The 72,089-nt window shown below is 39.5% G+C and overlaps 2 protein-coding genes across 2 annotated transcripts in view; one reads left to right on the top strand and one right to left on the bottom strand.

Annotated features, from left to right (window-relative positions):
• Positions 1-13,980: 13,980 nt before the first annotated feature.
• On the bottom strand, positions 13,981-39,576 carry LOC137265835 (uncharacterized). The gene is made up of 10 exons (XM_067801331.1): positions 39,537-39,576; positions 38,510-38,658; positions 37,392-37,566; positions 35,707-35,739; positions 35,365-35,400; positions 34,646-34,790; positions 20,160-20,192; positions 16,143-16,212; positions 14,338-14,361; positions 13,981-14,112 (listed from the first exon to the last, which is right to left on the bottom strand). The coding sequence occupies exons 1-10, from the start codon at positions 39,574-39,576 to the stop codon at positions 13,981-13,983; spliced, it is 837 nt and encodes a 278-aa protein (XP_067657432.1).
• Positions 39,577-67,129: 27,553 nt separating this feature from the next.
• The window catches only part of LOC137265928 (uncharacterized), a 9,622-nt gene continuing 4,662 nt past the window's right edge, over positions 67,130-72,089 (top strand). The window contains exons 1-5 of the mRNA XM_067801444.1: positions 67,130-67,198; positions 67,280-67,633; positions 68,151-68,450; positions 69,978-70,244; positions 70,694-70,819. Coding sequence (XP_067657545.1) covers positions 67,150-67,198; positions 67,280-67,633; positions 68,151-68,450; positions 69,978-70,244; positions 70,694-70,819 — 1,096 coding nt within the window. The 5' untranslated portion in view covers positions 67,130-67,149. The remainder of the gene's footprint in view (positions 67,199-67,279; positions 67,634-68,150; positions 68,451-69,977; positions 70,245-70,693; positions 70,820-72,089) is intronic.

Genomic DNA, 72,089 nt, shown 5'->3' on the forward strand with positions numbered 1-72,089 from the left:
CGTGCTTGCTTCAAATACTACGTTTTGAGACTCAACAAAGAGGTATTTAGGTAGATAGAATAGTCATCTGTCATTGTAAAGACAAAACAGTACACATGTGTTAGGTTTAAGCTGTGTTTGAGAGGTCGGGCCAAGTCGGGCCGAAGAGAGACTTACACTTTTGATTGAGGCTATGTTAGAATGGAGAGCGAAAAGGGCTTCACTTTAAGGGGCCAGTTTTCTTTACATGTTGCACTTGATAACATTATGAAGTATTATTTAGGTGGATATGAAGCCGGTCTATGGTTTTAATTACAGGTGGAGATGCATGTTCTAGGTTTAAGCTGCTTTGGAGAGCTCGGGCCAAGCCGGGCCGAACTATTGTGGTTGAGATGATGTTTAGAGTGTGGGGAAGAGTTCATATCTTGCATGCTTTAAACACTATGAATAGTGAATTTATGGGATGGTATTAATTGGATGTAGACGTAGAAAACGTTCTCGTGTCGATAGAAACCTGTGTCCGAATGAAGTCAAATATTTATGAATTTTAAATCATGTTTCGTTTATCGATTCCACTTTTAGACGTAACCTCGGTCAGCCAGTTCGCAGGAAACTCGTCTTCATGAATTTTAGCCGATTTATTCGTAGTAAACTGTATATGGCACGCGTTTGTAGCTTAAAATTCATTATTATTGTCAAGGATGTATGTTGCATTAATCATTTGTAGACATGGTGCTCATTAATGGGTTCATTATCCAATAATATATTTGGCCCGCCGTGGCCCGGCCCGGCCCGGCCCGACTTTTAGGCCATCCCGGGAAGGGCCCTGAGCCGATGATGGGCCTTACCAGCCAGACTGTGCCAGGATCACCCGAACCCTCTCTGCGGCATTTTCATTTTTATCTGTACAATACAAAATCTTGTTGGATTCGACTAGACTTCCTGGGTTAAGTTTCATTCGCTGTCAGAGCTGCGTGTAGAGGAAACATGTTTACATTTATATATTACCCATGTAAGTACGAAATTGTTTAAATGGGAAAATGATTTTATTCATCTGTGCGAAATGTAACAGGTTCAGTTATATTGTACCAGAATGAGTTACAGATATATGAATGTTGTGTTTACCTGTTCTGTTACATGTGAATGTTATGTTTTCCTGTTTTGTTACATGTGAATGTTGTATTTCCCTGTTTTGTTACATGTGAATGTTGCCAACCATCAATTTGCTATGGTGGCACGTGCATGAAAATTGTGTTTCTCAGTTTTTTTGGCGTAGCCATATCTATGAATGTTGGGTTTTAATGTTTTTCTACAGTAGTATGTGCGTGAATATTTTTTACGATTCTGTTACAGCGATATAGTTGTGAATGTTGTGTTGTAATGCTTTGTTGCAGCAGTAAGTGCGTGAATATTGATTTTTTACGGGTTTTTTTTGCAATGCCATAGTTGTGAATGTTGTATTTTACTGTCAAAACATATAAGTGATTCTTCTGTTTCACAGTTTCGTTACAGTGGTATGAAATTGACGCAATGGATAACAGCTGCTTCATTAGAAGAGTGTCACGTTGTGATACAGATTCGTGTACCGTTGTCGAGTAGGTCTGTAAAATGCAGTGGTGTCAAAGTATATATACCGAGAGTAACAAAGAAAATATGAAAAAAAGATAATTAACATAATTAGATGATCAATTAGGCGATGATGCCATTTGCTTGACAATGGCCTACAAAGTCCAATCAGCTGTCTAAACATCTCCACCTTGTTAAACTACTCGTTCCATTTGTACATCTCCGGCTTTTATGCCTTGACCCTTTTGTCAACCCACAGACTTCATCACCCCAATGCCCAGCCAGTTGTATAAACTGCTTGATAACGGCACAAGAATCTGTATAAAAAACATCGCCCTTTCGTAACAAAGAAATTATTCATAAAGTTCGTCCCAGCTTCCCAAATGCCACTGAAACAAGTTACAGAAGTATGTTTGTGAATCTTGTGCTATACTGTTTTACTACCGTGACACATTTGTGAAGTTTGTGTTTTACCGTTTTGTCACAGTGACATATTTGTAAACGTTGTTTTTATTGTTTGTTAAAGCCGCGAGTATTAAATGTTGTCTCCAGTGCGTTGTAAGAGTGGCGTATGTGTGACTAACTGCACATGTTCCTTTACGGCAACACTGCCTTATACGGTGACGTACAGGGGAATGCTATTTCAATCTCCTGTTATTAATATTCTTTCACAATCTGTAACGGTAGTTTGTTCGTGATTGTTGTTTTCCACTGAATATTTTCAACCCATTCAGTACATACGATATTCCTTTTGACAATATGGCTGTTCAGCGGAAACAACTGGTACAACAAATCACGAACTACCGAATATGAACAGTATGAAAGATCATTGGTTACAAGGTGTTTTGAAAATTCCGTGTTTCAATTACCAAGGGTCCTACAGTCCCGTAACCCTCTCAAAACACCGTGTGGCGAATGTATTACCGTCAAGATTTATTTATTCAACTTATCGTTATAAGCCAGCATTCAATCTGCGGCAGAGTGAGACGCAAAACGTTTCCAAATGGTTTATCCTGATCGAGCATAAAGGGAGATAACTCGGGGTGGCTTAGTGTAGCATTAATGTGGTCGAATGAGTTTTTGATAAACGACAATTGAAATACAGAAAGATTTAATTTTTTGTGAACGTTTCCATTCAATCTAAGGTCAAGGTCATTTGTACAACTCGTGTAAACACAGATTTGACGGGATGCACGGTTCGCACACCGTGACAAATTCACCTACATGGTGTATTTCGACAAATTTGTCGTAAGCGTAATGATTTTTAGTAAAGCACAACCCTTCAACTATCGGCCCAGAAGATACAGAGGGGGAAGTGGCGATGGGATAATGTGCATCTGCAACAATGACCGAAGATCGTATTAAGATACGCTGTAGAGACATTTCATATGCCGAACATTGTTGCACCAACCTGTACTACATGAAACAGTGCAATCAAAGAATTACCATAGAATAACAAAGCTGACATAAAAACAAACCGACAAAAGTACCGTATCAACATTGTGCAATTAAACAATGGAAAGGAACATATCCACACGTCAGTTACACTTACACATCTGGATTTACTGAAACTAATGGAAGAACTGAATGGCTAAATTATATCAACGGCAAAATTGTAGCATTTGAAAAAAAAAACTTACATGTGAGAATGATTCGGAGAATGTTTGTATTAGTTTATAAGTGCTGCCTGACATCGCTTGTGGAGCGACGCGCAGAGAGACAAAGTGGAACAATGATTACTGTAGTTGTTTGACGTTTTTCTTTCATGGTTAAGATATTTTAGGTTTTCATATTAGTTTGACAATTATATATGTGATATTCTAGTTACTTTTACTGTCCTATGCCGACAGGTGCTATAATTTACCATGATAAAGTCTGCAATTGTAACTTGTTTATAGTCACGGTATGGCTGATATATTGCCGATGTGACTTACAATCTTAATTCACTCACTCACTTCTTTGCCATGGGTTAAATATCAGTTGTGTATCCTATGAAAGGATAATGATACCACATTTTACGTAAAACGCTGTGGATGTTTGGTAGATCTTTTTTCTGCATATACCTTTAATCAATGGTATAGTAAAGTTCTGTTTGTAATACGTGCAGGCTTCTTATACCAACACTGGTGTCGGACAAAGTGTCAGCACCTTGGAGTATGAGTCAGTCAGACACGGGTTTTAAGGTATATTCTACCATAAACCATTAAGGGAAGCCCAAACGAAATGATTCCACTGTCCTGTTCATTACGAATGAAAATAAGCTTCCGCCTGCAAGTGTCAACACATACAGAGGGTATGGGACGAGGATTCAGCTGACTGTCAATACACACAGTGAACGGGAAGAGGATTCAGCTGACTGTCAATACACACACAGTGAACGGGACGACGATTCAGCTGACTGTCAATACACACACAGTGAACGGGACGAGGATTCAGCTGACTGTCAATACACACACAGTGAACGGGACGAGGATTCAGCTGACTGTCAATACACACAGTGAACGGGACGAGCATTCAACTGACTGTCAATACACACACAGTGAACGGGACGAGGATTCAGCTGACTGTCAATACACACACAGTGAACGGGACGAGGATTCAGCTGACTGTCAATACACACAGTGAACGGGACGAGGATTCAACTGACTGTCAATACACACACAGTGAACGGGACGACGATTCAGGTGACTGTCAATACACACACAGTGAACGGGTCGAGGATTCAACTGACTGTCAATGCACACACAGTGAACGGGACGAGGATTCAGGTGACTGTCAATACACACACAGTGAACGGGACGAGGATTCAACTGACTGTCAATACACACACAGTGAACGGGACGAGGATTCAGGTGACTGTCAATACACACACTGAACGGGACGAGGATTCAGCTGACTGTCAATACACACACAGTGAACGGGACGACGTTTCAGGTGACTGTCAATACACACAGAGTGAACGGGACGAGGATTCAGCTGACTGTCAATACACACACAGTGAACGGGACGACGTTTCAGGTGACTGTCATTACACACACAGTGAACGGGTCGAGGATTCAGCTGACTGTCAATACACATACAGTGAACGGGACGAGGATTCAACTGACTGTCAATACACACACAGTGAACGGGACGAGGATTCAGCTGACTGTCAATACACACACACTGAACGGGACGAGGATTCAGCTGACTGTCAATACACACACTGAACGGGAAGAGGATTCAGCTGACTGTCAATACACACACAGTGAACGGGACGACGATTCAGCTGACTGTCAATACACACACAGTGAACGGGACGAGGATTCAGGTGACCGTCAATACACACACTGAACGGGACGACGATTCAGGTGACTGTCAATACACACACAGTGAACGGGACGAGGATTCAGGTGACTGTCAATACACACACAGTGAACGGGACGACGATTCAGGTGACTGTCAATACACACACAGTGGACGGGACGAGGATTCAGGTGACTGTCAATACACACACAGTGAACGGGACGAGGATTCAGGTGACTGTCAATACACACACAGTGGACGGGACGAGGATTCAGCTGACTGTCAATACACACACAGTGAACGGGACGACGATTCAACTGACTGTCAATACACACACAGTGAACGGGACGACGATTCAGGTGACTGTCAATACACACACAGTGTACGGGACGAGGATTCAGGTGACTGTCAATACACACACAGTGAACGGGACGAGGATTCAGCTGACTGTCAATACACACACACTGAACGGGACGAGGATTCAGCTGACTGTCAATACATCTCTGGAGGGGAGAAAGCTAGTCAGTCTCATATTCCACAGTGTTGACGTAAAGGAAGCCGGTGTCTACAACTTAAGCACCTGTAGCGGTAACGTGACTCCTGAGACTCAACTTCCTGTTGTACTGCGTTTGCGTAAAGATTATGTGAACATGATTAGTGTACCAAACAGACAATTCACACAAAAAGATTGTTTCTGACACATGTTGATTGAAATATCGAGGCACCATGCAAATGATCTAAGTTGAAAACAATCCATACCTTGAGAAGATATTAAAACGTCTTCCCGTTATCATGTTAGAAATTTACTACAGCGTCTTTTATGCAGGGGCGGTGGGTTAGCATAGTGAGTGTTCGCTTGTCACAGGTTCGATCCCCACATGGACATAATGTGTGAAGTCCATTTCGGTGTCCCCGCTGTGATGTTGCTGGTATATTGCTAAGAGCGGCGTTAGACACACACGCACACGCACACGCACACGCACACGCACACGCACACGCACACGCACACGCACACGCACACTCTCTCACTCATCACAAATTTAAAGCTTCATCATCATTTATCATGTCATAGAATCCACATGCACTACACAAGATCACTGGGGAAGGGCATAATGTGCGACCTGAAACATACGCGAGGTATGACTTAATAACAGCGCTTGGGGACAGAAGCTGAAATACTTTTCAAAATCTGTTCACTATTATTGCATTTATGCCTGTGTCTACAAACCTCTCTATTTTACTTTTATGTTTCATTTTATGTCCTAGACACTTGAGTTTTGTAGAGATTTGCACCTTTTCTCCAATAGAAAATAAATGAATGAACGAACGAACGAACGAACGAATGGCATATGGGGACTGAAATTTACTGAATTTATAATACATCTAAATGTTATTCACTATAGTTTTTCAATCATCACCAGCGACTGAAGGGGTGGTGTACATCCAACTAGACTCCATGCAGGTAGCAAAGGTATCCTTGGTCCTTAGTATGGTGATCTACCTTCTATTGTTGACGATCTATAACCTGTTTTTATATTGCATTGTCCATAACATGCCATTGTTTTTAACTTCAGATACTAGTGTTAATTCTAGGTGTGATGATCTAGTTTTACTGAAGACAATTTTCATAATATACAGATATTCTTTATCAACGTCAAATTTGCTCTCCTCACGATTTGGCTGAAACACTGCCGATATGACAATACATATTAACTTTCAGAGAAACCATGAGTACCGAGCATCGTCAGGGATACTATCTCAATGTTCTGTGTGAGATGAGGTTTATAAATATGGAAATGGCATGGACAATAACAAAAGATACAGTAGGTATATTCAGCTCGACAATGCACATCCAGGAGTCGGATCTCTCTTACGACTTAAATGTTTCGTGACATGAATTTGGGAAAGTTGGTTCACCCTTTAAAATATTAGTTGTCGTCTCTCACGAGAAAGTAACCTGATGGAAAGAGTAGCATCTTGGACACTTTCAGATGAAATCATACCATAGCCAGTCATCATATTTCACTGAACCACTTCACTATCATGCGAAAAATGATGGCAAATTTGACGGTTTGCCGCATGACCAGAAACGTTGCTCGGGCGAGCATTCTAAGCTTTGTAAGACAACGACATCACATTTACATGTATATCGGACACGTATGTAATGGCATGTATTACGTTAGAATAGAAAAATATATTACCATCCTTGTCAGATGGACCAGACCCGGTGCTGTTAAACGGCAGGCAGGACGCATCAGAAGGTGACCCACTGAAAATGCGATTTTCTGCTGACTGTAACGCTGCCTGCATTGTAACCTGCTGGAACACATCCAGAAAGATGTTGATAGCGGGACACAGGGAGATTGTGTTTTATATGCCAGCTGTAGATGTGTCTGTGTCAGGAAAGTACAACACGTCAACACCACGCATGGCCGTGCATCAAAGAACCCGACACTGGGTAATCAACGTAAGATTGCATTGTCAAACATCAAACCACATAATGCATCAGCTTAGGTACACTGGCAACACAAATGCTTTTAAAAACCTGCCTATCAATATTTTTGATTCTGAGTTCGATTCTGAGGAAAAAGCTTCCTTGAGTGTCACAACTATTGTTTATAACGGATTGGCAGGTTGTGTATAGTACTCCTATTCCCCTTTGACTCACAGACCGCTGTCATATAGCTGGAATATTACTTAACGTGTACTCGAGTGTGGTTCGTTTTGATGGTTAGAGAATATAAGAATTTTCATCTGTTCCTTCTGCAAACATAAGTGGTGGTTTTTAGGTCTAGTGCTGTAAATAAGACAGCTTACGGAAAGGGATGCAGACCAAATGTTGAAACTGTCATAGTCCGGTTTTCAACACATACTCATTATTCTCATACTTTCTTCCATCTGTACTTTTTGCATGTTCTATTTCAGAAAGATGTTCTGACTAAATATCGTTTCATACTTTCGGCATGTCATATATTTATTTTGGATACTTGTATTTCGATTCAGAATGAATCAAAGGTAGCAGTAACGTTTTACTTCAACATAATTAGTAGTGCTGGTACATTGTACTGACATGCAGCCTGCGATACGATATTTTCCGATACTACAGTTTTAGTCACGACGATATACTGCCAAAAATGTGTGTACAACAGCTGCTAGACTATACGATTCCCGAAATAGGGGTGGTGCTACGATAGGTATCACTAAGTCCTTAATTCTAACGCCGACTATAACAAAAATTTTAAAAAAGAAGTAAAATTTTAAAAAATAAAAAAGTTAAAAAAAGGTTTTTAATGTTCATTTGGAAAGAGATAAAGTTAACGTTATTGCACGGACTTTGTGAAGGTTAACAACATGCGAGCACTGTGTCTGACACAGTTCTTAACGCAAGAATTTCCTAGAAAATGTTAATCTATGAAGGGAAAACAAGTAAGCATATATTTTAATCATCAAACTGAAGTAATTTTTTTTTATACAGATATCACAAGTCGGCAGTGTTCCAAGTTAAACATCTTGGCCCATATGAAGTTCCACATCTTTTAGTACCCTCTACGTAGAGCCATAGTACAAACTGTAGCCTCATGTGAAAGAACAGTTCCACATCTTTCAGTCTCCTCTACACACAGCAACAATATCGAGTGTAGCTTAAGGTGAGGGAACATTTCTTACGTCTCCCCATCCTCCACTTTTCATACACAGAGAAACACAATACTTCTTGAAAGAACAAAGTAAAACGTTTATCCTGCTTAAAGAAATCTTCATAGGTGTGGAATGTTGTGTGCCACCTCCCACTCGCTCCTTCTACACAGAGTCACAGAATTACGTACAGTGGTACCTAGTACAGAAGTTTCAACCTAGTGGTATTTTTCTACATACTAAATGAGATGGGAAGTGTAACAATACCTTTGCTCTTACCATAGCCAAAAAGACAAACAGCGACAACAAACCGAGCATGCGCACGGAACTTCAATCTTAACATAGTACGCTTGTAAGCAAAATCGCCTTTATTTCAAAATATTTTACTACAATCTCTTTCAAAGCATAGCTGAAGACACACTCCTTGAATAAACACATGAAAAAAAGATGAAAGGAAACCATAAATCAAAGCCTGATCCAGTTACATTAATATTGTATCTTTACGGTTGCTTGTCATGACTCATTTCAAGTGGCTTCAATCATTCAACAATAGCATGACCTAATAATGTTTTGCTATATGTTTGAGTCTCACTTAAATCTTGGAAATTCCGATATCCGTTGTCTGTTTTCTGTTTGGGGTTAACAAAAATGAAACATTGGCCATGAAATTGGATACCTAATACTGATTCGTTTGATATATTCGGGCGATAAAATGATTGAGGAATTCTCGCAGTATATAACCAGCACCTCTAAAACTCGATACCCTTCGTCTGTAACATTATTTTTCCACCCTAAAGTGGCTATGGAACTTTTTCTTTACATCAAACTTTTTGGTCTCCACTCGTTTCACGAACAGCCACCTTGTTAGGAAAACAAAACGACAGGTGTAACCACTGCAACACGAGACTAATATACATGTATGTAATTTCTACCAAGCAATTGTAAATCCATCGTAAACTGTAAGATAAATATAGAGTGCAAAGAGATTTTGAAAACGCAGTTTTTACGTTCCTCTCAAGAGTGATGTTTTTGTTAAATGTATGGCAAGCAACGCAAACTATATGACAATCATTCTATTAAACGCCCTTCATTATTAAATATAATGTCATATAACAGTTAGATATCATCACCCAGTGAGTTTTGTCCTTAAAACATGCGAAAGAAAACCCCACGACTCATTTTAACTGTCTCTATTCAGATTTTCCATTTCTTAACAAAACTGCGTTTTCAGATAAAATATAATGCAAGCACACGCAGTAAACAAAATGCGTGAATACGGAAAAAAAACCCGACAATGTAATTAGTAATAATTTCATGATAATTATTGATTGATGTTTTCTTATAATTATATCATGTTTGAATTATGGTTATCAGACCAAGCAAGTCTATATACGTGTTTGATAAAGGTTTCAGTATGAGCAATCAACATGGCTGTTAAAGCATTAGGTTGAAAATTGGTGGATCTCATATCCATTGATTATCATGTAAGAAACACACACATAAATATTATAGTCCATTTGAAGACAATAGTATTGAGTTAATAAGGAATTACAGGCTTTCTCTGGTGCAGCAAAATAAAAAAAAATACAAATGTACGAATGTGTTTGTTATGAAAGATTTTGTCTAGTTTTAAACCATGATTAAATCATCCATAAATGCAAACTAAGATCGTATTGGTTTTGCAAAACAGAAGCGACCATACCCGCAAAGTAAGCAAACCTACAGGAACATGACTGATGTACAACAAATGTAGTTTGACCAGCTGACATCTACTATCTCATTGTGGTTTGTAGTATTATCAATACACTACCTGGAAAGCGCAATACACACGTCATATTTCTACCTGCTACTATGTTCCATGCTTTTTACTACATTCTTATTCAATTCCAGTCTTGGGAAAGAAACGCTTCATTTAGCATTTCATGAACGCTAACATCCAGTGTGGCCTAGTATTTTCGGCAATTACATAGAAACACAGTAGCAGCGTGCAAAAGTGTCTGAAAGTAATCTGAAGTCTTTTGGTGTGACAATGCATGTTATTCAAGGTTACGATATCACAGTGGCAAATATGGCAGTTTTGAAGTATGGCAGTGAGGATTGCTGTGACCCTGAGGTCTATCGTTGGCATTCCTGAAAATAGTCAGTGAGTGAGTTTAGTTTTACGACAAGCATTTGTTACTGAAGGCCAGTATTCTAACCCGGACCTTCACGGGTCTATTCCTGATAATAGGATCCGACAGAAGAAGTCATAAATCCAGCTACTTCATTGTTAATCTTAGCTATCCAGGATACTGTGTAAACTGGGAGTTTTTAATGACACATTTTTCGTGTTTAACATTTCACTCAGCTACATTGCAGCTGTAGGATGGCGGTCTGTAATTGAATCTGGACCAAACAGTATAGTGATTGATGTCATGACCATCATTCTAAGCAGTTGGGACTCTATGACATGTGTCAGCCATTGTCCAGGCTTGATTATTCAGTGACCGCCGTCATGTAAGTGGAATATTGCTGAGTGTGGCGTAAAATTAACCTCACTCACCCAATATACCCTCTCACTGAAATATTGTTGATGTCATTAAGTAATGGAATGACCATCAAAGTGAACTTAACATGCAACTCTGTCATGATTCACCGTAAGCGCTGAGGATATAATTTACAGCCAATCAGCTGTTCGGAAATTAGCTGTATATGAAATTTCCTGTAATAAGGCCCACGTTTCGAATTATGATCTGATGTTACAAATGACATTCGGACAAGGTTAATGGCAACAACTCGCATAATATTGTGATCAGTATGACTGTGACTGATGTGTCAACTGGTTAAATCTATCGTCTCGCCGACGGATATCAACAGCAAAGAAGACAAAACTTCTACAATCAAAGCTGACCAACTACCATCAGATTCAGTTTGACGGAATCCATTCTCGCTCAACCAAACATTAGAGAACTTCACAAAAACTCTTAGAAGCTCTAAAAACGTTATATATTTAAACTATAATTATTATCCTAAAAATGATACACACTGATACATGCATCCTAACTGTGTTATAATCATTTCAACTTGAGAACTGAGTAAGAGTCTGCATCAAAAGGTTGCTATAAGTGGAGGTCTACATTAAAGTTCTGGTAAGGTGCCACTGTATCAATAGGTTAGTTACCACCACGTTTTTCTGAACATCTTGTATCACATTTTTGGGATTGTGATTCAAAGACAAAGAATATGAAATGTCGTTGGCAGAAAAAGATCATTGTATATGATCTGTCGAAACAGTTACATTAGAATAACACTGAAGTACATGAGTATATGATGATCGATGAGAGTTAGCGATGGCACCAAGTGTTGCTATCCACGTTAGCACCAGTCGTAAGCACGAGCAGCTGGCTCTAACTTGTCCCAATGTGGCTCACCCGTTCACTGCTGTAAGTCTGTAAGTAAACGGAAACATTATGCAGCATATGTAATGCCAATTCCAAGTTCAAACATAGGATGTTAACATAACTTTAACGGACGCTTGTTGTAACAGGCGACTATCAAGACCGAATGGCCAAGCTCGTTTGGTTGACACATGTTCCCGGTTATATAAACCAATGCTTGTGTTCTTGATCACTGGATTATCTGATCCAGATTCGATTGTTTACAGACTGGGATATTGCTATCTGCGGCGTGAAATATACAAAGAAAGCCATAACCCATGCTTGTCGTAAGAGGCGACTAACTGGATCGAGTGGCCAGACTCGCTGACCTGGTTGACAAGTGTCATTGGTTCCCAGTTAAATTAATCGATGCTCGTACTGTTGATCACTGGATTGTCTGATCCAGATGCTTTCATTTCAGACCAAAAATGGAATATTACTGTGTGCGGCGTTAAACATTGAAACAAACAAAACTTTAATAATGAAAGTGGACCACATCAAGATAATAATAAACTTTGAAGTGAACAAAAATGTACTAATCTGTGACACTAAAGACAGTTTCGGATTTGACAGGCGCTTGCATAAACACTATATTTGAAACATTAACACCATATCCAAACATCTGGAGGCAGGTGAATAACTGATATCATTTTTACTAATGTCACGTACGTTACCTATCACAGACAAGAGAGGGCGGAATTTAAAGTCACTTTGGACAGTATTTCATTGATATCATGTCGGTATCAACTGCGTTACTGCGTGGTGGGGGAAGTGAGTGAGAGAGTGAGGTTTTACGCCGCTTTTAGCAATACTGCAGCAATATCACAGGCGGGGACAACAGAAATCGGCTTCACAGACTGTAACCCACGTGGGCAATCGAACCCTGGTCTTCGGCGCGACGAGTGAACGCTTTAACCACTAGGCTTCCTAAAACGTTTATCACTTTGTTGGAACCACGAACATGAGTATGTTTCAACCTTAATTCAAAACTACAATCATGGGTGCTTTGATATGCTAAAGCGACATAAGTCTGCATACCGAATTATTTCCGCCAGTGTTGTAATTAAAAACCTTCTCAAGCTTAATTGTACGCTAAAAGAATACCGATGAGTAGCAAAGCTAAAAACAACATCGTCACAGGTTCTTTTATGATTTCACTCTAACATTCACATATCTGATACTGGTGAACACAGGTACAAAATACGTCTGAAAGAAGCGAATAACTACCTGGTTAAGCTTCTGTATCCTTCATCAGGATTTGGGATCCCATTCCATTTTCCTCTGCAACTATTACAGAAAAAATAATGCAAGATATCATATATCAATTCTGAAAATGATTACAAAACACCTGGTTTTCTTCAGCACCAGAATTTATCATTAGCATGAATTATACCGAAATCATGCTTTAACAAAATGTTTGCACCTTTTACATGTGTATTTTGCTAATATTCTTAAAACTGAAACACACGGAAACCTGTAAGTACCCAACACTACTGATCAATAGGACGTTTCAGTAATGTTTTACCCCTACATAGAATATCAGATGATTCTATTCGTCGTGTAACATTGTTACGAGTACTGTCAAAGGGAGATAAGTCTTGAACAGATAGGATAGATGTACTGAGCACAAGCCATTACAAACTACTTTAGGCGAAGACCTGAACGAAACGAGAACCTACCTGGTGACTTGATTTCATCCTCCAGTTTCTTTAGTTCCGGTAGTTCGCCCCTTGATTCCACTGTGAATAATGAAGAGCAAGCAATGTTATCATCGTTAACAGTTTGTTTTGTGATCTAAATTCATTGCTGATGTCTTCATATCTTGTAAAGTCTCGATATGGTTGTAATTCTGACTCACGCACTCACTGACAGACTGACTGACTGACTGACTGACTGACTCACACACCAGTAAATATTTCAGAATACTTCAAATGTTTATCAGATATCAGATGACTACATTAGTCTGATACAAGATATATATTAGTCAACTGGAGATATTCCAACCACGGGTAATGTAACTAAGACGACACTAACATCATGGCCAGATAACGGTTGTTCGAATGATACCACGGGCTAAGTAAACCTGTTAAATGTTTAGCTCTTAACACTCCATGCTGTATTCCAGTCGCTGGAAAGCCTTTTCTCTTGATGACCACAACAACAATGACGACACAGATGACACCAATGACAACAGGGACAGCAACGGCAGCAGGGTGAACATGTCCCGGAGAATCTGCCAGATTATGCACAAAAATAAAAGTAACATATACCTAAACAATTCAGATATCATCCAGCTGAGCAATAACATGTGCGTAAACCATTGTCGTTCAAGACTTTATTCGTTGTGACCAATACCTTAATACTGAAATGATATTTTCACCCAAACATATTCTGAATCTCCTCGGACATTAACATAAAGCTGTAATAATACATATAACATATAACCTATCACACTTACCGGATGCAGGGGGCTGTTCTTCACCTAAAAAAAGATAGATTGAGCAAAGCTATATCAAGCAAGCTTGATTGTGAGGTATTCTACGGATATTTCATATCATTTTCCAAATGGTTCATCCATTTAGCAAGCACTTGTTGAGTTAACTTTCATAATATGAGTAGTTTTATTTTGCATTCCAAAGTAAATGAAATGTGAAGCATTAAAAGCTTGATTCTTTGCTTAAATATTTTGAAATTTGCATGATATTATTACAGTGTATGTATTTCGTAACACATTCTAAAAATATTTTTCACAAATTATTCTTAAAGAAGGAAAGTCATGCATGTTCAAGTAGCTGTTCATACTGAATACTGTTCTGGCCAAGCATGTCAAGCGCAGCTGCAGTCAATTAGCAAAGGTGTCCATCCATAAACCAGTTAAATCAAAGATGAAGTTAGTGAGCTGTGTTCGCACCTGCCTTTATTCTCAAGTGCATCCCTTCGTCAAGTCTTCCCTTGCCAACAGGTGTATGTTTTACCATCCAGTAAGCCGTAATTAAAATACAATTTTGTTAACAATATGGAGATTATTACCCTGCCACCCGTTCCTTCTGTCGTAAATACCATTGTCAAGCGATGATAGATATGGAGGTGCCGGTATCGAGCCCACCAGGTGTAAAACCCCTGGGGAGAACTTTGTGTGCAGACTCTTTCAGTGTTATCACAACCCCTCGTGTACAGTACACATCCCTGTGTACTACAGCGAAGCCACAAATCGAAGGTAGATGATCTAGACGCTCTCAGACATGTCTTGTTCAATGTGTGCAGAACAGCGGAATAAGCATGTTCGTAATGCAACGCCCTCGCAGATCACCTTTAAAACGTCGTAATGGACAAGTCAGAGCCACACTTCTGTGAAACCTTTCAAGCTAAATATAGTAAAAGAAGTCGAAGATATACGTCAGAAAAGACGACAGAAAAGAATCTGTCAGACATTGTTTACACCACCCTAAGCGGAGATAGCTCAGTTATCCCGATCCCTTAAAAACAACAAGGCTGCTGGAGAGGATGGAGTTACCTATGACACTTAAGGTATGGCGGTGAATACTTATCCAAATGTCTCTCGGTGCTTTTTAACCTTATCTTGCAAACGGGCTACACCCGAAAGGCGTGGAAGAATGGAGTAATAGTGAAGATTTACAAAAGGGGAGATAAATCTAGAATGGATCCAGACTTTTACAGGGGTATCACTCTCCTGCAAGCGATATATAAGCTTTTTTTAACTTGTCATCTCTAAAGACTTCCACGAATAACTGAATCAGACAGCTTTCCGTTCAAACAGCAGTTTGGATTCCAGGAAGGCATGCCAATGATTCACACATCGTTTGTAGTACAGGAAACTGCACACCATTATTCAGAGCGCTCGGACTCCGCACACGTAGCCTTTCTGGATAGTTCTAAGGCCTCTGACACTAAATACCAGCCCAGTCTCTTGCTGAAGCTCCATCGGAACATGAAAAGTTGTGTCCTAGCAAATAACGAGAAATCTGACTGGTTCCAGCTTCATAGAGGAGTCCGCCAAGGAAGCGTTTTATCTGCCAAACTATATCTACTGTATATAGATGAACTTTTGAGAAACCTCCTAAAGAGTGGGAAAGGATCAATCATAATGGACATCAGTGTAACAGCTCCAACCCAGGCAGATGATATAACCCTGATATCACCAGTCAAATCCCATCTACAAGACATGGTATCTACATTTATGTGCGAATCATGCAGTAGACAGTGGCGATTTACATTTTCTCCATCACAAACCAGAGTTCTAACCTTTGGACCAGTCAGCTCCTCTATTAAGTTATATGCCTGCTGGAAGATGAGATCAACAACAATGTCAGTGCTTAAAACAGGCAACATGTCAGAGGATTAAACCCTTTAATCAGCTCTAAAATCTTTAAATCTGTTTGTGTCCGTGGAATTCCTTTTTCAGTGTGAACTGTGCAGCAACCTAACCAAACACAAATGTTGAGATTGGAACGCTCCCAGACAGCAGCCCTCAAGATTGCACAAGGCCTACTTCACTCTACGAGAACAGATATCTGCAGTGCATTGCTCACTGGAGTCTGAAATAGAAAAACGAAAGCTGCTGTTCCTTGGAAACCTTTGTAAAGGCAAAAACAGACTTCCTCCCCAGGCGCATCTTATCAACAAGACTGGCTTTGCCTATGTACAAGTATACAAAAAGCCCTCTTGGCTTTGTCCTATATATCAAACTGATTGCAGAGAAATACAACCTCACAAGTATCCTTAACATTGTCAGTAGCCATGGAACATTTCCTAATAGACTGACCTGGAAGAGGATTGTAAAAGATGATTTTAAAGGAAGAGAGCTCGACATGTGGAAAAAACGAATAGAAACCGACCCAGAGAGACACCTCCAACAGATTCATCCCGTTATCTCCCCCAAAAAGCGTGGGTACCGGCGAAGAGAGTCGCAGGTATGAAGGAAGCTGCAGTCTTTGTGATCCAAATGTGCGCTATGTGGAGGCCAGGAAACCTCCAGAGTGTGTGAAGCCTGTGCAGGAACAGTTACACAGACTTACTGGTACACACTGTGTACCCAGAGACAGAAAATCAGAGAGCCAGCCTCTGGTGCAACATTGTTGACAGATGTTCTGTTGAGATCAGTGCAACTCTACATCAGAAGCCTGATGTGGAATTAGTACGCTGTTTACTGTCCTGTCATCCTCCCGTGCCAAATCCGGACATTGAACACACACTTCCTGAAGTAGTAAAGAAAGGCTTACTTCAGTTAAAAAAATAACTGTCCTCGAAAAGGAATATTGTAATCACCGTTTACAAGTTAGTATAATTTTGCATGCTGATGTAATGTAAAGCTGTTATAACTTACTTCCCTTGTAGCTTCCCCTGGAGGAATAAAGAATATACATGGTGGCCAAAGGAATACGTGCATCTAGTTGCGGTACAGTAACTGTGAGTATGTGTCCAAGTCCACCCAGCCGTGAATGAGTAACTAAGGATAGGAAAGTCATGTGAATACGGTGCGCCTAGTGGCTGCAAGAGGTGTCTGCTTCTCAGATTGATAATACGATGTGGCGTTAGGGTTTGCCATCCAGTGATCGTGGGAGAAACAAGGCGCCTTTGAAGAGCTGAGCTGAGCTGAATACTGGTGCTGGACAAATGCTGGTATAATGATATCTTAACTTTGATAACAACTGGTGCAGGTTGGACCGTGGCAATAACTTATAAAAAATCAAGTCTTTAAGTAGTATCTTCTAACCACCTACTTCGTTTGGTAAACGTTGTTATGTGGGCAGATACCACGTCTGGAAATTAAAACATAACATAAATTTGAAAATCCATAAATGTAAATTCAAAGATCTAAAAATCACAGACTTAAAGTAGAGCTGTGAGGTATAAAATCATGGTTAGCTCCCCGAATTGCGGCCTGGAAGTACCTCTAGCGCAAAACGCAACGCCGGCTGTCTTAATACGACAAGGCTGAGAAAGGAACTGGAATCGTAGTATACGCTCCTTACTGAGAGTGGGTAACTGATACTTATAACTGTGAAAAGATTGTTTAGCATGTGTCACTAGCGGTTATTCAAATCGGATAAGTGTATCAGAAATCTACATCAGGTCTTGATGGATACAAGACGGGACCATCATCACAGAGATACCAGAGCTGTGCAGCTTCGTGTCTGCACCATGTGACACACATCAACAGATGTTCAGCAGGAACAGTCTAAAAAAATCAAATGAGATCATCGGAAAATCATAGGAGTGGACAGCGAGATCTTTGTTCTTATCTAGATAAACAGATGAGTATACCACTGTGTCATGCAGAAAGGATGTATTCTGGATTTTTGTCGTGGCGCTGTTTTCAGACTGTTAATTTAAGGTGATGCCTTCGGAGTTTCAGAAAGAGTGGAGTTTAATGTCACTTTGCCGCGACAGGGTGGATTAACGCTTGATGAAAATCAATAAGGGATATTTCAATAATCTTTAAAACATTAGAAGAACTGTTTCGATCAAGTCACAGTTATGTAAGAATCCCCTAAGTGTAGCTACAAGGGTAACTTCTTTAAGTTTTACTTTAGGAGCTGGAGAGTACAATAAGTCATAATACCCGATAACGGTACAAGAATGTGTATCGAAACGTCGCGCTCACTAACTAAAGAAGTTGTTATCCATAAGGTTTGTCAATACTGCTAACAATGCAGAGGTATATGTTCATATGTAGTGTATTGTGTTCAGCACATGCTTTACTTGGCACAGTTGGGCAGTAACGTTTCTGTTCTGGCCTTACGTGCACATTGTATACCATCCACAAAATGTTACCACATGTATTTCACTGTTGTACGTACCGGATTCAGGTTCAGCCTCATCTGCAAATAAAAGTTTCAATCTGTGCCAAGTTGGGCATGACTATCAGCAATTTTGTAACAAATGTATTTCCAGATTCATTTTTTCATTGCGCATTCGAAAGTATATCAAAAACTGCGTGATATTACTACAACTGGAAACATTCTTTTTATGGACACGTTTACGTTTATCCCCCGTCTTGTCTTGAGTTAGATTTTCACTTCCAATTATTCCCCACTGGATTTTCTCTTATTATCCTATTCACTTATTCCCCACGGTCAACATCCCCACAATAATCTCACATTTACTTGGCATCCAATGTTTCAATTCTTCCTTTTGCCATGCTTCTGTTACGTGTAGTAAGCTTCTCTGATATACTAATGAGTTTGGCAAATGATATATAAATGATAAATATATATATACAACAATTTCATACTTACCGCAACGGCAATATGCCATCGAATCTAAAACAGACATAAAAACGTCTGAGAAATTCTTAGTCGATTACGGATATTGATGATCACTTGCTCGCGATCCAACTGATTATAAGAAGCATTACAATGGACCTTTATGTAATGCATACACAAGACTTCTGAACGATTTGTCCTGTATCCTGTATCCTGTGCCATGTTTGGTAATTTTCTAAAATAGAATTGTACTTCCTATGTTAAGAGCATTTAATTACTAAGTTCTTGGGAGGAGGTTTTAGGAAAGTCCACAATCAAGCATTTGCCTGCCTAACCATATTCACCTTTACACAGCTATAATACATTGCATTATCACTGTGCTCAATGTAACGTCCAATGTCATCAGAAGAGCAAGTCAATTGGTCGATTTACAATGTGATTTAGAACGAATTCTTTTCCTCTGTTCGCACTGTAGAGAAAACTAGAAAGTTGCACTTGCTTCACTGCTTTGTCAAATTTGATTTGACAAAACTGATTTGATAATATTTGATTTCTATACTTAAAATGTTTAAGATTTAATTACTAGATCCAGAATATTTCTGTGGTACTGTAATTGTTTTCTTGTCCTTCGTTTACAGTTTTTATGTAATTTAGATTTATTCAAGTTTAAATCTATTACTTGGTTTAGTCACAATGTAGCCGAATATTACGGGTGAGGCTTAAAAGAATTACCCACTCGCTCACACTGAGTGTGCAATAACTGCATCTTAACGCATACTTTATTTCAAATGTTAAAACTGCGTTAACATTCTGTTAAACATAGTTGCAATATAAACAAAAGGAAACAGAGTGTATCGTTTGATCCTTTTTACTCTTTTTGAGGAAAACCGAAAACAGTTCCACCAAGCGACAAAACATGATCCACTCTTCCAAATCAAAGACACATCTTTTTATACAACAGAAGGTCCATCCAGTTTTCTGGTTATCGTAAGTCCCATACTGAAATGGTGTGACACTTTTCGCTTAACTTTCAGTTCACAACATGTTTACGTACCCATTGCTCTCCTTCTTCGCTGGCAGTCTGGAGCTGCAACAGAAGGATGAAACTGTTAATACCAGAAACAACAATGTTAAAGACTGTGTGTATAATTAGATGTTATTTCATGGAGGTAATACAATGCATACTATAACTTTTCACAGGGATTGAAGATGTGTGAAGTCTTGAAGACTGTATCTATACGCTACCCGGGTTCGATTCCCAGCATAGGTACAGCTTGTGAAGCCCACCTGTCACCACCAGTGAATGAATGAATGAATGATTTCTCTCCTCCAGATTTTACAATATCCCTGTTGTTACTCAGAGCAAATACATGGTGTTAATGTATACATGGATATAAATATGAGTGTAAATAGCTACATCACATATGTATACAAATGCCACCTGTTGCTGCACAGAAAAGAGAGGATGGTCTAATACATTCCTAAGACGAAGTAGATATTTACAAAATAATGATGACACACTTTCCCAGGTGGTATGAAAATTTCCGGTACTGTTTGAGGCGTACCCCAAAGTAGTGTAAGCATTATCATTTTCATCCAAAGTTCAATTTTAACATGCCTGCCAACATCCAGTTTGTCAGTCAGGGTGGAGAAGAACTCATTTCGTTCAGTCATATAATACTCACAGTTTAGAGGCTCATGTCTGTCATAATCAAAGGCATGCCTGCCACAATTGGGACATTCTCATCTCTAGCGCGTATGCCGCTGAGCAACTCACATGCCTAGAAGCTACGCAAGAGAATCATTCGGTGCCATATTTTAACACATATAATGGGATGGAGATCATAGCTATTTAATCCTACTGATTTGGACGAGCAACATAGCATTACCATAGTTGTAGAAGATAGTTCTGAGTTCAGAATTATTCCCCTTGTAGGATGTTTGTATGGGAACTTTGTACAAATGGAACCTGAATGGAATCAGTCTACTAAATACCGGAGCGTGATTTTTGGTGGCATTGTACGTTAATGTCCAATCATATTCGATCTGTGTAACAATGCCAAGAGGAACTTGTAGCCCTTTCTGTACCGGTGTGGCGCTGACTAGTGTGGTATCATCGGCTAACATGATAACTGGAATTTTGAGTCCATGTTCAACAAAACCTTTTCTCTTAAGTGCACGGATCAAATCATTGACATAGACAAGAAAGAGCCACGAGGACAGCACTTGTCCTTGTCCTACCCCTTGTTCAATAGGATGACTATTTGACATTGCATCACAGTATGTTACATACGCAGATCTATTGTTGTAACTTTGATATAGAGGATTCCCCTTTATGCCGAGGTCATGTAGTTTTACAAAGACACCAGCATGCCAAATACCATCAAAGGAAATCAGCTCCATATTCTTTATGAAGTCCGAATTTTCTTTAGAAAAATGGACAATGTATCTTGCACCATTCTACCTATCTACGTATGATTTCCACATACATTTTATCTTATTTCTGCCTTTATATATAGAGATTCCAAGATTATAGCTCTTTATTAGATATCCGGTTTCGAGAGTCATTTTGAATAGAATAGTAAGTTTTTCAAGAAGGCTCTTAACTGCAAACACCAAATATTCACTAACTTTCATGTTATCTGGACATGGACCTTTATTCTTACACAGATAATGAGACTACAGTTTTGAACAATTTTCTATCAGACTTAGTTTGGTTATCGTTATTATCCTTGACAGTCTTTAGTCTGTCGCCATGTGAGTTTTGAAATGATCGTTAAGACGTACCGAGTCTTAGCGCTGCGTCACTGCCTGAGGTAGAGCTTAGTCACTGATCACTTCTGAGGCTTTGTTTTTTCACAGTTTTGTAAAAAATGTTAACATTTGCTTCACAGGATTGTGCTAATTCAGTTCGCACCTCTTTGTATATTTTATTTTTGCGATCCTCTGTAAACGTCTGAACTCGCTCTTAGCAGTTTTATACTGACCATATGTTGTAGAATTACACTCCCTAGGCTTACCATCAGCAGACCAGAGTCGCCTCGCAGTCCTCATTTCATAATGGACATTATGCAAACCGTTTTCCTTCCAGTAGGGATTCAGATGGGAGTTGAAGGAAGAAATGGGAATGGTACATCCACAGACACAAGCAGGGCATTAGTGATAGGTGAGTTATATCTTTTCACACTCCTGGGAGATACACTACCTGCTGGGGAGCTAATATCTTTCAAACAAAGGTCCAACTCGGGCAATGTGCTCATTGTATGCCTTTGTCCATTTTGTGCAGAATGTTTATATTTACTTTACTACACTTCGTCAAGTTACGTGGTCAGATGTACAACACATGCTATTACTGACCTTTTCAAATGTAATGGTATCAATGTGTGGTCAATAAGTGACCTATGCAAATTGTCTTTGTTCCTGTGGGCAAAACCTGGTCCTCGAGTGCGTACTGCGGACACAGCATTTATCAAATGTTGTTTTACTGCGTCCGGGAGTGATGTATCACGTGTGGTTAGGTTATCTCTGCTTGTATCTCAGTTGAGATCACCCAGGATAATATAATTACTTTCACTGAAGTGGTCGTACTAGCAACGGGCGGCGGGGTAGCCTAACGACTGAAGACCCTAGTTCGATTCCCCACATGGGTAGAGTTTGTGAAGGTCATATCTGGTGTCACCAGCAGTGATATTGTTGAATATTGCTAAAATCGGCATTAAACAATGCTCACTTTCTCAACCACTTACTAACAGTCGTGTCGAAAACATAACAACAGCTACAAACAAGTTCTTTTATTACCATTTCTTGTTATGTAGTTTACAACGGCTGTTTTAAACAACATTGCCACTGTCATATGCGACTAGAGGATCTTTCAATAGCTAATCTTATTCCAACTTACGTCATTATAGATCTAACAGATTACAGTGTACTGATTAACTCTAAATATAACACCAACATCACCATAAGTAGAGTAACGCGTAGTCCCTGAATATGTTCTTCCATCACTTATTAGACTCACTATTTGATATAATTATAGCTAGGAATTCGCCAACTTTTACTGACTTTTATCACCCATTGAACTTATAACAAAAATCTTTTCAACGTTTTGAATTTGTTTTACGATACGTCAATTCATGTGTAAACTGTACCTAGTAAATAGTATGGAATAGTTTGCAATATTTAGATAGCAACAGTTGCCCGATGTAAGTCGCTATAGTTACATTAGCGAGTCTAAACGTTTGGCGGGAAGTATATGTACTGTTGACAAACCCATTTCAATTGAAAAGGAGCCCCAGTGTCACCTGGGAGAAAATCTAGGATGCTTCCTTTAGTGCTTCAGCATTGCAGGGAGGGCTAAGTTGTAGTGAAAATAATGTGATTCGGTGTCTGTGACTGACTATATGAAAAGATGTGGTTCATAATATTACATCGCAGTGTCACTAATAACCACTGATTCGAAAAGCACTAATAACCAGTGTGATCCAATATTCGCTATGTAGACACCCACGAAAACTATATACAGGCATATGAAAATTACATTTGAAAATGATTTTAACAGTATCTTAAGGAATAGCTTCTGTGTACTTATAGACCAATGTAAGTCAGTTGCATTTTTGTACAAAGGCGATAACAATGCATTCAATGATAATATGGATTTGAGAGGAGACTGTGTAAGATATTTAAAGTAGTGCTCTTTGGTTCAACTAAATAAGCGAATGAATGAGTTTATAATCACAGCGGCAGTTCTTTTGCGATATCATGATTACAAAATTGTTATAAATTCATGATAAATACACGAATTTGAAAAACAAATGATAGCCAAGAACAGTAAAACCATTCAATATTCCAAAGAATTAAGACGAGCGTGTATCTCAAGGATAGGAGTTCAAATTTGGAGAGTGCAAATACAACATAAAAACAGTATTACAAAAAACTGAAGGTAGATCGTCAGGCTACGGAACTTGGGGACTGAAAGTGTTTTTTTCTTACTTGGTCTCAGGTTGTATTCACATCATCCCTTTAACCGTTGGTGAGTTAGTTAAAGTTTGTCAAAAATTACAAAAATAATACGTTTAATGATGTCGGCAAACAATACTTGCCTGGAAACTTGGGGCGGGGGTAGGGGGTGGGGGGCATTCTTCAACTAAACAATAGTTTAAACAAAAACAGATCACTACCAAAGCAGCTGTCACTAGTGCTATTAAAATATGTGTGTGAAAATGAAGAAACTATCAAAATGATCGAGAACAAATGAAAATATCGGCACATTGTTTCTAATCTTTTGCCAAAATTCATATGTTACCATGGCTATTTTAATTTTGGAGTCTGTCAGTGCCATGTGGAGGTTTAAACATGTATGACCTCGATCTACTATTTTCCGAACATGTTTCACATGTGAAGGTAATGTGAAGGTACATAGTTATGTGACCTCTTTCTACATCTGCAGGTCATGTTTCACATATCGTCATATGCAGGTACATATTTATATGACCTCTCTTTAAATCTTCAGATCATGTTTCACATATCGTAATGTGAAGATAGATATTTGACCTCTCTCTACATCTTCAGTTCACATTTCTCATATCGTGACGTGAAGGTACATATTCATATGACCGCTGTCTATATCTACTGTTCATGTTTCACATATCGTCATGTGAAGATATACATTTACATGACCTCTGTCTGATATACATATGTGACCTCTGTCAACATCTACAGGTCTTGTTTCACATATTGTCATGTGAAGGTATATCTTCATATGACCTCTGTCTATATCTACAGATCTTGTTTCATGTGAAGGTACACATTTACATGACATCAGTCTACATCTGCAAATCACGTTTCACACATCGTGCTATATATATTTTTATCACCTCTCATTACAAGTACAGATCATGTTTCACGTATTGTCATGAGAATGTTTATGGATATAGTCCGGTTACAGTTACATATGTTTCGAAGATCGTCTTGAGAAGGTAATTATACACACATTTACAGCGCACGAAACTACAAAATAATCAACGCAAATAGAAGTAACTTTCAGAAATGAAAGGGTTGTAAATATGCCATATGTATCTGTGAAAAGCAAAAGGCACCCTTTTAAAGAGTAATATATATATCTACAATTTTGCTGAAATATTAAACACTTTTAAACTCCGGAAACCAGACTATTACGGACGGATATACGGAAAAAACGGACGAGGCGGTGACTATATATCCCGTAAACAATCAAAATTAAATGCAGATAGGATAACAGAGGTCAAACATGAGCGCAATGAAAATATAATGTTTGACATTGTCAACATTGCTACAGTGTTCACACAGTTAACAATCTTTAACATTCAACTGGTTCAGATTATCAGGAATATCGGCAACTTTACATCGTTTTTATCTGGGCAAACATCACTTGGAAAAGAACAAGTCATATGTTTAAAAAAAACAAAATATTTTGACCAACAGCTTTTTATGGCATTGATATACAATATGTATTTTCTTTATGAAATTTCTAATCCATGCATCCTAGCAAATGTTTGTATTTTCGGGTTATTCCAGTTTTTCTTAGTAATTACCAAGCCTAAATAATACCCACTTATTCCAAACTGTGTCCGGGACATAAACTTGATATGAAAGAGGAGGCTCGTTTAATATCCTATAAATATCTAATACTGAATAATCAGCTTAACACCAAAACTCAGGTATTGTTATGAGAGTGAACTTTCTGTAATTTGTATTATTACCGATTAGGTGATAATTATTACTGGTAAGATTCCGTATCGTCGGTAATAGTGTTTTCGCGGCATGCCTAAGTTGTCTCCCTTTGGTGTGTTTTGACTGTTGTTGATACTTAAAACCGATACTTAAAACCATGTTTTGGAAGGGTGATTATTTTCTGGACATTTAGCACAAGTTGGTAGTCATGTGTGTGACCCAACGCACACAGTGACCCAACGCAATCACATCAAAGCAGTTGTCAAGAATGAATAGTACTTGTAAACGATGCTTTGTATATCTGCTACAACAGACAAAAGGACAAACTATCATGGACTAGAAGTAATACATATTCATTATTTCATTCTACACTAGGTAAGACCCTTACCAACGACTCTTATATACAGACTAGAATGGAGATGATGACTTGAATTGAGATGTAACTATAACCTTGTGGCTTAGGAGTCAGCTCGCCAAACTCAAACAACTGTTAAAAAATATGAAGGGTATTGCTTGGACACACATTCACGTGCATGTTGCATCTGAAGTCTGAAGTTGAAATGCTATGACCCAAGACTACTGCTTATCAAATTGTAGAATGGTCTAATTAAGAAAATTCAGAAACCTCAGAAGTGGCAGTCAACACCCACAAGCAGGTTCTCAAAAGTGATGTTAAACTTAAAGATCTGATGAAGAACTGGTCTTCAGCAAACCCAGGCTTGTTGTACGAGGTGACTAACGGGATCGGGTAGTCAGACATTCGACTTTTAAATCCATTCAGACGGTAAAAAAGATAAAAACGCATAAACGATACCCTTAACGCTCTGTTCCCATTTTCTGACAAGGAATTGGCAACATTAAACAAAAACAGTTGTTATGAATATATGCTAAGGATAAAAAAAAACGAAGAAAAAACCCACCTCTATACCCAAATTACATGTTTTTCCGGTTTTTTTTTTATTATTATTATGTTTTCTTTTCTTTTTTATTTTATTGAGGTTGTAAATGAATGAAAGTATGTTTATCAGTATCATGACACAAAATTCAACTCATTACTATTAAATTTGGCTAATTTATAGCGATATATAAAAACGTTTACTCAAAATACGTGTTTTGGAGGTTGTATATGAATGAATGTATATTTATAAGTATCCTGACAAAAAGTCAAATTAATCTTACTGAGATCGTTAATGAAAAATATCTTTAAAACTTTTACTTTATTCCAAATACATGTTTTCCCAAGTTTGGGAGGTTGTGGATGAATGGAAATATGTTCTTAAGTCTCATGATACACTTTTACCTAATTTGGCTAATGTAGAGCAATATTACAAATCTCGAGCATGGGTGAAAATATTTTTACTTGCTGATTTTTCTTCAAATGGCAAGTACATGATTAAAAATACGTGACAGTATAATGACAGTAATAATATCTCGAACATAATGGTTCGCGTAAAACGGGGCTAGAAAAATGTCATTTCCTCTAAACGACTTTCATGGTTAGGTACAGCTAAGGTGTGATAATTTGCACCACCACACGCATTCAAATATTTTACCGTGTCATATCAATCGGATTGCGTCCTCTTTATGTTTCAATTTGTAACATGACTATTTTTTTATGAGAAATTATACTGTGAGATCCTACATAAACAACGATGAAGTGAAAGTGTACTGGTCTAACTAAACGTTTAATTACGTCATACACATGGCATGTTGTCTTGAATTACGAGTGCGTAGTATAGGTTAGGGCTCAGGACCCTCGAACTTTGGTCCGAAACTCACGGATGAGTGAAGAACAAAGGTCGACGTCGGGTCCGTTTCGATAATATAGCAATTAACATTGGATTGTAGAGACAATGACAGATCGACACATTATGAGGATTAGAGCACACCTACTGAGAAAACGAGCCAAATATATGTATAAAGATAGGGTGTTATTTCAGTCTCAGTTCACTTAAATACACATCTCGAACATTTTCAGAAAATCACAACATAGTAACTGATCATGATGTTCTGAAAAAAAAACATAAGATATATTAAAAATGTAGGATATAAAATTACAACATTCGATTCTTCTTCTTTATTTCTGAACTGTCGGTCAGAGGTCTGTAGTACAGGTGAGAAAACAGTTACAATCTGTGAGTGGTATAAGCGCGTTTGCGTTTTAACTGTACATGGTGTAAAATGTAGCAGTATTCTGAAGGAGCATACATTTTCTGTTGACGTATACTTAGATGGTATATAACACATTTTAGATCTTCATACAGTGGACAGATGAGAAGGACATGCTTTTCATCTTCAGTAAGATCCCTGTCACACCATTTGCAAAACCGGTTCTCAGTAATGTGAGAAATTGTTCTAAAATACATTAAATCATACTAACCATATCTAAACTGCGATAACGACACTCTTAATTTCCTTACACTTACAACTGTTAAACAATTTTCACACATAATGTGTTGTTTAAACTAAGAATACGAATATGAACATTTGAGTGTTTCTTGTCCACTCTTGCTGGAAAATATCCTTACATCGTTGTTGAACAATGGGTAAAAATGCTGCAGCATCCCCTGTCCGACCTATACAGCATCACAATGTCCAAGACCAAGTTGGGACAATGTATTTCTAGTCTTTGAGGGGCATTTAGAAGTGATACTTCCCAATGTATTTCTAATTCACATAGCCCAGTTATGTTTATTTATGCCTGTCTAGGATTTGCAAGCAAATACAACTGCACCGTACAGACTTTTAAGGAAGAGCGGCGAGGACACACTGAGATGGCTTTCAACCAATAAATGACAGAACGTGTCAGTGCCAGGATATAGAATGGGTTTATTTCGCATTCACCTAGTACAGTATCACTCATCTGCGGACACCCAGAAAACGATTTGCAAGCTTGCATCTGATCTTTTCAATGATATCAAATCGTTAAATACCCCATACCACACAACCATACAATAGAATTGCTGGGATTTTAGTGTCCAAGATTGTAAAACATAGTTTATATGAGGGATTTTCAAACTTAAACTTAAACAAGTTACGCTGAACGGTTTTAGAGCCTTCTTACATTTAAGAGTCAGATTGTTTATAATGCCTGTCAAGTGAGATTTCTCGTAAATAGCAAGGTATCTGTATGATGATGAAACTTCTATTGGAGGAAGTGTATAGGTCCGATCTTGCAAGCCCCCATGTTTAAATAGAAAAAAATACTTGTCTCGTTTAAATGTACTTGGAGACTCCATGCTTCGCAGTAATTCTCTAAAATATTGATTTGCTGTTTTGTAGTCCAATTACCGTATCAGAAAGCAGAACAACTTCATCAGCAAATGAAAGAAGAAACAGCTCGAGTATGTCAGGGAATAACGGAACACCAATGTACAAGTGGACGTGATTTCATCGACACAATTCATTAATGAAAAGTGAGAACAGAAATGAACTAAAGAAACAACCTTGCCGTGTCCGTAGACAACATTCAAATACTTCTGTGTATACCTTATTCGATGTACGCACACATGCTTTAACGTTTTGGTACACACATCGCAACATTGTATCCATTTTGTAACCTAGTCCGTTGTTTTTGAATAAATGTTTGTTTTTTTCTGCTGGCGGAATCGAACGCTTTTGAAAACTGAATAGAACAAGCATTGACCTTTCCACAATTTGAGGTATATACTTATATACTTCACCAATTAAGAAATCATCCCCAAACGCTTCGTTCGCCTTGAGGATGGTAATACTGGGGCCTATTTCTTCTATACTTCTAACTGGTGAATCAAATACATCATCAGGTGTTTGCAAGTCACATCGAACGGTGGACTGTCGCTTCAGCCATTCGGGTTTTCAGCAAACAGGTCCCGAAAGTAGTTGAAGCAAATCGATGTAGATGTATTACTAGCATACGTGTTATATTTAGAATGGGATATCCCAGTTTGGACAAACACTTGTTGGCTTAGCCATCACATCGACGATATACATGCAACGTTTAAGGATGTGATGCCAGTTACTTGTCGCCATTTCCTTCTCTGCGTTCCTTTTGAAACACATTTAAGCAGCAGACGATTTTCCGGAATATGATATGAGCTCTTATTCCTGTAATTCAAACGTTTCCTTAATATTTATAAATCCATTATGAGAAACATTCAATGACAAGCCATAGGATTCAGATTCGTCATTTCACTCTGCACACACATGTGCTACATGACACGCAAAACTGATCGCATGCGGTCTCGTGTCAAGTCTGCAGTGAATCTGAATATACATACCGTATTTAATTGAAAACAGACAGTTCCAAGGGGAGAGTCCTTCACACAACAAGCATTTTATAGCATGGATGTTGATATATACTTGTGAACATTGACATGTTGTATGTTTTCTGCCATTTTGACTTGTTTGTCTATTCGCCTCACTTCAAGACCCTTTTCTTAGTTTATGTTATTCTTTTTTTTCTAAATGTTGCTTGGTTTATTTTCAAATTTTGTTGGCTCACTACATGTTTAAATATATCCCTAGACACCATAAACATAAACACCATATATAATCTGTTCTGCTTATCTTTTCTGTCTTTAGGCTATTAAAACTGATCTTGTAATCATCCACTCTAAATTGAAATTCTTGAATTATATGGTTAATCAGCCACATTAGCATTTCTGGTAACACAGTGGCTGATCTTGCTGCCAAGGCAGCACTCAACAAATCTGTGACACACTTCTGATCACATATTCCGATCACAAAGCTGTCGTTAGATCTTACATTTTGATCTGATACTGAAGAAATGGAACACTCAAATATGTATTAATACACCACATTAAATAAAACCCGATATTGGTTACACGTACAAGGGGTATCAGTCCAGATTTGAGGAGGTCCTACTAGGTACACTCAATAACACTTGTTAAAACGTGAGGGGCCTCTGTTTTACATTTTTCCATCATAAGTTATAAATATTTGTTGTATACAGGTTCAAATAGCAGAAAATGACGTTATCAAACACCTGTGTGACCTCATTTCACAGAAGGTAATTATCTTGAGCTAACCTCATGGTCATGCGTGTGTTCGTAGATCAGGTGCATAAATGGAATACTGATACATCAACTGGTTTCATCTTTGAATATACAGACGACATCCAGGTCTCTCTGCCTGTTGAAGCAGTTCATCGCGATATCTCGAGGAAGAATCACTCAGGCCTAGTGCAAGCTATACAGCATGTAGAAGAGGTGGTCGTCAAACTAGTTCAGTTTGAAGTCCTTGCCATCTTCATGAAGGAAGAGATTTTGAAAAATCTCAAACCTCCTTTGACCGTGTCAAAGCTTTATTAGATACCCTTCCCCGGCGAAGACCCCAAGCTTACATCCTCTGCTATCAAAGACTGGAGGAATGTAGAGAGATACAAGCCATGACATTGCTGGGACTAGAGATAGAATATCCTTGTGATGATGGGTACCTATGTATAGACAGTATCCCTCTCAAACCGCAAACACGGTTCCAAGGATGGCTGAATTCTCCAGTCTTGGCATATGCAGTTGAAACAGCGTCCTAGTCAAATGGCACGGGCAGGATTTGAGAACATGCTCAGAGGAGACCCTAGTGATCAATGTGGTGTCGTTCTCAAGAACTGGGTTGTAGACGATGATCCTTTGATCGAGCATGAAAAATGGTCGTCGAACTGTTTGTATTTGGCCCCGTTAGGAGTAATACAGAAAGAGATGGTCCGCTGGGACAATCTATGGATGTGGGATAGTCATGGGTACAAGTGTGTGCTGTACTGTGTGTATTTGTGACTATCTGGTAGTCCTTGGTTGTCAATTGTTGATATAAAAGTCCTAACAAAAGGCAAGTGCAAGTAAGGCATGGAACTGGGCCCATAACACAGCGCCCCGTGGATCGAAACCTCGCTTTGCTCCTTTTAGAATACAAAAAGGAGTTTATCGGACATCTATATGAAGGGCCACAAGGGTAATCTAGCTTCATTTAGCCGTGGACCACTGACAGTGACAATTCATCTGCAAAGTCAGAGTCAGTGTTCAACTGGAACAAGAAAATCAGAGACCCGGGAGACGCTATCTGGACGACCCTAAGAAATGGACCAAATATTACTATTTGCAGGCCAAGGGATATCCCAATTACTTTACTAACATGAATGATTATGTCATCTATTACGAGAAACAAGGGGTCAAGATGGACACGTTTGCACTCACATCTCCCACCCACCAAATCGTTCAACAGGCTAAAGACAAGTTGACGGAAGAAAGTGTTGTCACTCCAGATACGTTCCCATGGGGTCCGCGGTCATTAACCCCTCAGTCAATGTGAGTCACACCAGACCCCGATTTCTTGAAACAAACAAGGTTTTACTCAAATCTCAGCTTGAGGTTCACAATTTGAAACAGCTGAATTTTAAACTGAACTGCATTTTTAAATATAAAAGCTCAAACTCCTTAAGTAAGCGATCCACCAAACTCAAATTTTCTCCTATAGTTTGAATTTTATGACATTTCAGCTCATTCTGTGAAATGTATTTTCTCAAGTTTGAGTAAAAACTCAGATTTAAGTCAAATTTAGTGACACCAGATGAGTCACCCAACAGGGTACACGGTCACTGATCCCTAGTCAGTGTGAGTCACTCCAAACCCGTTTCCCGCGGGGGTGTCAGTCAGATGAGTCACCAACAAAGAGTTCTCCAAGGTCATTGGAGAAAATGAACATGAGGTCACACAGCTACACTGCTCTTCGATGACGTCATTATCATTCTCTATATGGGGCCGTGTACAACAGATATTTCAATGCGAAAAACAGCAGTTATGAAGCATTTAGCAAGTGGTTAACTTGTGGAGTGGAGTACAAATGTTTCTTAACTGGAATGTTTCTTACGAATAAAGAGGTTGTTATCCATAAAGTCTGCTCTATATTCAATTACTGGTTGTCAAATAGTACATATTGTCAACCAAATTCGTTTGAACAGTTTAGAAATTCCTCCGAACGTTACCACCACAGTTCAGGCACTGAGCTTCCCGAGACATAGAGATTCAGAGTGAGGAGTTTACAAGGAGTTCCTGCCTCTCACAGCTCACCAACAGCACCGTTACCTGTACCTCAATAACGGACAGCGAGGCATAAACCTGTTGCGTCACACTAGTGGCGTCACAGAGCATTTCGCAGCCACGTTTTACAAACTCCCTGCCTGGCATGGACACGTTTGGTGTCAATAAAAGGAATACTTTACTTTGCTTCAAGGTCACACTTCCGCTCAGTGGAAACTTCATAATTTGATTGCCAACCCTGATCGACACAACTGCACCTGTTTTTCATTGTGGCAAGCGAACCGTTCCAATGGCAACAGCTAGAGTTATCACCCCTGTATTAAAATGTATGTATTTGGTTTAATTAGTAAAACATGTCATATCATTGCATTGGCGATGAGCATATGCCGGAACGTTGTTACCAACATCTAGGCTATCGGATTGCAGCAACACCAGGAATCATGCCCTATTCTACTGAATTATAGCACAACACCCTGTGCATTCCTGGGTAAAACAGCATATCTGATCATGTTTTGGAAATCCCGTTCGAAGCAAACTCACAAATCAATTTCTAAACACATTGGATAACCGATAATCTAAACATCTATTTGAGCAAGGAAACATATCAAAACATGCACGGAAAAACCTATCATGACATTATGGGAAACGCAAGAGGTCAGAGCAAGAGCTGTGAGAATGAGGTCACACAGGTGTTCGATGACGTCATTTTCTGCTACGTGAGCCTGTATACATCAAATATTTCAATGTCGTTAATGGTCTTTGTCATACTGTTAATTGTCATTTAATGATTGAAAGTTTAAAGGAAATAAATTTTTTAGATAGATTTCTGATTAAATGTTTTGTAAATAGATAAATGGTATTTCAAGCATGGTAGTATAAATTAGCATCTGCGATTGTTGGTGGCTGTATCCTCAAACAGGGTTAAAGTATCGAAAAATGATTGTCCTCCTAAGTAGCATTTTTGTTCTTTTAAAATCCGGCTAAATTGTTTCTACAATCGCCCGCGGCTGAAGGGATGGTGAAAGACTCCATGGTTCCTGGTATGGCGCTATACCTTAAACAGTATCACTTTAAATTATCCAAATAAGTCAAACCACATAATTTGGCAACATGATGCTTATTAACGTACTTTAGGTCAACCCCCAAACATTGAAAAGCACTTATTTGAGAAAAAGTAAGTATTCTCGTCCATGGACCAATTATTTTCCATTTATTTACTAATATACTTGAAATTTAGTCCAAACGATTGAACGTCTTTCTCTTTATACTAATAAACATTCATTCATTCATTCATTCATTTGCAACCTACCAAACATTAAACAACCCCATATATTTTGGTCAACAGTAGCTAATCTCCCCCACGGACGAATGTCTTTTGCAGCCATGAGTCAGATTTTTAAACACCGCTCTAAATTTGATTACATAGTGCCATTTAGAAAGTGGTCGAATGCAACATATGTCATATTTGGGAAATCCGATATGTATTTTGTGCCATGATGCTTAAAAACATGTTTTCATTCATTTATATAAAAACCTCAAAAACATAGAAAAAAAATATACTTTGAGAAAAAGTAAATATTCTCACCAAGGGGCCAAATGTCACTTTCAAAATAATCTTACCAAGGTAATCGATGCTGCATACGCTCGACTTAAAGTAAAGAGTTTACCTTGTCAGTCACTGGGTCAAAAGTCACTGGACTGGATTACCAACAACGTAAATCAGTCAAACTTTCATGTAAATTGCGAAAGCTTTCAGAAAGTTTTGTAAAGAACTTTGACAGCCTACTCAAGGACATACCATAAGAACCTACTCGGAAATGGATGACGAGTATTGGTGGATAACCTCCCTTTGCGTTTCCGATATATCCAAACTCCAAATACAAGGACAATAACTGCACAAGGTATAAGAACTCCCATTGCTATGGCCACATCGCTCACGATATCTGCAACAAGTATGAAGAGACAGTTACTTGAGCTGCTGGAAGATTTACAGATGAATATGGAGACAAAACCATATGTTGAATATGTTGATTATTGTAATAGTCAGGTCGTCATCGTCGACGACACAGTAATGGTACCACAGTTCCGAGATCGTATTCATGTTAATATGTTCCTTAGCCAAGAGTATTACCCGTTACACATACGTCTTGTGTGTATATTGTAGTTGCAAGTTCAATTAATATATGTATATAACTTCGCAAGAACTAACAGTAATGACTAATGAGTAGTTCGAGAGATTGACTCGTATTGTCCCGCGATCGCCAGGCGATTACGTCATCAAAACATGTGTTGTTGATTCGGAGATTGTTTTAGACATTATATCTAACAAACTAATATTGATGATTCAGCTGGCCATGACAATATGAAGGAACATGCTTCCGTCTGTTTCCCCTAAAGTGTGGAGTTTAGTTAGTGTGAATTAGCTCGGAATCTGTTCAATAGGAAACCACTTCTTTTGACGTAAATGGGTTAGGTAGCCATGTGTCAAGGAGCAGGCAGATGCACATGACAACTTACGTGCCGGAGTGGACCTGGGTGTTGTCGTGTCGTCACCTGAAACATCAGTAATCGGTGAAACTGAACAGTCCATGGAGTAAAGCCCATGAGCACTGGTACTCAGTCAAGAATTCTAATCATAGCCAATGTGTGATTCCAATCATATATCATCGGATTCTCCGATGTTTACCTTTCCGCACTTACCTCTACACAGCGAACTTATGTGTGTGTCCAAAAGGATTGGTATTTGATAAATGAGATAAACGAGATATGATAAATGTTCAGAATCGTTTGGTGATTGCGGTGTTAAAACTACTACTGAGTAATGATGATGATGATGATGATGATGATGTAACAGTGTACCTGAAGTAGAACTCCTCGTCGACGTAGCACAATCTAAAAAGCGCATAAGAAGCATGAATAAAATCTGATACAAATCCAGTGCTGATAATGACTCTCTTGAATGCGAATTGTGCCAGTGACGTCACTGAAATCCAATAAAATAATACAACGTAACGTTTCCAGTGCTGTACATGTGAAAGAATTACGCGAAAAGCTGCATACTGATATCTAAAAGCAAAATATTCGGGATGATATATCACCTGCTGTCATGCTGTCGTATCTGCTAAAAATCGTTCATCAGCAATCGTGCACATTATACGAAATACCTTGAGGCTAAATGTAAAAAGAACTTCAGTGTATATATCCTTACATGCCACAGCAGATACGCTGTATAGGAATCGTAATGTCGTAAACGACCATCGTAAATTTCACTTTCGTTGCTGTAAGCAGGAGAAAGATACACCGCTCGAAGCAAAACCCTTTATCTCTATCGACTTGAACGATGCTAGAGATGCTGGAGTAGTATTACCAGGAACCTCGGGCAAACACACACACACACACACACACACACACACACACACACACACACACACACACACACGCATCTACTTGAACGATGCTAGAGATGCTGGAGTAGTATTACCAGTAACCTCGGGCACACACACACACAGAGAGAGAGAGAGAGAGAGAGAGAGAGAGAGAGAGAGAGATACATCGCAACTAGGATTTGTTTCACATCAGTTTTTATAAGTTCCAGTATAGGTACATAGATCAGTTTAAAATTATCTCAAAGTGGGGAGATGTGTTGTCAGTACAAACGTCACAGTGTACTGTATGTCTGCCAGTTATCATGCATGTACATTATTGCTGCCATAAACCCGTTGAAAATTAAAATCAGAACACTGTAAAAAGTATGAATGACACCAAGAAAGGTCAAAATAGAATATTCCCTGCGAAGTTTAAAGGTTTATAAGTTACATGTAGATATAATGTTAAATGTTAAATGAAACTCTTAGCAACATATAACTACATTACCTAAATATGTCGAATATATATATATATCGATACATATTTTTCAAGATTTGTAAACAATCACAAAGTGCAATGAACGATTTAAATACTCGGGATTGCAAAAACGAGCCTCTGAGTTATTTCACACTTTCCATATGTTTTTAACAAGTAGGGTTAGTTTTGTGCTCATGTTATGTGGTTTCACTAACTGCCATTAGGGATTTGAAAACGACGGAACTAGCATATCATGAAATGCCCTCGAGTAATCCACTCTTCATTAGCTGATGAACGTCAACAAAACGAGCACCAATTAAATGTGCAAAATTTACTTCGTTTTTTTTCTCAGAAAGCGGCATCATCAAAACTTGGGGCACGTATCTTATGCATATCTTCTTGTGTGCTATTCTCCAGTTAACAGCTACTCTTCGTAGTATGTTTGTCCCACAGTTGGATATTGTATCGTATATAGCTTTCAGTTTCTTCACGGGCACTGGTTATCCCTTTTACAATCTATAGTTCAAAAGTTGAAATAGCAAAGTAAGTGCTTTGGCGTTCTTTATGTGTTCTTAACAGTTACTCCTGGTTTTCAGTACGGTTTGATTGGTCTGTGTATAGCAATAAGAATGATATACTGTTGCATTGTTAGACTCAACTCACTCTTAAACTTCGTTCAGAAATTCGTGTGCTGAAATTACCTATAACTTTCAAAGGCTTCTGCTGTGCACGCTCTTCACCAGTGTCTTGCATGGTGACGACGCATTTGTACTCCCCTGTGTCATTTTCCCTCGCATTCGTTATGTAAAATCCAGCGTCGCCTGTCCTAGTCAGATGGAAACGGTCTTCGTAGTCTTTTTCGATTATCAAAGTGTCCTGTAAAAGAAAAACTGAAAGACATTTGAAGGGAGGCAAAAGTCTGCAAAGGTGGAGGGTGGGGTTGGATTTGGGGCTTTGGTTACAACGCCGTCACGCCGAAGACCTTTATTCGATGGGTACAAGGTTGAATCCCATTTCTGGTATTCCCACCGTGATATTGCTGGAATATTGCTAAAAGCAGCGTAGAGCCACACTACCCCACCTACGCACTCACGATTTACCAATTTGGCCAAATGTATGGGAGCCTTGGCGCCAATACTTGTCCCTGAACCACAGCTTGTTTTCCTTCCTTAAAGTCAACGGACCAGAAATTTCTGGTCTCTATTATCTGGCTGGTTTTGTGTTGTCGTATCTCTATATTTCAGTGTGGAAACATGCCATTGCCATCGATCAATGGTGTGTATCCAATATTTACATGGTGGCAGGTAGATGGAACATAGGTCTCCACACTCTGAAGCAGCTTTGTAAATTCATGCAGTGGATTCGATACTCAAAGTCATGTAGTCTTCCATCATTGGCCGTCTATTTACCCCTGACCCTATATATTTGGAAACAATACATTACATCATGACATGTCGTGGCTGCTGTTTCCGTTGATAAATTCCAATGCATTTTGTTTCTGTCGTTGCATTACAATAATGACTCAACGTTAGTCGTGCCATCAAAACTGTAAATCAGATAATACATATAATAGAATAGTTATATTTAGCGTCTAATTATTCCGATTAGTGCAGACAACTCGTGACTACTGTCTGCATAAAACTGCCATGAAATCAGAAACCAGTGTGACTCAATTTGATCGTAGGAAATCAACTACCCCTTTGCTAAATGTGTCAGTCAGTGTATATGGTGGAACCTTTTTTCGTGGCAATCATTATGAATCATGGGATATATGGAAAATTAGATATTAATATCATTGTGTTTCAAGATGTTTACATACCTGTGACAAAGATCCACGGTACGTCTGTGCAATCAGTGTATTGTTAAAATACCATTCGATGACAATGAATGGAGGAACGTCACCTGTCCAGGGAAACTTAGCATCGTCGCCAATGCAACAAGTCACCATCTCTGATTGGTTGTTGGCATCTGCAAGTTTGGAAAAGACGAACAAAGATGTTGACCGCACAACTGATGTGGAGATGAACTAGTGAGTCTCCTTGATGTAGTGAGTGAGTGAGTTCAGTTTTCCACCGCAGTCAGCAATATTCCAGCTATATGGTGGCGGTCTGTAAATAATCGAGTCTGGACCAGACAATCCAGTGACCAACACCATGAGCATCCATCTGCGCAACTGGGAACCGATGACATGTGTCAACCAAGTCAGCGAGCCTGACCACTTGATCCCGTTAGTCGTCTCTTACGAGAAACATAGTCGCCTTTTATGGCAAGCATGGGTTGCTGAAGGCTTATTCTACCGCGCGACCGGGTTCCTTGATGCATACTCCGTAAGGTGATGGATACCTGGCATCTGCTGTAGTAGATTTCTAACATTTATTCTACATAAAATCACCTTGGGCGTAATGGGCAAATGAAGCAGGGGAGGTAACTGTAAGTATTCCATGTGGAATAATACCCTCCTGTTCCGTTACTCCTTTGAACCAGAAGCAGGCAGGGGTAATAGAGGCGAAGAACGATCTGAATACCACGAGTGGCGCTTAAAATGTTGAATAAAACATATTTCTCGTGAGTAATTGTTCAACATGGGGTTGGGAATGTGAGAGCAGAACCAAGTGAACAAATAGGTGTATACTTTTGATGGTGGCGATATTTTATTTTGACTTGAAAAATATTTTTCGAACTGAAGCGAAGAAAGTACGTTGCCAAACTTTACTTACTTCGCTCGCATGTAAGAAGACTGGTCATTTCCTCTATGCTGCGCAACCCATTCGCCTGCCTACAGTGGTACAACATTGACGGGGAAGATATCATATCTTTCCTCCTTTGAGTATGCAATGCATCCATACCTTGCTCTGGGACAAATATGACTATGCTGATGCTGCCCATTATCTCAAAGTTAAAGTGTTTAAAATAACCTCTCAAAACTGGTTTCATCGTGTCGCCATTTTTCACATAATACACAATTCACAGTGTTATCTGCTGTGTGTTCTGAAATGTTGTTACGAGAGTGTATTTTCTGTAAATTGTATTGTTGATTAAGTAATAATAATTATTGGGTCACAATATTTAAAGGTTTGAGTGATAGTTACTATGGGTCACATTGCGTATCATAAATGTTCAGTGCTGTCAGTACTTTGGCAGCAGGCTTTAATGTTACCTCCCTTTCAGTATGTGATGTCTGTACTTCAGGGAGTCGCGTTAATGGCGATGGTGGCACATGTGCTCAAATATTCAAGATTCAGTAACTGTGTATATAAAGGCCGGTTGTGTTGACAACACAAACACACGCGGATAACTGGAGTACATCAAACTGTCTGCCCTTGTAAGCGCTCGACCTATAGGACTGCTGCCTGACCGCACTCGCCGTGTTCATGCAGTATAATTGTTTCTCACTCTCAAACCAAGACTTTAGTGAGTTGATATTATATTTGTGACCCATTACTTTAGATTTGACTCAGTTGCATTGTATAGGAAAACTCTATTGTGAATGTTTGTATCTTATTATTTGACTGCTCGGACAAAACCCCGGTCCAGTCACCCAAGCAGCACTTGACAGTATGAAAGCTGACTTAGTATCTGCTCTCACTTAGATGAAGAATGTTATTCAAGGCGACGTCATGCAACTAAAACAAGAGGTTTTACTCATACAGGAAGATGTGAAATGCCTTACAAATTCATTAACTGAGCTGAAGAGTGATGCTAGTAGGCTCAGTGAAGATCAGCATGTCCTATGACTAGACATAGACTCTCTTAACGACACCATTGAATATAAGTATGCATCCCAAAGTGATCATCTTAACGAGTTTGAAAACAGACTGGAACGATTGGAAATTTTCAGCAGCAGAGACAATATTGTGTTGCTCGGGATCCCTGAGACTGAACAACATGAGTCGTACAGTGATTGTAGAAATAAGGTAGTGCAGGTGTTGAACTCCGTCTGTAACGAGTCTGAGGACTGCATACAACCCAGCGACATCAAACGTGTACACCGGATGGGTGGTGAACAGGCCAGGAAACCAAGACCACTTATAACTGCTTTTTGGGTTACGGAGAGCAAAATATGGGCTCTGAAGAAACGAAATCAACTGAAAGAAAATAAAACTGGCCTAGCAAACGACCTGACCATTAAACAGCGAGAGAAACTAAAAGAACAATCATATACAGGAAAGAAAGGATACTATAAGAATGGTAAACTTATTGTTGTAGACAATGTCAGTACCTCTAGCGACCACGTGATTGGAGGACACCGGGAAGCTAGGCGCAAAGCACCTAGATCCAACACCGTACCGGATAGCCCTCGGAGGCGTAGGAGACAGGACCGGGAGTACAGATAGGGGTACTGTCGGGCCCCAGTCAAAGCAACCCATATCCACGAGGATTTGTCCAACAAGGTGACTGATTCAGGTAGTGGCGTTTCGTTTGTAACATGGAACGTACCTGAACTAGTTAATAAATTACATGATCCTGACTTTATGAACTTTCTTAAAGAACATGACGTTATTCATCTATCCGAGACATGGGTTGCTGATTGTGATCATAGTACTATAGTGTCATCGTTTCCTTTGTACAAGCGTTGCCATATCCCAGTAGTACGATTGTCAAAATCAGGCAGATTATCTGGAGGTATCCTCTAACGTGTAAAGAACGTTACCGGTCATATGTAAAACACATTCATAAAGGAGTTAACGCAATATTTGCTCTCTTCGACAAAAATATGTTTACCACTGTTAAAGATAGAATGTATATATTTGCGTACATTCAACCAGACGGATCAAATTGGTACTCCTCACTTACCTATTCCAAAAATGGTATTGATATCCTTTTCAATGACTGTTACGATTACTCTGCGAATGTTGCACACAGCGATATCCTTCTGATTGGCGATTTGAATGCGAGAACTGGCCAACTATCACATTTTAACAAAGATGATTATAAGTACATATCGGGCGACTGTGATGATTTGAATTACTTTATAAATGATGGATTCTCGTTTTCACGAATATCTTGCGATACCCATTGTCAACACATTTGGAAAAAGTCTTCTAGAAATGTGGAAGATCTGGTTCAGACAAGGGTGAAGGTGATTATACGTTTATAAGTCACGTAGGGTGCAATTTGATCGACCATGGTATCGGGTCAGATACAGTACTTAACCAGATATCAACATTTGATATTGTCTCCCGTGGTGATTCTCAGCATCTCCCAATAGCGTTTTCTATATTGTCGATACATGGCAAGCAGCTCTCTACAAATGAATCGCCGCTAAATACACCTATTATTAAGTACGTCTGCAAACCCGAAAAGGAAGGTGAATATGTCTCAAATCTTTTAAACCTGTCAAACGAGTTGGAGAATGCAAAAGAAGTAATATGTTCTGATTGTGAGCTTGGCATACAAAAGTTTAGTGATGTAATACTCAAGTCAGCGGAGTGCATGAAGCGGATCATTACATCGTCCAAACCAAACCCAGATTGGTTTACTAATACATGTTTGGCACTTAAACATCATCGGTGCCACTACCTTAATAAATTTAGAAAGTATAAGGACACACCATCCCGGGGCTTATACATCTCATCAAGAAATGTCTACAAAACTGCGTGTAGGGATGCAAAACGTAAGTTTGAAAACAAAAATATGATTGAGTTGTCGGACTCGATTACTAACCCCCAGTTATTTTGGCGAAAACTAAAGTACATCTTATGTCCACGTAAAACTTAAAATAACATTACGGTTAACTCTTGGCGCGATTACTTTAGAAATCTCTTTGATTGGGACTCCAGTGTGACTTACTCTGACTCCCTAGAAGATAGTAATAGCATTTCCATACCCAATAGCCAGGATCAGGACATGACTAACGACATATTCAGTGCACCAATTAGCCGAGAGGAAATCTGGTCAAGTATTAATAAATTTAAATATAATAAAACCGCTGGGGAAGACCTTTAATCTGCGAGTTCTTCAAGTGCTCTTGTCATATCATCATGCCTTACCTTTAAATCATTTTCAGCACATTGTATGATAATGGATCATTCCCTATGAAATGGGCAAAAGCAATAATTGTGCCAATACATAAAAAGGCGATAACAACAATACGGAAAACTATCGCCCCATTTCCCTTTTAAGTATTTTCGGTAACATCTATACAAACATTCTAAATAACTGCTTGGTATTGTGGTCAGACAGTTTGGGTATGATAAATGAAGAACAAGCAGGTTTCTGAGCAGGCTGTACTACCACAGACAATTTATTTGTTCTTCAATCTGTAATTTGTAAGTATGTTTCAAAGAAAGGTGGAAAACTGTATGTATGTTTTGTAGATTTGTCCAAAGCATTTGACTCAATACAGAGACACAAATTATGGTATGTCTTCAATAAACACGGTCTCCATTCAAAAATGGATTAAACCCTAAAAAGCATTTATGAAAATGTCAAAGTCTGTGTTTGCACTAACAGCAATCTCCTTACAGACGTATTTGACTGTCCCGTTGGTGTTAGGCAAGGCTGTGTCCTAAGCCCTTTCCTATTTTCGTTTTTTATCAACAAACTAGTCTCCGAGATTAACCTTTCATGTTCTACTGGTGTTCAGTTATTTCCAGATCTTATTGAAATATTTATTCTGATGTTTGCCGATGATGTGGTATTGTTCTCAGAGTCTGTAATCGGTCTACAGAGGCAAATTAATGATCTAGAAACCTGCTGCAATAAGTGGGCCGTAAATGTCAATCTTGATAAAACTAAAAACACGGTTTTTAAAAGAGGATCAAAACTTTCAAAATCAGAAAAATGGACATATAAATCCACTACGCTTGAAGTTCTTACATCTTACCAGTATCTTGGCGTAACATTCAACAGCACTCTAAATTGGTCCCTCTCAGCTAAAGACATTTCAGTTAAGGCAAAGAAAGCCTTAGTTTCTATTACAAAATGCCTTTGTAATTTTAAAGACTTGTCATATGATGTCTACTTTAAAATATTCGACTGTAAAATGCAACCAATATTATTGTATGGGTCAGAATTGTGTGTTTTTCACAAACATGATTGCCTGGAAAGGGTATTACTTTATGCATGTAAACGATTTCTTGGTTTGAAAATGTCTACACCAAATAACATTGTACTCGGAGAAACTGGTAGATATCCTGTCCATGTATATACTCTTAAACGCTGCATAGCCTACTGGTTAAAGCTCCTCTCCATGCCCTCTTCACGCTTTCAATCTAAAGCTTACAAAATGTTATGTAATCTAGACTCAAACGCAAGCTCCGAGCGAAATAGGTGTAATTGGGCTTCACATGTAAAAACAGTTCTCTTTAGATTTGGACTTGGACATGAGTGCATATGGCAGGGAGTTGGAAGCAAACATAATTTCTTAAATCTGCTTGTACGAAGAAGCAAAGATTGCTTTATACAGGAGTGGCATTGCAAAACCCCAAAACAGTTCATGTGCATTCACTTACTCCTTGTTTAAAGAACATTTTATATGTGAACCATATGTACGCTGTATAAATCTCAAGAAAGTAAGAATAGCCATGTCACAGTTCCGTTCCGTTCCGTTTATTATGACTTAAGCTGTTATAAAGGAAAATTCCAAAAGACATCCATCGTGTGCAAATACTGTAAATTGAATATCTTGGAAGACGAATACCATGTACTTAATTTGTGATTACTATAGAAACAGTAGAATCAAATATATATGTGATGGCAAGTTATTAACCATAACAGAATGAATGAAAATCGGATTATTACTGGGGTTACTGAATTTCGAAAATAGCATACTGATCACTGATATCACTGCTGTCAATCAAAATTACAAATGGTCTTTGTCACCAATACCAATTGTCTATATAAAACGGAACGAAAGTGAACGCTATGTGTGAAAGACAGCGCTTGTTTGAAATGAAAACAAAGACAAATTTTACATTACGTAGCATTTTCGAAACTTTTCGGACTTCCAGCTGGCTGATAACTGCATCAAGAGCTCAGTACGTTTAGAATATGCATGGAAAGAGTATTGAAGCAAGAAATAACCAATTGAAACTAGGTACAATGCAGTGATTTCAAACTTTATAAGAAACTGTCCAAGTTTCCATGCAGCGTGATGCCATGACTGACGCAAAATCACGCAGGGCGACAACAGTACTTTCTGACTACTTCTGTTATTTACAATGTAAACGAAAAAAACCCACATAGCAATACACAGATAGTCGGAATTATTCTGATTACTTATATATCATATTTATGTACAAGTTAAGAGTCCTCTCAAAATCCTGTGTACCCTTGTCAGCGAAGCCGCAATTTCACGTCATAAACATAATAAATGTGATATTGGTATCGTCATCATGGTACCCGGAAGTAGGCCATATTTATAGCTAGTGAAGTATGAATATGCGAGATCTCGCGAGGCGAATTACCTATAAACTCTTCTTTACAAGGGCCTCTATTGAATAAACCTGTTAGTTAGTCCTTGCGTAAGTTTTGATATTTTCCCGTTGTGTGGAATAGCATGAGTCAATATTCTTCCTTTAAACGGTCTGTACAAGACCCAGATGCTTTGTACGAGCAGAAAAATGTGCCCGCAGAGGCGCATTAATCTGCCGACAAGGTTATGTCAAAGGACCACGTGGATAGTCTGGACATGCCCCATCGACCCCAGCCATCGGGGTCAGGCAGCAAGTGTGGTTCGGGGGTGAATAGCCACCCAAAACAGCACAAACGTGCACAAATATACGCTTCCACCTCTGACTGAGCCTGACTCTGACACAATCATCTCTTGTGAAGATTGCTCGGACGAAGCTTACACTGAACCTGTTACGAGTCAGAATGGGGATAAGGGGATCGTTCCATCTAAACATGTGGCTAGTGACCATGTTGATGATTACATCCCGTTCTCATTGGCCGATGCTCAAGACCCATCAGAATGGAGTCTCCTGCATGATCTCTCTCGATAAACAAATTTCACTGTCTCCTGAAAGGACTCCAAACTGGAGGAACATATAATGGAAGATTTCCCTGTCCCTTCAGAGGAATGTCTACAGACACCTTCCCTTGATTCCCTTCCAACCTTGTGTGAAGTATCTAGGGGTGCACCTGGATCAATCACTAACTCTCCACAACCACATCACCAGTGTACCACGTAATTGCTTCCTTGAGATGCGCCGACTTGCTTTCATTAGACCATATCTCACGGAAGATGCAGCAACCAGTCTTGTAAGTTGCTTTATCACTTCAAGGTTGGACTACTGCAATTCAGTTTTCTTTGGTCTCCCTCTTGATGAGATCGCTCGACTCAAACGAGTACAGCACAGTGCAGCTCGTCTCGTGATGAAGAGATGGAAGCATGATCATGTAACTCCCATGCTGCAGCATCTGCATTAGCTGCCTATCGCATTTCGATGCAAATACAAGATTGCAACTCTTGTGTTTCGCCATTTTGATGGTTCACTACCGCCATATGTGTCCAGTGAATTTTCTACATACAAGGCTCCACGAACTCTCCGTTCTTCCAATGAGAAACTGTTAAAAATCCCAAAATACAACTTAAAGTCAGCAGGACAGCGCTCTTTCAAATACAGTGCGCCCTCAGTCTGGAATGCTCTTCCAGATGAACTGCGCAATTCCCCTTCTCTAAGTTCATTCAAGACTGGTTTAAAAACATTCCTATTCAAACAGACTTTCCCTTAATGTGTACTTTTCCATCCAATTTTGTGAGAGAAATGCGCAAAGAGTCCTTACGGAGATTAGCGCTATATAAATGCTATCCATTATTTATTGTTATTACCCCTATTTACATGATCTGAGGCAAAGGGAAAGTCTTTTGGGGACAAAAATATTATCAATCCCTTCAGTTTATTCAGAGGCGGATTCTGAATTCCTTGGTGCCACTATGTCACTTGTGGCATAATTTTGACAATATCTGCAGGGGTGAATCTCCTGCCGATTTAGAATGATATTTTTGAACTGCTGGAAATGGTAGAGACAACTATGTGTCTTATCGGTTAGGCCAATGTCTCCATGAATTGCAATAGAAGGCTAAACATTCTGGCCAAACTGTCTAAGGATGTCAAGAGGGCTAAACGCCTCATTCTCTAGCATGACACAGTTTTGTCAGAAACTAAGTGCAGATTCTTTGGAGATACCTTAAGGGGGTCAAATTGATATTTGATGCCGAGAAACGTTCAGCTCGCAGACCTACTTTCAGACACCAGAGACACACTGATAGACAACCCCTTTAGGGAATGCCCTCAGGATGAAGTAAATCTTCTGGGGGCACATTCCACATCACGCCGTCCTTCAACAGAAGTTTCAGAGGTAACTCTTCCAGAGGTAGAGGGAGAGCAAGAACCGGTCAACCTGCTTGAGATCGCAGATTCTCTCATACCAAGCGGGTCAAATGTCAGCAACCTTTGTTCCCTAGATGCCCCTTCTTCCTCCAAGTTACATCTACAGGTTATTCAAAAGTTAAACCTGGATCTTTTGTTCCACAAGGAATCCCTTATAGGGAGACGTCTGGAACATTTTAAAAGAAAATTACAATTACAATGCTTCCTGGAACAGGTGGAGTCGTTGATCCAATCAACAGGGTTTTGATCCTTTTTCAGCCTCTGTTCACTCACTTTCTCACCACGAGAAAAATCAGTTCAGGACCATAAATACAGCTAGATCAGATTTGTCTGCTTTTCACCCCACTATCGAGGGCTATAATGTGAGTCAACACCCACTGGTCAGGGAATTAATGTCATGGATTTTTAATCAGAATCCTCCCCAACCCAAATACTCTGTGGTCTGGGATGTAGATATTGTACTGCAACATTTTTAAAAATGTGAAAGACAATACTCATTTGTGTGACAAAGATCTGTCTGAGAAATTTACAATGCTTCTGATATTAACCTCTGATAATAATGATAATAATGATAATAATTCACATATAGCGGCTAGTATCCGTCTGACTAGTTGCTCACAGGAAGCTCTAATCAGAATCTGATTATCATTAACCTGGATAACCCAAGCTGCCTCTTAGGCGCTAGAAGGTCATAGTCACAGGACTCTATCTCACCCGGGTACCCATTTTCTGCTGGCAAATTTGAACAAACTCACGTGCCTAAGGTGAGACCACGTGGTTTCCCATGTGCTTTGTGGCGGGGCAGGACCGAAGTGTTAGAAACTCTCAGGAATCAAATTGCCAAACATGGTCACCCATCCAAGGACTTCCGAGCTCGACGGTGCTTAACTTCAACTGATGGTGACCTGAGCACTACGTACAGGACCGCTCGCCACCACAAGACCTCTGCTAGTAAGTCTTCAGAATTATATTGTCTGCATATCAGACACATGGTAGATAGGGGCACTGAAGTTGCATTTACACTGATTAAACCAACCAAGGTGACTAAGACAGGAGCATTCCTGAGTTTCAGTGACTATGAGAAGGATCCTGCAGTTTGTGTAGTTCAGTACCTAAGAGGGTATTTAGAACGCACAGAACCTTGGAGAGATGAAGGTAGGTCTGGTCTTCTCTTGAGCAATGTGAAACTGCATAAATGTTAAATGTTTTGCCTTTACTCTCTGTTTTTTTCTAATTTTGGTCCTTATGAAGAAGGGTTTATGGGTAATTTGCCTCGCGAGATATTGCGTAGGGAGACTTCGCTAGCTACAAATATGGCACATATTAGGCAATTTCTTTGAGGTTAAGGTCGGTTGAACAAACGTAAATACAATGGCCATATCATTCCGATTAGACTTTCAGCATTATGATGTATATTTTGCGTATCGATCAGATAGTGTTTCATAAAACTAATTTCAGTATCTACGTTCCGCATTGTTGAACAACATACCATACGTGGATATAGGTTACGCGTTTTCATTCTTTGAAAGTGTTTGATTGTTTGAATAATATTTGCAAAGGAAATTGACACATTTAGTCACAGCCTTTACACAAGTGTTAGAAGATCATACGTAGCCATTGTGCTTTAGTTCCAGTGATGTACAATATTCAATACGTCGGGACAAATACTGTGGCTTCATATGAACAGGTTAATAAACAGCGATTTAATTCAATCTTATAAGTAAACCTGATAATATTAATGAAAATGGTTTACATATCTCATGAAATGTGTAGACACACATATTTAAAAGAATTGTCTCGTTCACTGAATTTACTTGTGTAGTTTTAAAGACAAAAAAATAATGAATTTTTGAGTTTGTCAAAAACATTTTTGATTCATTATAAGTATTTTCGATAAAACAATCAATTCAAATTCGATTAAAACATATTGTTATGACAGCATGTTTAACTCAAACAATTGTTTTAAAATATATACACCAAGTCCTTCTTAATTTGGTGAAACCTTACGTCTATATTCCAATAGTTCATACTCAAAAGGCGATCTTTTTCAACATTTCATTGCATAGTTATGAAGAAAAATAGTTACATAGTCCTAACAGGTGTTGCTCACAATGAGATACGCAGTTAAATCATCTAACTGATGATATCTTCAGGACACGATTTCAGTGGTTAAACCATATTATGTGTTAAGTTTGGTGAAAAGAGTGACGGTTGAATTCTGCCATAGCAAAGTTCGAGACATTTTCTACAATTAATGGAATTTAGGTGAGATATGTACTAATCAGAAAACCAATGTCTTTTTCCGACCTTTCAAACTGCACAACACATGTCATGACGTCAACTAAAAAAATGCATTATTTTCAGTCATGTCACTACATTTGAACATGGGGCTGTTACTCCGTTAATAAAGATTCAAAATTAGTCAAAATACATCTGCACAAACAGGAGAATATGGGAATCTAAGAACTAACTTACGTATCGGATAGGGCCATCCAAATCGCCATTACCTGCTTTCTCATGCAGTACATTGGCATCATTTCTTATAAATTGTGGAACTACCAAAAGGTATCCGCTCACATTGGTGAACTTTCTACTGGAATAGTTTGGTTCACCGTAAACTAAACATAATGAAAATATACTGTCCGTATCCACAGCAAATTCTCTCCATGTGCGCTGAGTTACATTGGTCTAGTGTTAACCATAGAGGAGTTATGCCCCCTAATCTTTATACCCGCATTGCCTCTCTGACGAATTTTGAAGTCATAGAAGAAAGTCCATTGTTTGACATTTATTGCGATTTTAATGTTGTGCGTATACCGTTATGCATAAATGCATAAATTCATTCGACCCGTGAAGGTCCCGGGGTAGAATAAGCCTTCAGCAACCCACGCTTGCTATAAAAGGTGACTATGCTTGTCGCAAGAGGTGGTCAGGCGCGCTGGGTTAACATATGTCATCCCCACTGCGCAGATCGATGCTCATGAGTGCCAGTTTAGACAGCTTCCGCTGTAATTACAGTAATAATTACATGTACTGCTATAATTACACGTATTGTTATATTGTTACTGTACGTCAGGGATTCATTCAAATTCAACCCTAAAACAAACATGTGATAACATGAACTGTTGCAAAATGAAAGAAAAAACATGATTTAGTTGAACTGCTTGAGTTTAAAATCTCTTGTGACCTCCAATAACGAAGATCCCTTGAATTGAATATATCAATGAACAGTCCTACCAAATTTATAAGATTTAGGCTTCTTTGATCGATATACTGATAACGACGGAAGCGTATTAGGGCCACGGTGATTTTTAGTCTCATTATCTCCTACGTAGGACTTAGTATCTTAGGCCCACAGGTGTTAATTATTTTTGGGTTAAAACTTACATCCTATTCAGATTAGTCATGGCACTGAGTCAAGACAAAAAGAAAACATTTGACTCACATGTTTAAATTCCATTGAAAATGACAATAACAAACTAAATATTACTTACACTAAGTGCACGGCCCTAGTCGCTACACAGGTGAAATGTGACTGAATGCAAACTGGAACCCCAAGTCACTTCATGAAATGTTCTTACGAATGGATAAATGATCGTGTATATTGACATATTATGTCCGCTTGGTTCGAGTTGTCTGATCGTTGATAAGTCCGTAATTTTGAATATGCGGACGGTGACGGTGACAATGTGAACGTCGCGTTTCTACTTCCAATCTGCATTCGAAATAACCGCCTGCCCGGAGGTCTAGCTGAAATTGCATCGGATCGGCAGTTTCAAATATTTGCAGGCCCTTGTGGCTTTCAGTAAATTAGATGTCCTTTATACAACTGGAGTCTTCTTCCCATAATTGTTTTCTATATTTTTCTTTATTAACGTTCTGGAATCAGCCATGATCCATCATGTTACGATAGCTTACAGGTTCATTTCCTCGTATTTCAGTGCTTTGTGCGTAGGAATGTCGACACCAGTCTTAAACAAATAAATACTCTGTTTGCCATTGGCTTCGCAAATTGATGTTATAGAAACAGTGAGTGAGTGAGTTAAAATTTAACGTCACATCGGCAATATTTCAGCCATATCGTGACGGGAATGTAACATTAAAATGGAATATATGAGTATTATAACAATCAGTCGACGAAGGACAGTAAAACAACTAGAACATCACAGAAAAGAATGTAAAACTAGTAGTTATGCCTAAAACAATTTCTCTATAGAGGACAATACAATATAAAACTGGGCTATAGATTGCTAACAACTGAAGGTAGATCACCATACTAGGGACCATTGGGACTTACAGTACCTTTGCTACCTGCGTGGACCCTAGCTGGATTTAAACCATCCCCTCAGCCGTCAGCAATTTCGGAAATCTAGCCATACAATAAGAAAACACTTATACTACGATTAAAAACCTGGAAATTTAGAATTTACTTTGAATGTTTGTGGACTTACGTACCCTCTCAGGAGGACAATAGTTTTACAGTACTTCAACCCACTTTGAGGATACAGCCACGAACAAGCACAGTTATGAATTTAAACTTCCAATAATAAAATATTTATCTCTTTACAATTCGGTCAATAATTTAATTCTTTTAAAAATGCAATGATTAAATGAGAGCTTGTGTTATTAAAAAGATCCTTCAGAGTTCGTGAATTAAAATACTGATCCCTTGTGATGGAAAACTCAACACAGTCAAGCAAGATATGCTTGACTGTGATTCTTCCATCACAAGGGATACAAAACGGAGGATCCTCACCTTTAAGCAAATATTTATGTGTATATCTTGTGTGGCCAATACGACATCGTCTCATGATGACCTCCTCAAATCTGGACTGACAACCCAAGTAGGTGTAGCCAATATACGGTTTTATTTCATGTAATTTATTGATACCCACTTGGGTGTCCCACTTCTTCTGCATTAGATCACGGATATACGTTCTAATGCTAACTTTGTAATCTGAATATGAAAGAAGAAGTGGCGTCACAGATTTGTTTAGTGCTGCCTTGGCATCAAGATTCCCAGAAATACCTACGTGACTGGGTAACCAACAGAAGACGATGTCGTATTGACCAGTAGCAAGAGTATTATACAGTTCAATAATTTCAACTAAAAGTGGATGTTTACAAGAAATATTTTTTATAGCCTGAAGGGAAGAAAGAGAGTCGGAATATATTATATACTGTTTACGTTTAGGGTGTCTTTGAATATATTTAAGAGCTGTTAATATGGCGTTAGCTTCTGCGGTAAAAATAGAACTATTGTCTGGTAATCTAGAAGATATTGTTCTGGATCCAATGACAGTGGCACAAGCTACTGCGCCACCGTCCTTGGACCCATCTGTAAATAAGGATTTGTAATTGTTGTATGTATGTTTCAATTGATTATATTCTTGTTTATACTGCAATTCATTCGATTCTGATTTTTTAAATGTAGCTAATGTTAGGTCAACCTGTGGCCTAACCAACTGCCAAGGGGGAGAGGAAAGAAGACGGAAAGGAGCTATATTGTCCAGCTTAATACCAGCAGCAGCAATAAACGGCTTTATTCTGAGCCCAAGAGGTGGAACAAGAGAAGACTTTTTGCTATACAAATCCTCATAAAGATGATTGAAGACACAGTTATATGCAGGGTTCGATTCGTTAGAGTATAGTTTTGTGACACATTGTAAAGATAATTTGATACGGCGTTGTGCAAGAGATGGTTCATCAGCCTCAAAGTAAAGACTGTCAATAGGTGAAGTTCTGAAGGACCCACGACAAAGTCTTAGACCTTGGTGATGGACAGAATCAAAAAGTTTAAGGTTGCTTTTGCAGGCTCCACCATATACGATGGAGCCATGGAGTGATCGATATAGATGGAGAAGGGTAGCTTGATCCCCTCCCCATTTAGAATTTGACACCACTTTCAATAGGTCAAGTGCCTTCAGGCATTTAGTTTTAAGTGATTTAATATGCGGTAAAAACGTTAAGTGTGAATCAAAGCTTAGACCCAAGAACTTGGCTTCCTTCACAACTTTAATCGGCGTGCCATCTAGAGACAGTTCAGGGTCTTTATGTGGTTTGTATTTACGACAAAAATGTATGCAGTTAGTTTTCGATTTGGAAAATTTAAAGCCGTTTTCAAGATACCATTTATTAATCTTGTTTAAACACAACGGCAATTGCCGTTCAATGGTATGCATATTTTTACCACGACAAGAAATATTAAAATCATCCACAAATAACGATCCATCAATTGAATCGTTTAAAACTTTTGATAAACTGTTGATCTTGATGCTAAAAAGAGTGACGGACAAAATACTGCCTTATGGAACACCCTGATCCTGACTGTAATGATCAGACAGGGTAGAACCCACACGGACCTGGAATTGTCTGTTATTTAAAAATTTGGCTATGAATTCAGGCAGACGACCTCGCAAGCCGAAGTCATGTTAATCTCTCAGAATGCCATATTTCCATGTTGTATCATATGCCTTCTCAAGATCAAAAAAGACAGATACAGCGTGTTGTTTATTGATCAGTGCGTTTTTAACAAATGATTCTAAACGCACTAAGTGATCGACTGTACTTCTGTTTTTCCGGAAACCACATTGTATATCTGTAATGAGGTTATTTGTTTCCAAGTACCAAACAAGTCGATTATTTATCATGCGTTCCATGGTCTTGCAAACACGGCTAGTTAATGAAATCGGACGGATTCGTATGATCACGTCCAGGTTTAGGTATTGGTACTACTATAGCGTCACGCCATGAAGAAGGAAATTTACCTGAAGTCCAAATATCATCAAAAATATTTAGGAGAGTTTCTAGGCAGGATTCTGGTAAGTGCTTCAGGAGTTGATAATGTATGTTATCAGCTCCAGTAGCAGTGTCATGAGCCTGATCAAGAGCAGTATGGAGTTCATGAATAGAAAACGTTTCATTATAATCTTCCCCATTATCAGAATTGAAATTAATAGTTTTCTTTTCTTGTTGTTTTTGATACTGCTGGAATTGAGGTAAATAATTAGAAGAGGAAGAGTGTTTAGCGAGGGTTTCGCCCAGTTTATTTGCGATATCTGATTTATCAGTAAGTAATTGATCTCCATGTTTAAGATGATGGACAGTAGATGTAGTACCTTTACCTTTGATTTTCTGGACCATGTTCCATACCTTGGACATGGGTGTCCGAGAATTTATTTTAGATACATAATTTTGCCAAGATTGGCGTTTGTTCTGTTTAAAAGTACGCCGTGCTTTAGCATTTAAAATTTTAAATTTATTTAAAATGAACCATAGGATGGCGACGGAAATAATGTTCTGCTTTTTTCCTTGCCTTCCTAGCTTGTTTGCACTCATCGTTGAACCATATGGTTTTCTTATGTGTGGAACTACAGAGGACTTTCGTATACACTCATCAGCTATGGAATTCAGTTCATCCAAAAAGCATTTAATAGCATCGGGAACGTCAATAAAACGTTCGGGTTTAAGTTTTTCAGCACACAGTGTTTCATATAAAGCCCAGTTAGCCTTTTTAAAATTTCGTCTTGATGATGGAGGAACATCGGATGGAGTTACAGCTTTTAATATAGTAGGAAAATGGTCACTTCCACACAGGTCATTGTGGACTGACCATTCGAATTCATTTAATAGTTCGGAAGTTGTCAGTGACAAGTCAAGAGCAGAATAGGTCCCTGTACCAGGGTGTAAATATGTGTTGGAACCATCATTATAAATACATAAATCATTGTCAGAACAAAAGTCCTCCAACAATTTCCCTTTAGTGTTTGTAGTTACACTACCCCAGAGTGGGTTGTGCCCATTTAAATCTCCCATTATAATACAGGGCTTCGGGAGCTGATCATATAGAGCTTGAAGATCAGTTTTGGCAAGCGTCGAAGACGGAGAAATATAAAGAGAGCATAGCGTAAACGCTAGTCCTTAATCCTCTGCAGTTCCACTGTACAATATATCTGGAATAAACTATCGATTGGGGGGATTTATTGGGGATCTACCCCGCACTCTTTTGGAGGGCGACAAGCTATGTGCCCTAGAATGGACGTTTTCAGAGACGTCCATGTCTTCAAGAGACCCGTATTTATTTAACAATTGAATTTTGTTCTGTGACCCTTTTGGAGCTCTGCCACTTTGTTGTTTTGAAGCATCAGGCTTTGGCTTCGATTTATTTTTCACAGTTTGTTGACTATCAGCTGTCGATTGAGACTTTGAGTTTGACTGAGATGATGATTTGTGATCAGAAGAAGACTTTGAGGTACTAGGAAGTGATTCCTCAGTCTGTGATGATATAGCAGGGTACAAAAGCTGTGGAGAATCGCAATTTACCCAAGTCAAGGTAGTTTGGCAGCCTGTGGTTGATGTAGTGTTAGATTTAGATCCCGATGATGTTTTTGCTACTGTAGCATAAGTTTGTGGAAGATCAGATGTCTTTACCAGTTTTTTGGCCTCGGAAAAAGACATATTTTGAGTAAATTTGATTTTATTGATTTCCATTTGCTCTTTCCAAATAGGACATTGCTTAGAAAATGAAGAATGGTCGCCTGAGCAATTGGTGCATTTTTTTATAATCACTGTCACAATCTTCTGTTGTGTGTGTCTTCTCACCACAGTGAGCACACACAACAGACAATGTGCAAGTATTCACGCCATGTCCATACTTCTGGCATTTAAAACACCTGAGCGGGTTAGGGATGTAGGTATCAACTTGTTTGTTACAATAGCCTCCCTTCACTGATTTAGGAGCATTTGGACATGAAAAAGTAAACAGATAGGTATTAGTTTGGAATGTTTCATTGTTTTTTCGGGTTGAAAAGCGCTTCACGTACAGCACACCTTGATCTTTCATTTCTGATCCTATGTCAATTTCGGACATATCAGCAAACAATCGATCACGATCTCTGATGATACCTTTACTAGTAGTCAAGGTCTTGTGAGCAGAGACCGTGACCGGAATGCCCACGAAAGATTTCATGTTCATCAGGTTCGTTGCTTGTTGCTTTTTCCCCGCATTCGACTAGCAGGGCACCCGAACGCAAGCGTCTAATGTTTTTCACCTCTCCAGCAACACCTTGAATACCCTTGGATACAGCAAAGGGGTTCAACTTTAACGGTGTCTTGTCAGGAGTCTCAATAACAACGAAACGCGGCCAATATTCAATCGATGCAGACGGTCTATGGTCAGTATAAACAGGGTCAAGATCAAGTGGACGTTTTGTTTTTTTGGTTAGGGTTTCATACGCCATAGTTAGTGTAATATGGTTCATCATCCGAGCTCCCCACCCACCACGGAGTGTCACAAGGACAATGCTAAAGCAAGCGGGCCTCCAGCTTGCAGCACCAAGGATACCCGGATGATATACTCCAGTAGAAGAATTACAAAGAATTAATCCACCATATTGGCCCATGAGCCACCGCCTCCTGGGCATAAGACTCTAGGCAAACTTCAGAACTTCAAACACATTCCAAAACCAGAAAAGTCGATGAATCATTCAGCCAAGACCGAAATTAAAAGTCCAAATAAAATTTGTGCAATGACATATATATATATATAATCCATGCACAGGGCTTGGCATTACCAGCCGATTGGTTGAATCGGGCCAATTCAACCACCCGTCTAGGTGAAGTAAGGGCCAAAGTGGTGTGTTAGGCAAATGGAAAGTAGTTAAAAGCCCAAATGCCCTCAACCACCAGGTTCCCGTCCTCCACCGACACGGGACGCAACCCACGGCCAACAGGTTGCCCAATTTAGTCGCCTCTTACGACAAGCAATGGGGTGCTGTGGACACATTCTATCCCGGGTCCACACGGGAGAAGAGCACTTAGCATTACCCAGCACCCACCACGAGGAGGTGGCTGTTCATGGGTGCCTATAGAAACAGCGTGGAACTGTGCACAGTGTAGTCTATTTCGTATTTAATGGTTTGACTTTAACAAAGTGGGCCTGCAGAGTTCATTCAGGGCTATTTTTTAAAGCCTGCAGGTGGCAGCAAGCCCTGATGGCCAACTGGCAAATTGAAGTATTGCAAAGACTGCTTCCAATATAAGTTTAGTTAGGCGCATCCTACACCGACTAGTCACGCCACATTGTACAGGCTCATTGTGGGACTGGAAAGCTTATTGTGGGACTGGAAACATCGCGAACGTTGCCTTGGTGCTTTTAAATTGTGTGTCGAACCGAGACATTATATCCGTCGAAAACCTTAAACGTAATGTTTCAACCACTAATGTTAGTCGAGTGAAGCAGCTGCGAATCAAGAAACGGTTTACTGTAGGAGGCTGTACGAGGCGATGAGAACTGCCATGCATCGTGAAGTCGGTTACCAAGGGAATGTTTGATAACTAAAGGAGGAGGCAGATGAGAATGTTCGTACCGACGTTAATACTGTGTGACATAATGCAAACAATTGATCTTTATCGTCTGTTAAAATACTCTTGGCGCCTTTGATCTTTTAGCGAAGTCTCTTAGAAATACCCGTACATCTATGACTATCCATTTTTGGTCTATGGTCCCAGGAAAAAAACGACGATTTCGCCTTATCAGCATGATGGTCGTGTCTTCTTTGAATTGCAAAAGTAACATCTGTTACACATTTACAATTCACTGTGTTGAATTATTTATCGACTGGTTGTTTTATCCATAGTTCACTTTTATAAGTCTAACTGCTTGCCAATGTGTGACGTACCATCCAATGCCCCTAATAGTCACTGAATGCATAATGCCTCATTTCATACATACAGTCCCAAGTGAATTTAAATGTATAACATCGTTTGAATGTGCATCCGCCAGCCCCACTCCCATTCATTCCATGGACTATGCATCATTCCACCTTCCCCCAAAAGTTGTTACACTCGCTGCTCACTCACTGTGGTTTACAATATTTAACCCGAATGTGAATTGTTTCCAGACTGTCTATTTTCTGCATACTTGGTAACCTGTGTCTGCTACTCTTTCTCTGTCTCTCTGTCTCTGTCTCTCTCTCTCTCTCTCTCTGTGTGTGTGTCTCTCTCCCTCTCTCTCTCTCTCTGTGTGCGGGGGGAAGGGGTGGGGGGTGAGAGAGCTCTTTAATTAAACTAATTCAGCGTTAAAGTGCACTAAATTGCGGTGCAGCGAACTGTAGGGCGAATACCATGAGGTATTCACACAAGCATAGGTATACTTGTTTATCAAACATTATTCATCATTCATTAACTAAAAGTATGTTTAAACCAAATATATACTTAGCACATCTACTATAAGTACTATCACTACTAGTCTCAGCATACTTGACCATGATGAAAGCATCCACAGTAGTCCAAGCAGCTTCCAGTCTGCAAATAAGAAACTTAGTTAGACTAAAAATGAAAAAGTATACATTTCATTCTATGCTACATGAGCATGGGGGCAACACATATTTATGATAGGGATAATAAGAAAACCTGGTTTATGTAGTTTAAACTTTCTAAAACTCCTCTTTGCCATCCCCTAACATACCAAACAAATTACAAATCAAGTGGACAACACCAATCAGTTCAATTCAATTTAATTTTATATTTTTATTCCTCGAAAAATTACATTTCGTCGGAGTTTGGTATGTATTATGCAAACATGTGTCAGGATGGTATGGTGGTCAATAGAATGTACAGTGTCATACTATAAATCACTTGGAATGTTTAATTACATATTACTTACTTATTTCTTATTTAAGAGCATTAACAAGAAAAGAGTTACATAATTGAGAATTATTTTGGATAGTATAATTGTACTAGTTTCTAAACATAAGGATATTTCCAATAATATTGTTTGATATTTTTATGTCTTATTTCATTATATTTAGAACATTTGAAGATGAAGTAAAATTCCTCAATATCTGCAATACAAAATTTGCATGATCTTTCATTAAAAAGGGAAATTAGAAATTAGAGGGAAGTTCCTGAGCATACCAAATGTCTCCAACTCGATACATGTCAAAATACATGTAACTTATGTATTTATTTTAACTTAGATATGCCTAATCCTGCAGATTACACCTTACGTCATTATCATAAAAATATTCATAACAACCACACAAACTGCTGTTATCCGTAACTAACAACTTATTCCAACATTTGATGATAATAAACCTTCAGCATAAACCATAGCACCTCAAGTACTTTTTTAACACCCAACAAACGTTTGCAATAATGGAGATGTAACCGACTGTAAACAAGTTTCAGCAATATGTTTCAAATGCAGTCCTACTGGATTGGAAAATACTGTTTTGACAAACACCAAAAATGTAAATACGGTTTACATGTTTATTGCAAACGATAAAAAACCTGGAGCGTAAATCACAACACATCAAGTACTTTTTAACACCCAACAAACGTTTGTAATAATCGAGATGTAAACAAGTTTCAGCAGTATGTTTCAAATGCAGTCCGATTGAATTGGAAAATACTGTTTTGGGAAACACAAAAAGGGTAAATAAATACGATTTATTGCACACGTAAAAAAACCCAGGAGTTAGCCATGACCATAAGATAAATCGGTTGGAGCCCTCTCCCTAGCGGTAGAGGGTCTAATGTGACCTCAGTGTTGCCGTTATACCTCACCTAATGAGCTTTGTGTGTGAATATGAAATTAGATATATTCTTTTTGTATACTGTATTGTCCTAATTTGAAATCCAAATTTAGAGAGAGATGCTGGTTTTATCTCTTAGCGTTCTTCCTTTATAATTTACTTTCAGTTATTATAAATCTATTACTTGATGTTGTCACAATATGGCTGAAACATTGCCAATTTGACTTAAATTTGTAACTGACTCACTTGAGCAAAACTGGCTGAATAATGCACATACTAATGGTATTCAAAATGGCGTTACGTTGTAAACATTTTTAACATGCATGTGCAGTTTCCCCTTTAAAGACCATATGGTTTAGGAGAGGACGTTTATATACTAGGCTAAAAAAGAAACTGTGCATTGTCAAAATATTATCCCAGTTGATAAGACCGTTAACAGTGTCAAAGGTACATACAAACGTTATGGAGAGATCATGAGACCATAACAAGTAGGGAGAATTTCAATTGAAAAGTCAGTCACAATGACGTCACGAGTCCACAAACAGGACAGGGGTCAAACAACCATGTCACAAGCTCAGTAACGGGTATGTCCACCATATGAATTGAGAACAGCACTGCATCGACGACGCATAGAACCTCTAGAACGTACAAGGAAGGCTTGTGGGATGTCACGCCAGATTCTCTCAAGTTCTGTTGCAAGGTCAAGGACATTCCCCCACGGATCACTCGAATGGCCTCATGACGTTGTGCAGACGTTAGCATTGGCATGCTATGCGTTTCAAAAGCCATTTAATTTTTGAATGGTCGCAAGGACAGGGGTTGAGCTTTCCAAAGTGACTGTATTGTGTGGCATTCATTTGATCTGTTTCTCTTTCCAGGAATGCACGTGCAACAACGTATTGCACGTCTCGAGGAGGAAAACACTGACGTCACGGAATGTGGCATGTGCATGCATGTTGACTAGATGTCAATAATCTCTGAGTTTAAATCCTTAAGTGCCTACAAAGGTGTGATAAATTTAGATGTTAAATTCTTGTATGCATAGTTTCTTTATGTGCCTAGCATATAATACAACAACGAGAGACAACAGAAAATGTCAGGAAAGCTCACATGATACGGCAGCTGGTATACTATATAGATTAAACGTTATTCCATACTTACATGACATGTGATGATTAAACCTTACTAGCCTGATTCTGGCGCCATCGTAGTCCAACGTGCATCAGTAGCTGCAATAGGCATCAGCTATTGTAAAATTACAGATTTGTGAAAGGTATGCAAAGCTACTCTGATAGCAGTTTTTTTGTCGGAGAAATTCCTGCTGAAAACATAACGCTATTTATACAGGACTGACCTGTAAACTGTATACAATTTTACTCTACTTACTGAGACTGAGACTTACTTACACACATCCACAGTCAGCCAATATGGCGCAGTTGCGTTTTCAAAGGTCATTATTATATTACGTCCGCCGGACACGATAGCACCTCTGTGTTCACAAACTCCATATGAATAATAGGGCTGTGCAATATTACTGGTAAACCGGTATATATCTGTACTGTATCTCGCGATACGAATATCGCCATATGGTTCAGATTATCCAATAAAAAAATTGGGTCGTGAAGAGTTAGCCCCCTTTGATCTCAATAACAACAAAATGTGCTCTAAAAGTGATACATATACCTTTATTCATACTGTTAATGTGACATGTTACAAGTGGAAGTATATTTATAAGTGACTCCAAAGGTGTCAAATATTCTACTAGAAGCTTTACGTTTGGTTTGATATGTGATACATTGGAGGAATTTAATGGCCTCCTGTTGACCATTTGTTTGTACTCTTCTTAAAGTATCAGGCTTTGAGTGAGCCTTTCACAATGAGTGTTCTTTTTTTAAGAATAAATGATTTTGAGTTGAGGACCATGCCCCTAGACCGCCCTACATCCGGTCGCCGCTCGGCGGCTTCGTAAGTGAATAGTACAGTGAGATTTTATGCTTAAGTGGTTCACTTTAACCATTAAAACTGAATGAACGACACTGACCAGGAAAATCATGTATCCGCATCCTGGCCATGGATTGGACAGGTCAAAATGACCAGCAGCATCCAGGCACAGAGACGTATGCCGGTCATCATCCTGTGTAAAGGTAAAGGTCGCTTGGTAACCCGCTTATAAAGAAATAAAGTCTTAATGGACCATGAGACATTCACTCATCTTTCGGCTTTGCTGGTACACACATTTTCCACAAATTGTATATACAAGTATCTTCAAGACGTCTTTTCATAATCACTTCACTAGCTCCCTCGAGTCAGCTGCCCTTTTAATATACACGATGCGTTGTAATTTGCGACTGAGATGGGCTTGAAGGTTTCCTTTCATACTTTCTGACCCACAGTGAAGGTGGGAGCTTTGACCTTATTGTCATACCTCGCTTTTGTAGGAATCTTGGGCAGTCTGGGCATTCTGTTTGGCAATGTTTCGAGCCATTTCCAGATTGTCTAGTAGTTCCCTCATGCCCGTCGGAGTCTGATGAGGAAGTTCGTCGGGCATTGCTTGGAGGATGTTGTCTATTGACATGCGTGGTTCTCGTCCGAACTGCATTAAATAAGGGTAATACCCAGTAGAAGTAATGGCGGGACTCATTATGCTTGGGAGAATGTAGGACCATGCCCCCTTAGCATCCTCACAATATGCTGTCATTGACTGTGAGATCACAGAATTCATGCGTTCAACTGCAGCGTTACACTGAGCAGGAAATGGTGATGTTTTGAGGTGTTTCACGTCAAGTATATGACATAGTTCCGTCATCAGTTGTGATGTCATCTCCGTTCCCCCGTCCGTGAAGATCGCCCGAAGACATGATTATCTGCAAATGATGTTGTCAAATAGAACAGATGCAACTGCCTTGCTACCCTTTGATTTGAGCGGGAATGCCTTGCACCAGCGGGATGCTGAGTCAACACATACTAGGACGTACTGACATATTGAAATCCTTCCACAGTGATGAGTTTGCCAATAAGGGCAATTGACCGTCGGTCAAAAACATCAACAAAGGGTAGTGGTAGTGCCCTTCGGTAGTGGAGATACTGCTTTGCCCCATGACTATCAGTACATGACCCAATCCACATCTTAACAAAGCTGTACATACCAGGCCAATAGTGCTTAAGCCAACTGGATGCATAACATCTGTTGACGCCAAGGTGCGATGACAGAAAGCTATCATGATAAGCTTTCATTATATCATGATGTATGTAAGCAAACCCTCGACCATGACATAATCCGGGGTTTGTAGTAGCACACGGTGGACTGCTTTGTCATCACCCGGGAGTACATTATCAGTGAGATAACGGATGATATCTGCAAGTGCTTCGTCTAGCTGTTGTAATTCAGCTAGTTGTGTCCCCGAGATGACAACTACTTTGCAGTATTCAAATGGGGTTTGGTGCTGGTCTGTTGGCGTATCAGTCATTAGGTCAGTCTTAGGTGTAGTAATGGTACGTATTCCTAGATGACTCTCATCATCATAGGGGACTGCAGTCGCATATGACCGTCTGCTCATACCATCCGCATTGCCATGTTTAGGGCCAGGCACATACCGAATGTCAAAATCATACAGACTCAGTAGGAGAGACCAGCGACCGAACTTTCCCGTGGCATCCTTGATTGACCTCAGGAATTGTAAAGCCAAATGGTCACCGGTAATAGGCATTTTGAAGGGTTAAGTTTTATCCCAGCCTCTCGAAATTTGTTGAACACTTCTTCTATTTTGTGAAGGTATTCATCAAATGACTTGCAGTGAATCAACTGGTCATCCAAATATGTTAAGGAGGACATGATGAAGGAAAAACAACTTGGTGCACTGACCAGTCCAAAGGCAATGACTTTGAAATGGAACTGGCCGTGACCAGGGGCAATAACGGTAGTTTTCTGCCGACTGTGCGGGTACAAAGGAATCTGACGATAGCCGCCCATCATGTCAAGCGATGAGAAAATCTGAGGATGACTATTTCCTAGTGACATTAAGGATTCATCAATATTACCGATAGGATAGCGTTTCACCCGTCTCTCCCGATTTCTTTTTAACTAACAGGACAGGGGCAGACCAAGGGGAAAGGGAAGGGTCAGTTATGTCAGTTTCTAACATGTCCTTGATGTGTGTGTCCATTGCATGTCTATGTTTGGTGTTTACTGAGTATGGACATTTACAAAGAGGCTGGCTATTTCCAGTGTCTATGGAATGAGAGAACATGTGAGTCCTACCTAGTTCACTGATGTCCTTAGCGAAACAGTCACGGTGCTGACCAATGAATGATAACAAGGTATGTTTCTGTTTGGTAGAAAGATCAGCTGAGGAAAGGTCAATGTCCAGTTCCAATGTCTGGTGAGTCAAGACAGTCGTGGGCTGACTCTCAGTCAAGATACACGGTTGATAGTCTCTAACTGTCCAGATAAGGTGTCCTCTAAGTGGATCCAAGGTCTGGCTCAAGGATCTCAAACAAAGCCAGCAAAGTAATTGTAGAGTTGGTTGGGTTGAGTAATCTGGAACCTGAGAGTCGACGCCCTTCACTACACAATGAATGCCTATGACCTGATGAGTCTGGGTCAAAGTACACTGAGGCTACAGCATACCAGGGGAGGTTCCCGGGGTGTTAATTGGGATGTCTAATTGCAAACACAGCTCCGATCATGGAGGGATACAAACATGCGAGGGGCATCTGACTAAGATATGTTCTGTTGGAGGACTAAGCAAAGGGGTTTCGGTTAAATTGTGGTAAAGACAGAGTTTGTTATTGGAATAGTCTACTGAAGCTGAATGTTTTTTGAGGAAGTCAAGGCCACGCAGCTAAGTCAGCTGACCCAGGCACATTAAGCTTTCTGCCATCTGGACTAGCTGGGTGTAAGAGAAAATTTATCAGACCCCAAGGTTGTTGAAATGGGAATGACCAATACAGTTTGTGCTTGCACCCGTATCTACCAGTGCCTTAAATGGGATGTTACTGATGGTAACTGCTACTGTGCTATGTTAATGTTATTGAGAGTTTGGGACAGTGGAGGAGTAGGAGGTTTCTGCTGTGTCTCTGGCACAGCATTCATCTGGCATCATTGTCTATACTGTGGCTGATTTGGACACATACGGATATGGTGGCCCTGCTTGTTGCATTTGTAACAGCGGAGATGGTCGGGTGGGAGGAATGGAAAGTTGGCACTAAGGAGTCTGATTCCTTAATTAGTAGCGAGGCTTGGGGAGGTTTCTTAATGGCTTTGGGTGATAAAAGTGTGTTAGGCCCAGTTTCATCAAATATGACCCAGTAAGGGGAGAGGGGTCATGGGAGGGGAGGAATGATTTATAGGGGTGATAGGGACTGATTGGTAGGGACTGGTAGCGGGATTTGTCTCATAAGCTATTTAATGACTAAGCAGTGGTAGGCGGTCAATGGCATTCAAGGGCTTGAGTTGATACTACGACATTATGTAATGATTATGTAAACATTTGACATGTAGAAGATAATCAACAATGACAAAACAACTGCACACCAATGTGGAGAGTGATGTGGTACAGTCCCAGCACAATTTGCACTTGGCAATATGTCCTGTATTGGGTTTGGATGGTCTTACTTGGATGTTGGAACGAGGTGGGTGTTGACAAGGTAGAATGGCTCCTGTCGTTAGGAGCGGTGGTTCTTGTTCAGCATGAGCAGGGATTGTAGAACTTGGCCTCGATGTGGTGAATGGTCAGGCACAGTTTGTAACAATGAATATGACACTACAGAAACACACTGTTTCAGATGGTGAGCTGATTGTTCTGAAGGGATATTGTTCAGCTGAACGTTCACGAGAATTATTTCCCGTTAGTCGACAGGCCTTTGGTTTTGCACTCAAGTCAAAAAAAGTGGCTAAAGAGTTGATACCAGTAGGTGTCTGCTTTTGATACAGATCTAGAATAGAATCGTGGCTGGTGTGGACCCCAGACGAAGTTAATATTGAAAAAATAGGCAAACTAATCTCAGTTCTTGCAGGGTGAGAGATACTGGGACCTTGGCTCCACCAATATATCCGCCTCAGAGTGTCTTCTGGGGGGGATATGTCGTCTGTTCAGAACCCAAGTCCGACATGGGTCCACAAGATTTATTATTCTTTTTTCTGCTACACGGGGTGACTGCACTCTCGGCTTCAGACCCGAACTGCCCAGCACTGATGGTTAATCAAGTACCATAGCTGACATTCCTGGCCTGTATCCGGCTTTCCACTCATTCCATGTTTGAGAAGGCTCCTTGGCCAGTTGGTGGTTATGTCTTCCCCCATCGGCTGTTTGACCGGTGGGGCAGTTCCCTAATGAGGGAAAACCGTTCTTTGCCAATGATACATGTTATACTTTATCATTTTGTTTGAAAAACCTTCTTACAAAACCTCAACTGCGTTAACACTTTTGCTCCATACCACTTGATTTATCTGTAAACAACTGGCATACAGTCATACACAATGAGTCAGTGAGTGTAACAGTAACTATGAAAATCATGTAACACATAGAGAATTCATGATGTACCCAACTTAGACAGAAACCTTCCAGTCAATATATACGTATATACACCACTACTGCTAACTTTTGGTGATCTTTGTGGACTTTGTGGCTGTGTGTATTTCTGTGCATAGAGTCCAGTGTGCAAATCAGTGAAAATTAAGCAACTTTACTCGCGAGTAGCATTGCTCGGATGGGTGATCGTGTTTGGCAGCTGGCCTCCTCAGAGTTTCTAAGACCTCTGCCTCACAACAAAGCACACGCAACACGTGTGGTCTCATTGTAAGCAGGTGACTTTGTTCGTGGATTCTGGGGCGGGTTGAATTTCGGGCGAAGCATGGATGTTTGGCTTTTAATTTCCCCATGTGTCCTTCGACGAACAACAGAGCAGAAATCTCGTAACTCGGGACGGCCCACCCAGTGGGACTTAAACATGTTGAGTAACGCCGAGGTTAACTCTCCCTTGTCGTCTTCCTACAGACCAGGATGAAATCCCGCCCACCATCAATAAGTGGGATACTACATTACATGAGATAGGATACAAAATATATGGACCTGGGGTATGATCGGAAGACGTTCTGCCAACGGGTCGTGAAAAGTACATAAGTGAAATTACATAACTTGAGAAATGTGCAAACCACAATCAGCGATATTCCAGTTTCCTCACACCTGCCATAATTCAAAATCGGTATACATATATACTGGACAAAATAAGTTACTGATGTTCTTATTTTCATGACTGATGTCTTACCAGTTTATACATATATATTGCTATCAATGATTTAAAAAATTACAATATATCCTTAACTATTTTTGTCCAGTATATACAGCTTCACGCTGGCCAGGATAATAATAAACCCAGTCACTGACCCATAGAACCGGTGTCATCGGGATACTTATTTCTTAACACATATGCTATACACGGAAAATGATATATTTTAACAATCACGGACCAAGCGGGAAGTGGCTGTTATAGGGAAATATTATGGACCGAAACTAAATATTTTGACGCTTTAGGAAATAATGCTGAAGTAAGTGATGTGTCAGTATGAACTGAAATCGCTAGTGGTCATGTTTCTGGCTCGCATTGTCTTATATTTGTGGATTATCTATTTGTCAGGTGAAAATATCGAAATTATTTTCTTAAATATTTCAATGAACTGTAAAAATTGTTTTAATGACGAATTATTTTTGCGTGCAGGTCTTGCCTCCATGACAACTGGATACCCATACACTGTTACACGAGTCGGTGAAGATGTTAACATGACCATGAACCCAGAGAATGCCAGCTTCGTATACTCCGTGTGGGTGAATGGCTCGGTATCTCAGAAACTGCTTGTGGTCGTACCCTTGTCACACCGTGTTGTGGTACTCAACAATAGTCGCACCAGCAACACGACCAGGATCAGATACACCGGAGAGGACTCACCATCACAGGCCGGACAGCTGAGGTTTACCATCTACAATGTTGCTGTACAGGACGCTGGTACTTACTACTGTCAAAGAAGCAATGGACAGGAAGTTACTGGGTGTAGACAGGCCGTTGTTATAGCACGTAAGTACAGAATATGGTTAACAGAAATATGCGCCAATGTATGAATGCACCTAAACTAAAATGTAATTGATCCAGTATATCCTTTCAAAGCCGAAATAATACATGAAGTATAACGTTGTCTGTGTATGTCTGTGTGTGTGTGTGTGTGAGAGAGAGAGAGAGAGAGAGATAGACACACAGACCGAGAGAATGTGAGAGAACTGTGATTTGCAGTTTAACATGGACAGCCATGAACCCCAACAGTCATTTGTTGTGAACAACGATCAAATCTCTTGCACTCCTCTCTCCGGGCAAATGATATATTCGCTAGACCAAGCAGGCAGTAGATTTGCATTAACTATTATATTTAACTGAATGGTTAGGAGTATTGATGTATTGCTGGCCTTCATTACATTGACAATAACAGTGACTACTTCATTGATAAAAATGTAGTAGATTTTTAAACTATAGTAAATTCTTGTTTATTTGCACTCGCATTATGGTCTCAATGGTTTCATATCTTAATATTTGTTCACAGAGAAACCAGCCACACCTACCATCACCGGACCTGCCTCAAATGTATCAGGTGAGAATGTCACCCTCACATGCTCCTCCTCCTCCATTAGTCTGCCCCCGGACCACCCGCCACTGACCATGACCTACATCTGGAGGAGGAACATGACCCTGCTAGAATCTGCCGATGAGTCTCCTACAGGTGGAGATGACCTGACAATAACCCACGTCAGCAGAGAGAACCATGGAGACACCTACAGCTGCAAGGCTGTGGAGGAGGGACTGGAGTCTGACTGGAGTCACGGACATGTACTGAATGTCCTCTGTGAGTAGGAAACTACCTTACGGGATAGGAACCTTTGCATGGAAGCAATGGACACATAGAACGTTTATATCCTGAATCATTATTAAAATAGTACCTTGGTAGTTCGGATCGGAGTTAACGACGACATAGGCAAAATCTGCGATGAAAGCTTCCAGCTTCAAGGCTTTACGGTTTCTTGTGTCGAAAACACATCGATTCTTTAAAATTATGTCAGATCGCTCTTGTTCATCTAGATATCTGTTTTATGAGCAATAGCGTGTACCGACCTCTCAACGCAGATAGAGAAGAACAGCACAAAACCAACAACACATGATATAGATTGAATGAATCTGATCATATGGAGACGAATGTGTTATGTTATGATTTAGAGAATGTAAATGCAAGGACTCATAAAGGTCAACACAAGGATATTAAACTATTTGCATAAATCAAAATATGAGTTCACTATACCGAAGGGGTTTTAACCGGTTACCTTGGAACTAATATAACAATTTCGATCTTGATCTGAAGACAGTATCAGGATAAGTAAGTGTCATGAAAGTCCTACTGATAGCAACTATGGATCATTCAAACTTGAATGTGATAGTAATAAAGGCCTGTGTCTCTAGTTCAAAGACTACGATGTCGGGGTATGGGTAGGGGTGAGGGGATTTCTGGAAATTTCAAAACTCAACGTGATAATACTTCACGGACATGCTGTTTTCAAATATGTTTTAAGTAGCATTTGATTCCCTTTGATGATTTGATATACTGATGGTTTCCTGGACACTTGTTCATATTCTGTGAAGTGGGGAAAGTGTAAACTTAGAGTATATTCTTCTTGAGAGTATATGCAGATGTTCACACAAGACAAAACTGTCTCTCATTAACGTTTCATTGTCCGTCTTGGGCATGTAAATCGTCAGTTAAAAACCTCCCCAGACTCGACCACAATACGACCTGAAACACGTCTCGTCGTCAATGAACATGTGACGACAGTGTCACCTACCGGAAGCAATTGTTTGACGTTTCCATATATGTAACTTTGCGTCGTCAACGGCCACTGACACAATACATTTCAGAGTTCGGTTTATTACTCACGGTTCAGCTATAGCTCTATAGTCGTAATTTGTGTCGTTAGGTGATGCTGATTTAGACGCCATACCTGTTGTCGTCACAGTGCATGACCGTATTTATTCCAAATTACTGTCATGGCATAAAATGGGTTGACTGTGATGACCAAGGTCGCGATTGATCAATTGATCATGCCAACTGCGTGTAACATCACTATTCTATTTGGTGTTCCTTAACTAGGATCATTGACGCTAAGTGAGCAGGAAAGTAATTTGAATGTGTTTCCCTTACTAACCATCACACCCCTACCTCCCACCCAGAGACACACACACCTTCCTTTGTGGACACCACACGGAGGCAACCTGTTATTTGCATGTATTTTATAAAAGTGAATAGTTCAGCATTTGAGTAGAATACAATTTCCGTTGTAAGTTCATGTTAAAATGTAGACGTATTGACCATTATATATTCCAGATGGACCTGATCAGATACACTTTAACGGCACAAGGAGCAAGCTGGAAGTAGAAGAAGGGAAACCTGTAACAGTGAGATGTTCCGCTGACTGTAACCCTACCTGCACTGTAACCTGGTGGGACACATCCAGACAGGTGGTGATTACAGGACACAGGGAGGCTGTGTTGTCTATACCAGCTGTAGACGGGTCTCTGTCTGGACAGTACACGTGTCACGTCAACAACAGCCATGGGAGTGCATCACGGAACCTGACACTGAAGGTCTTCAGTAAGGCCTCCACAGATTCCGGAAACATACATTAGTAACATATTATGTGACATTCAAAATTATATTTGAATGAGATATGTAATGACTGTTTCAGTTTTCACTCCTTTCAAATTTTTCAAAACACACAGAGATTCTGAACAGGTATTTATTCAAACTCGTAATATGGCTCAGAAGGCCAATCTTGACTATTAATCTGATCATATGATTTCAAGTCAGTGTGATTCTTCACTCTCGGGTTCTCCAAAAGCAAAATAAATCGTATCTGAACTGAGGAGAACAAAACATTATATATTTACTTTATTACATACATCATTTATATAATTCGACAAAGAAACCAGTTCCAATAAATCCTAACATTTGCGACACTTGCGTCCATTTGGTCTTACCCCATATGTTGTATGTATATTGAATCAAAGGAAAGCGTTTATTTAGTATCGTGAATGTTGCAGCACGTGAGTTAACTGAATCTGGTGTTGTTTCCATTGTACCTGTGGTTGCCGCCTATTCTGTCCTCATTGTCGTCATCGCTTTCGTCATCGTCGCCCTTGTTTTCCGAAAAAACAGGATCAAGAAAGGTATTGTCTTTGTGTTGATACAATACAATGCTATCGTATATCATGTTATCCATCTCGTCAGTCTTTTACTACAATTACAACAAGTGCATTTGAATCCTTTCTGAATTATAATTTGCATTAGAAGTGATTTTTATACGACAAAATGTTATGGATGTCAACTTCTTCTTTATTGTTTTCACAATGTTTCTGGGCTATTCCTTGCCCCTTCGTCAGGTGGATGCTAACTAACAGTTAAACAGGATATATACACTAGAAATGTACATGAAGCCAGAGTGATGATTTTAAGCATGTATATACAATTAAAACATAACAGATGAAAAGAGAATTAATATATACAAAGGCTGGTGTACAATGGATCGAGCAATAGAAGCCAATGTATTTGATTGGTGTGCAATAGTTGGGAGGGAGGGGGGAGGGGGGCGATGATAGTCTAACAATATACAAAAGCTAGGATAAGATACTAAAGGTGGGATGATGCTGTAACAGTGGATTAGCAGGTGACTGAGTGGAGTGTGACGGATTGTTCACAATATGTTCAGAAAGGGATGACTTTAGATCTGATTTTTTCTACTGAAGTTCTGTGCTCCTTCAGCCTAATGTCAATGGGGCGAGATGTCATTCCTACATAGCTGCTGCCACAGTCACACATATGCTTGTACATGCAGCCCCTGGGCTTGTGGGTGGTCTTGGTTGGTGTACATCTTCCATTGGCCTTAAGAATGGTCTTCAGCGTTTTGTCAGGCCAGAAGGTCACATCTATTCCGGCCGTTTCCTTGAGCAGTCGGCTGATGTGGTGGCTAATCTGACCTTGGTAGGGAATGTTAATTCTAACTAGGGGTGGTTCAGGTTTTGGTTGGCGTTCTTCTTGCTGTTGCAGGGTTGATGATATAGTTCTGTCTATAAGTTGTTTGGATAGCCGTTGAGGTTGATGAATGTAGTTCTTAAAAGGTCTTTTTCGATTTGGAGATGGTGAGAATCGCAGATAGATTTGGCTCGTCTGGTCAGTGTGGAGATAATTGCACGTTTGATCTGGGGGTGATGGTTGGAGAGGTAGTGAATATACTGGTCAGTGTGGGTGGGGTTTCTGTAGACGTAGAAGATAATTCTGCAAGGCTACATTTAGGAACGGTAGTTTATGTTGGTACTCTATTTCCATTGTGAACTGGATGCGCAGGTGCTGCTTGTTGGGATGGTCAGGGAGGGTGGCAGGGTCATGGTAGGGATGTAGGATGGTGAAGGTGTCATCCACCTATTTGTACCAGCAGAGTGG

Source organism: Haliotis asinina, chromosome 1 (assembly GCF_037392515.1).
Source record: "Haliotis asinina isolate JCU_RB_2024 chromosome 1, JCU_Hal_asi_v2, whole genome shotgun sequence".
Lineage (NCBI taxonomy): Eukaryota > Metazoa > Mollusca > Gastropoda > Lepetellida > Haliotidae > Haliotis > Haliotis asinina.

What these genes read in the sequence shown, in the direction of transcription:
- LOC137265835 (XM_067801331.1), bottom strand. Translation starts at nt 39,576, where the DNA reads ATGGGCAGCATCAGCATAGTCATATTTGTCCCAGAGCAAG. An exon ending in GACGAGGAGTTCTACTTCAG is followed by an intron (nt 35,401 to 35,706) that starts GTACACTGTTAC and finishes CTGATGTTTCAG; the next exon opens with GTGACGACACGACAACACCC. An exon ending in AGAACAGCCCCCTGCATCCG is followed by an intron (nt 14,113 to 14,337) that starts GTAAGTGTGATA and finishes ATAATCTGGCAG; the next exon opens with ATTCTCCGGGACATGTTCAC.